Source organism: Mixophyes fleayi, chromosome 2, assembly GCF_038048845.1.
Source record: "Mixophyes fleayi isolate aMixFle1 chromosome 2, aMixFle1.hap1, whole genome shotgun sequence".
NCBI classification, from domain to species: Eukaryota; Metazoa; Chordata; class Amphibia; order Anura; family Limnodynastidae; genus Mixophyes; species Mixophyes fleayi.
Window position 1 is genome coordinate 6,817,691 of NC_134403.1, and position 71,922 is coordinate 6,889,612.

At 44.7% G+C, this 71,922-nt stretch overlaps 2 protein-coding genes across 8 annotated transcripts; one reads left to right on the top strand and one right to left on the bottom strand.

Annotated features, from left to right (window-relative positions):
- The first annotated feature begins 436 nt into the window (after positions 1-436).
- Positions 437-37,315, top strand: NUMA1 (nuclear mitotic apparatus protein 1). 6 transcript variants are annotated; one of them, XM_075198362.1, is made up of 26 exons: positions 437-575; positions 15,159-15,237; positions 16,047-16,132; positions 17,659-17,729; positions 17,999-18,087; positions 18,428-18,508; positions 18,592-18,682; positions 19,223-19,352; positions 19,491-19,648; positions 20,064-20,178; positions 20,826-20,943; positions 21,372-21,512; positions 22,052-22,174; positions 22,321-26,031; positions 26,210-26,251; positions 27,354-27,422; positions 27,580-27,690; positions 28,469-28,699; positions 28,906-29,078; positions 29,361-29,613; positions 30,318-30,600; positions 30,880-31,016; positions 32,502-32,732; positions 32,941-33,045; positions 33,396-33,626; positions 34,562-37,315. In XM_075198362.1, exons 2-26 carry the CDS (start codon positions 15,196-15,198, stop codon positions 34,592-34,594), a joined length of 6,855 nt encoding a protein of 2,284 aa, XP_075054463.1. In that variant the 5' UTR covers positions 437-575; positions 15,159-15,195; the 3' UTR covers positions 34,595-37,315. The 6 variants fall into 6 exon arrangements, with proteins under 6 accessions (XP_075054463.1, XP_075054462.1, XP_075054467.1 ...); XM_075198361.1 differs by having other exon boundaries at positions 443-575; positions 15,156-15,237; XM_075198366.1 differs by having other exon boundaries at positions 443-575; positions 15,156-15,237; positions 27,583-27,690.
- A 10,146-nt stretch (positions 37,316-47,461) lies between these two features.
- On the bottom strand, positions 47,462-51,575 carry IL18BP (interleukin 18 binding protein). 2 transcript variants are annotated; one of them, XM_075198367.1, is made up of 5 exons: positions 51,489-51,575; positions 50,879-50,950; positions 49,583-49,639; positions 48,742-48,871; positions 47,462-47,795 (listed from the first exon to the last, which is right to left on the bottom strand). In XM_075198367.1, the coding sequence occupies exons 1-5, from the start codon at positions 51,508-51,510 to the stop codon at positions 47,627-47,629; spliced, it is 450 nt and encodes a 149-aa protein (XP_075054468.1). In that variant the 5' UTR covers positions 51,511-51,575; the 3' UTR covers positions 47,462-47,626. The 2 variants fall into 2 exon arrangements, with proteins under 2 accessions (XP_075054468.1, XP_075054469.1); XM_075198368.1 differs by lacking the exon at positions 50,879-50,950 and having other exon boundaries at positions 51,489-51,534.
- Between the last annotated feature and the right edge of the window lie 20,347 nt (positions 51,576-71,922).

The window sequence follows — 71,922 nt, forward strand, 5'->3', positions numbered from 1 at the left end:
TCTCCAGTCCCTGTACATAGCTCCATGTACTGTGTCTCCAGTCCCTGTACATAGCTCCATGTACTGTGTCTCCAGTCCCTGTACATAGCTCCATGTACTGTGTCTCCAGTCCCTGTACATAGCTCCATGTACTGTGTCTCCAGTCCCTGTACATAGCTCCATGTTCTGTGTCTCCAGTCCCTGTACATAGCTCCATGTTCTGTGTCTCCAGTCCCTGCACATAGCTCCATGTTCTGTGTCTCCAGTCCCTGCACATAGCTCCATGTACTGTGTCTCCAGTCCCTGCACATAGCTCCATGTACTGTGTCTCCAGTCCCTGCACATAGCTCCATGTACTGTGTCTCCAGTCCCTGTACATAGCTCCATGCCATTCTCTTGTGATTGTGTTCTTTAGCCGCGAGGGGCGTGTCCCGGTGGGGTGGGCGGGGACGGGGCGTGTCCCGGCGGCGGTGGCGCGCAGACTGAGTGTAGCCAATGGCGGCCGGGCCCGCGGGCAGGTCGGGGGTTTGAATAGCGCTTCGGCGGGTGTGTGAGGTGAGCGGTGACCGGGAGCAGCGCGGGAAACACCGGGAGAGGTGAGTAGTCGTATGAGCCTCCATTATGTGTGTCCTGCGTCACCCGGGCTGCCCCTGTGTGTGAGGAGGGGGGTGACTGGCGTATGGGGGGCAGGAGGATGGGGGGGTGACTGGCGTATAGGGGGCAGGAGGAGAGGTGGGGGGTGACTGGCGTATAGGGGGCAGGAGGAGAGGTGGGGGGTCACTGGCGTATAGGGGGCAGGAGGAGAGGTGGGGGGTCACTGGCGTATAGGGGGCAGGAGGAGAGGTGGGGGGTGACTGGCGTATAGGGGGCAGGAGGAGAGGTGGGGGGTGACTGGCGTATAGGGGGCAGGAGGAGAGGTGGGGGGTGACTGGCGTATAGGGGGCAGGAGGAGGAGGGGGGGTCACTGGCGTATAGGGGGCAGGAGGAGGAGGGGGGGTGACTGGCGTATAGGGGGCAGGAGGAGGAGGGGGGGTCACTGGCGTATAGGGGGCAGGAGGAGGAGGGGGGGTGACTGGCGTATAGGGGGCAGGAGGAGAGGTGGGGGGGTGACTGGCGTATAGGGGGCAGGAGGAGGAGGGGGGGTGACTGGCGTATAGGGGGCAGGAGGAGAGGTGGGGGGTGACTGGCGTATAGGGGGCAGGAGGAAGAGGGGGGTGACTGGCGTATAGGGGGCAGGAGGAGAGGTGAGGGGGTCACTGGCGTATAGGGGGCAGGAGGAGAGGTGAGGGGGTCACTGGCGTATAGGGGGCAGGAGGAGAGGTGGGGGGGTGACTGGCGTATAGGGGGGAGGAGGAGGGGGGGTGACTGGCGTATAGGGGGCAGGAGGAGAGGTGGGGGGTGACTGGCGTATAGGGGGCAGGAGGAGGAGGGGGGTGACTGGTGTATAGAGGGCAGGAGGAGAGGTGGGGGGGGTGACTGGCGTATAGGGGGCAGGAGGAGAGGTGGGGGGGTCACTGGCGTATAGGGGGCAGGAGGAGAGATGAGGGGGTGACTGGCGTATAGGGGGCAGGAGGAGGAGGGGGGTGACTGGTGTATAGGGGGCAGGAGGAGAGGTGGGGGGGGTGACTGGCGTATAGGGGGCAGGAGGAGAGGTGGGGGGGTGACTGGCGTATAGGGGGCAGGAGGAGAGGTGAGGGGGTCACTGGCGTATAGGGGGCAGGAGGAGAGGTGGGGGGGTGACTGGCGTATAGGGGGCAGGAGGAGAGGTGGGGGGTGACTGGCGTATAGGGGGCAGGAGGAGAGGTGGGGGGTGACTGGCGTATAGGGGGCAGGAGGAGAGGTGAGGGGGTGACTGGCGTATAGGGCGCAGGAGGAGGAGGGGGGGCGACTGGCGTATAGGGCGCAGGAGGAGAGGTGAGGGGGTCACTGGCGTATAGGGGGCAGGAGGAGAGGTGAGGGGGTCACTGGCGTATAGGGGGCAGGAGGAGAGGTGGGGGGGGTGACTGGCGTATAGGGGGCAGGAGGAGAGGTGGGGGGGTGACTGGCGTATAGGGGGCAGGAGGAGAGGTGAGGGGGTCACTGGCGTATAGGGGGCAGGAGGAGAGGTGGGGGGGTGACTGGCGTATAGGGGGCAGGAGGAGAGGTGAGGGGGTCACTGGCGTATAGGGGGGAGGAGGAGGGGGGGTCACTGGCGTATAGGGGGCAGGAGGAGAGGTGGGGGGGTCACTGGCGTATAGGGGGGAGGAGGAGGGGGGGTGACTGGCGTATAGGGCGCAGGAGGAGAGGTGGGGGGGTGACTGGCGTATAGGGCGCAGGAGGAGAGGTGAGGGGGTCACTGGCGTATAGGGGGCAGGAGGAGAGGTGGGGGGGTGACTGGCGTATAGGGGGCAGGAGGAGAGGTGAGGGGGTCACTGGCGTATAGGGGGGAGGAGGAGGGGGGGTGACTGGCGTATAGGGGGCAGGAGGAGAGGTGGGGGGGGTGACTGGCGTATAGGGGGCAGGAGGAGAGGTGGGGGGGGTGACTGGCGTATAGGGGGCAGGAGGAGAGGTGGGGGGGTCACTGGCGTATAGGGGGCAGGAGGAGGAGGGGGGGGGGTGACTGGCGTATAGGGGGCAGGAGGAGAGGTGGGGGGGTGACTGGCGTATAGGGGGCAGGAGGAGAGGTGAGGGGGTCACTGGCGTATAGGGGGCAGGAGGAGAGGTGGGGGGGGTGACTGGCGTATAGGGGGCAGGAGGAGAGGTGAGGGGGTCACTGGCGTATAGGGGGGAGGAGGAGGGGGGGGTGACTGGCGTATAGGGGGCAGGAGGAGAGGTGGGGGGGTGACTGGCGTATAGGGGGCAGGAGGAGAGGTGGGGGGGTCACTGGCGTATAGGGGGCAGGAGGAGGAGGGGGGGGGTGACTGGCGTATAGGGGGCAGGAGGAGAGGTGAGGGGGTGACTGGCGTATAGGGGGCAGGAGGAGAGGTGAGGGGGTCACTGGCGTATAGGGGGCAGGATGAGGTGGTGGGGGGGGTTTGACACTGGTATATATTGGGCAGGAGGAGGAGGTGACTGTGCCGGGTGGCGGTGTGGAGAGAGCTGTTCTTACATTACCTATATCCTGCAGTCAGTGCTCTTGCTGGATCTTTCTTCCGTGTTGGTTTTCTGGGTGTAATGGCTGCCGGACCTGATAATTTTGTAGGAGGTTTTTCTAGCCTTTTTGCACGGTCATAAGGTGTCAGTAGTACATATAATAGTATTTTATCTATATCTATCAGAATGTATTACATGTTGGTTGATTGTCTGGTTATCTCCTCCCAGTGTCAGGACTCAGGTGTGTGTGTAACAACTGTTATATAATGTGGTGTAACAAATAAAATAAGTTGAAGATATGTTTTGCGCAATGTGAACGGTCTGTTTTTCTAACATAATTAATCCTATACTATAATATATTTATTCCATGCTATGTTGTGTCAGCAGAGTTATTCAGGTGACATCTGAGGTTACAGAACATTACCTAGAAGTACAGAGGTCTGGGGAGTTTTCAGACCAGGGCTGAATAAGGTCTAGCAGCCGGGTAGTCCTACCACCTAGATGCTGCTGACATAGAACGGTGTGTGGTACATTCTATGGACCACCTTGTCGCTGCCATGATTACACTTCTATGATGTGTCATTGGGACGGTGTCTGATACTCTTATGGAATTAGAAAACTGAGGAGATCAGCTCACAATACAGACATGTAAACAATGTATCTCCCCAGGTCTAGCTGTTTGTATTGCTCTCCTGATTGGATCAGCCTCGGGCTACGTACACGGTATGTTCGGCAGCTCAGACTGGACATTGAAAAAGTCTAACTGTCTGGAAACACACACAGAACGCTGTAACCTGTACGGATCACTAGAAGATGTGCCGGGTGCAGCGTTCCTCGTGTACGTATCTATAACATAAAATGAATCTTACTGACCTTCCCTTCTGGCTGAGCCTCCCATGGTGTGTGCAGCCTTATAGCTCATCAGTATTGTCCTTCATCTTAACTGAATTCTTCAACCACCGCTATGAACCCTGCACTGAATGTGACAGCGGATAAGAACCACTTGGCCCAGGTAGTCTCCCCCTTTATCCCTAATAACCTGAGACTCTTACCTCATCCTTTACTTTTCAGCTTATACCCTTGTGTGTATAAACCCCCCACTCCCTGTATTGACCTATACAACATCTATTGGGGACACCTTCCACCTTCCATTGACTTTTCTTTGAAGTAATTCGTCAAAATTCTCCTAAACCTGCTACCCCTTAGGTTTAGCTCATGACCTTTTGCTCTGACGCTTCTCTACCTAAATGTTTTGATCCTTTGGTAAAACCATATATATATGTGACCGCTGCTATTATATCCCCCTTCTCCAAGCTGTACGTATTGGGGTCCTTTAGTTTGGGACTTGGCTAGCCTTTACGAAACCTGCAAGTGCTGTTTTATATCGGGGTAAATATATAATGGCACACAGGGGAAATTCATTTGGTTCACAGGAGTTCTTTGTTTATATGACAGGATCGCATGTGGTCCTTGGTGTAGAGCAGACAGTGCCCCTACACCATCCCTATAGAAGGGGGTATGACCCGCTGGTGGTGCTGTCCTATAGTGGTCACCACTTCTTATTACCGAGCAGTCAGTGTAGATGTTTGGTACCTGAGTCTCCGGGAGAATGTGTAACAAGCAATGTGGTTACTGGTCTTTATATTATCTCTGTACCCTGGACTTTAAATGTTGCGTTGCATAGTGTTATTTAATATCTTTATTTGTGCACACACTTAAGGGTCACTTTGCTTTAACATTACTTGAGATTTTATTTGCATGTTACAGAATAGATTGGAAAAAAGGACAACTGCCCCAAACGATAAAATTTCCATTTTTGGGGTAGGTAGTTTGGTGTTATTGTTTCACTGCAGTACAATATTAGAGAGATTCTAGGGAGCAGACTTAATATATGAAACCGGTAGGCATTAAAACGTTAATCAATTTATGCAGAGAAAGTGCTGGTGACTGTCTGTCAATGCATGTGTAAACAGCTTATACTGTATGATTACATGTATTACTATTAAATCTTTAAGAGATAAGATACTATTTATACAAGTGGCGTATAAATAGCTTAAAATGTTGGGAAATATATTACCTTTGGACCTACCTTCTTATGAGACATGTTACATTATGCTTAATGTGGCCAATAAAGGCCTGATGCTTAATTCAATGTTTGTTCATTTGCATAGCGTAAGTTACAACAAATGTGATACAAGTGGAGGGGCTGAACGGGTGAGGGGGGCTGTCACACTAGGCTGAGTATAGTAAGTGAGTGTTACTACGACAGACCAGCACGGAGCCTCGTATATTCACCTATCGGGAGCCGCATGTTTTGCATGTACTTGGGGGTGCCACCAACTCGCCACATGGGTGTGTGTAAGTAAGTACGCTGTTTTTACAGGTGGCTTCTTTTAGCGTAAATTACACCAAACAGACATTCAAATCTGCATCAGACCCTACTATTACAAGTGTATCTCTAAGACATGTGAGACATTGCAAGACTCTGTTTTTATGTCAAAGCAGGATTAATGCTACAGAGAAAATAATATCTAGCTAATAGCCTCAGCAAATCGCTATTCCCTTCTGACCTGCTAGAATGTTACATAATATAGCAGCATTTATTCTCAATGTAATTCATAGCACCAACATACACTACATGGCCAAAAGTATGTGAACCCCGGAGAATCACATCCATATGTGCTTGTTAAACATCTCCTTCCAAAAACATAGTCATTAATACAGGGTTGGTTCAGCCTTTGCCCCCACTCTTCTGGGAAGGCTTACCACTAGATTTTGGGTTGACTGCAGGAATCTGCATCAGCCACAGGGCGATTAGTGAAGTCGGGCACTAATGTTGAGCGATGAGGCCTGGCTCGGAGTCGGAGTCTGAGGTCTGTGCAGGGCAGTCACGTTCTTCCACACTAAAGTTATTAAATTTTTTTGATGGACCTCTGGTTTGTGCACTGGGTCATTATGACAGCAGTTTGGGGAAGACCCTTTCCTATTTTCAGCATGACAAAGTTGGAAGTACACAATTCTGAAGCATGTCATTGTCTGCTGTAGCGTTCAGGCCAAACCATGAAAAACAGCCCCCGATCATTATTCCTCCGTTGGCAGTTTGAAAACAATCTAATTACAGTGGTGTCCACATACTTTTGGCCATGTAGTGTATTACTGAGAAATACTACTGCAGAGATATAATTTGGCATTACTACTGGTATATTACTGGCCACTAACCATACATTTCACGTTACACGGTAATATTCATGCTGGAGATGTTACATCCTTTTCATACAGTCAGTGTGCATACTGTGATTACAAGTAAAAGTTACACACTCTCCAGCAGGTAGTATCTAACATACTGTGGCCTTGGCCACACTATTGGGTTTACCTTTTTCTTACAGAATACCTCTTTAAAAAAACCAAAAAAAAACCTGTGTGGATGACCCTATGGCATATAGGAAGGGGGTTCAGAAAACTGCACCAGTTAGACCTAACCTGTGTTAGTATCCACTTATACTGAATTGTTGTATGATAAGGATTGTTGCATTATGTCTTGTTTGTTTGGTACTAATTTTGGTCATCAATATTGAATCCGTCTAATGCTTTGAAATGTAATTGCTGTGAGCCTGTCGGTGCAGGGGTTAAACACAAGTGGTGTGTGACGGACTTCCCTTCCAGACCTAACCAGTTACCAGGAATCCCAGAAGAAGAGTGTGTGGATATAGCAGCTTGTGGAGGACTCTTCGCTGCTGTGCAACCAAACTCTGCTTCTTTCCCCTCCCAGCATTGGCTGATCAGGCAGTGGTGTCACTGCCACAGAGCATGCTGGGAATTGGCATGCAAATACAAGCTGGTCTGCCATGGAAGCTGCTGTTTGGGGTCCTGCAATCCTTTCTCTGTTCCCCAGGCTGCAGCTCTCTCCCCTGCAGTAGATTGAACTTTTACTTGTACTGTGTTATCTGTGGATTGTGCTGAAGTGGTGACTGCTGGCTCTGCTGTGTGGGAAAGTTGTCCAGTTTATGAGCTCCAATGTGAGTTGTTTTCTGCTAATTATTATTTTGAAGTGTTAGCACCACATGATGGCTGTGCTCCAACCTGTGCTTGTGGGCTTTGGGGGATACAGTTTGGTGCTTCCTCCAGGTTTTGGGCATAGATCCATGTTGGGTAACGTTTTGTGTACAGCTGCAGGGCCACTTGTTGGCGGATACTGCTCTGTTTCGTTTCCTGATCGGGTAATCACTGTATTTATAGTGTGTGTGCACTGGACATTGTCATATGTGTACTGAGCTGGGAGGTCAGGTAGATAATTAGACAGCGGAGCAGCGTGTAGGGTTTCCTGTCATTCATTAGAGATTTTGCTTGTACATTTCTGTTCATGTGAACGGTATGGGCTTCTGTGAACTTCTGGTTCCCAGATGATCTGATATGTTATGAAGAACTCTGCAGCTTCCTGTCTTTCTACACAGTGTAGCTGATGTGGATACCTTGCTGGTTTATAGGGGTGATCAGTGGTAGCAGAAGGGGTAATTCCTCTGCTCTCCCGACCCTGGATGTGATTACTGGGAGGAGGCTCTGTGTAATCTCAGCCTTGTACAGTACACCAGGGGTTAATGGTGCTTATCATTGCAGATGAACTTTGTTTGACTGCCAGCATAAGACCTGTGGTTATATATTCTTATTACTGTCTGTGTTCCTGCACTATGTGGGAGAAGTCAGACATAGACATATAGGACCCCCCCCCCATTGTGACACAGTTGGGGGCTGCTTAGAGCAGAAAGATTTTTCCTCACAATCTTAATATTGGATTTTGCATCTCAATCTCCATGAAGCTATAATACTGCCTACATTACTGTAACTGTTGCTGAATGTGTTCTCCTGTTGCTTTTAATGTAGATGGCACTTTTCTATTGCCTTTTTGTTTACTTATTGTTTATATAGCACCACCATATAACGCTGCGCTGTATAGAGAATATTTTATCATTCATGTTAGTCCCTGCCCTGTTGGAGCTTACAGTTTACACAGTGAGGGGGGCATACAGACTCCCAGTGGTCACAGAGCTGCCCCCCTTCTCTATCAGGCCAGGAAGATGTGAGCTGAGGTGCTGGCACTTTGCATGCCGCACACTGGCGCTAGTTATTGGTAGTGTAGAGCGTTGTGGGTAAAGTCACCTATCCAGCAAATCAATGCTGTATCGGTCTTTGGATCAGAAGCCGGTGAGAGAACTTCTGGACATCTGTACCGGCAGAGAACTTATTATTTTAACGTCAAACTATTTAACAAATGATGTAACTCTGTATGTGCCAAACGCAGGTTATTTATAACACAGAATTCACATAGAGATCTATGGTTCGATCCGTAGGTGTTAAAATCTGTGTTGTAATGGTGTAATCCCCTTTCCAATGTTACTCAACAATGGGTCCAGATTGGGTCGGTCTTTATCTCCTTCATATACTCTGTACTGCTAGTGTAATGTAAATCTCTGGGCCCATAGGTGACAATCACTCCCTCTGTATTGCAGGACACCACAATCTTGTGTTTTTTGTTTATTTCACAACTTTTGTTTCTCCAACCAGGTTTCAGTGTTTCTGTACGGCTAAAGCCCCAGAACCATGGGTTTATTAGGTCCTTTGTTCTAGTGCAGTCTTTCTGAAAACCGTTCTTCAGGGAGCCATAACAGTGTATGTTTTCCCTATCTCCTTGAATGTATGTACGCATTGTAACAGATCTACTAGTGGTGATATTTCCCTTGTTTGTGAGACCAGGAAAACTTGCACTGTCAGGGGTCCATGAGGACCAGATTTGGGAACTAGTGCAGGTCTGGACAACTTGTAGTTTCACAACACATGGAGAGCCACAAGTCCCAGCATGCACTACCAGATTATAGCCAGTGGGTAGCTGGAGAGCCACAGGTTGGCCGAGCCTGATCTAGCAGAAATGATGTTCTGACAGGAAGTCCCTCAATTCCTCCTCTGTAATATTGACCAATCTTTTTATTTTCCTTGTGAATGTCTTGCACTATTACATTTATCTAGTTCTCTTTTTGTAAGTTAGCAGAGTATCTGTGGTTGGATCATGTAGAAATAATTTATTGTAGAAGTTTATTAGTGGTGCAGGCACCTATGTATATCATTGAAAATCTACTGGTTTGTTTTATACTGTGTTGCATTGTGGTATTAGAAATTGTTAATTTATGAGGTGTTGATTTCTGATTCAGTAGCCATTTCTTGGAGGAAATGTGTTTCTACAATTGTATGAAGGCAGGTAATATCATGTTATTCACGGAGTTGAAAAGGTCTATGTAACATGTCTGTTTAGCCTGAGAACACAGGAGGGGGAAGGGGGGGGGGTAATTAGACTCGTTATCTCTCTAAGACAGGATGCAAGTAATATAAGAAACGTAACATCAAGTTTTAGGAAATCAAGAGATTGATGTAAATTTTGTTAGTTTAAATTGGATTGGCTCCAAGGTTAGGGGATATTACATCCTAATGGTGATTATTGAATGTGATGTATCGGTTGTTTCGATGCCAGCTAAGACAGGTTGGGTTGGGTTATCCCTTGCTAAGTTAGAGCTGCAAAACTGTATAAAAAGAGCTCTGTTTACCATGTCATGAATCATTCCATCTGTACACTTCTAGAAAGATTGCTAGTACCATAAACTGGTCTGTAACTGTCCTTATTAGGATGTCCTGATCTAAGAAACATCACTGCTTAAGGATCCTGCTTTGACGCCTACTTACCTTCTGTAATTCCTGTGACACAGATTGGTCTAATCTAATCTGTTATCCGGCTGTCCTGAGGTTGGACCCAGCATCCAGTACCAATTCTCTGACCGCTACCTGCTGCTCTGACCAGTGTGATAGGCCAGGGGGGAACCTTCCACAGCAACACAGATCTGAGGAAGAGGTCAGGGGTTCCAGCCAAGGTGCCCAGCGAGGGGGTACACTAGCAGCAAGAGTTACCCAGAAGGATGCGGTTCTAGGTGCCGCAAAGGAGCCTAGTGGTGGCAGCAGAAGCTCCTTCTGCTGAGTTTGGTGGGGCGCAATTTGGGATAAAGAAAGGGGACAGTGGCATAGGAGGTCCATCCTTTTCCAATCCCGCAGTATCAGAAAGGCTTTTATTGCCAACTACAACCATACATGTTGCCCCTTTATAGTAACTTACGTTGATTAACATAAATTTATGTCCGTTACTTTTTAAGAAATATTTCCTTTAAAGATAAAAGTATTGAAAACAAATGCATTGATTAGATATTTGCATTGACAAGTGAGTATCTAATAAAGTCGCCTCTAGGTGTAGAGTGAGTTTTGGCAGAACCTGGGAGTAATCTGTAATGTAATGAAGATTTTGTGAGTGGGAACGTGATCCTGAGTGTCCGATCCCAGTGTGTGTGGTGCTACATTCACTAATTAAGCAGCATTATCTGCCGACGGGTCAGCAGAGTTATACTGATATAGTGTCCTGGGACTAGTATAAAATCAGTCACTCTTCAGTTGTTAATAATGAATGGATAGTGTAATAATCTGACTCTGCAATTGATAAATGGTCTCTGAAGCTGCACATAAGATTTGCTCACTGCTAGTAATACCACACACGTGTATGAAGTGATCATCAAAGCTAGGTGAGCCCCAGGAAGGAAAACATGGAGAATTTTCTGCCGTAATCTTAAAGAACGGAGGGATGTTCTTCCTGCACAGTTTATCTGGGTTTCCTTCTCACCGTTAGTAACCGACCATTACTGACCCCTCCTACCGGTGTCACCTCCCACCAGACACTTGCTGACTGCACAATAGTTGTAGGAGAATTAATTTGCCACCGTTAGGTTCCTTCAATAGCACCTAGAACCGCCTTCTTCTGGGTAGCTGGTATAGCTGCTGCAGCGCCTCTTTGTTGTGGGCTGGCTGGTACCTCCTGACTGCTTACTGGGAATCAGTACTGTTGGGTAGTGGGCAGAGCGTTGACACAGATGTGCCAGGTTCAACACAGAACAGATTAGAGTGTAAGGTCTTATCTGTTGGTCTGGAGATACAGCAGGCAATAGGTGTCAAGCAGAATGTTCAAGCAGTGATGTTTATTGTTGAAGGGTCCTATTAATGACCTTTACGCACTAGTTGGAGGTTCTAGTAATCATTCAGAACTTCAGATGGTATAAAAGTTAAAATACAAAATACAGCTTTATATACTGTTTCTGACACAGCATGGGGGTAACACAGCCCCCTGTCCCTATCTGGCACCACAAGTCTGAGATTTTACATCAGATGTTTAGCCTCAGGTTGTAATATGTTCTCTAAACTTGGATTTAACACAATGTAAACTTAAACTTCAGTCTGTGACTTTTTTTTAAATTACTTGTTGCATTATTCTGATAGGGTTTTCTATCTCTCGAAGACTCCGGATGAAAGACTAGCGACCACCTCCTGTGCATTCAAGACAAAAAGATGTGTTGGTCACTCAGATAAAATAGTCTAATTAGCAGAGGACTTTTTTCAGAGAAGTTACATAAACAGATTTCCTCCAACGAGACCATCTCAGAAATCGATACATTTCCAATACAAAAATCATTACATTTGCAGTGATATACATTGGCGCACTGCGTCACTAATTAAAGTAAATATACAATATGTCATTTCTTGGTGATCCAGCCACAACCTGCACTTCCATGCTGTCAAACTGAATCCCATTCCCATTCTTTCAACCCAAAAGATATGAAACTACCCAGGGTAGACGATGAGAGAAGTGTAATTTCCGCAGTAAAAGATTTAATTTGGGCATTAAGAACAACCAAGAAGCGTTTTGTTCAGTAATTTTAAAGGGTAAATATTCAAGTTTTTTTTTTTTAGTTGTGCCCCCAACACTTAGAAAATATTTGTAGTAAAATTTCTACCCGTCTTACATGTTTTTCGGCTGATGGTGAGAGAACTGGTGCAGGACAGTCTGATATAGTGACTGTGTAGTTCAGATTAGACCAGCAGGATCAGACAGGTGATTGCTGGTTGTGTAATTGTTTCCAGTGAGCTGTTACACAGTGTAGTGCGATGATCCTTCTATCCCTCTGTTTTACTGCTTAATCTGCATATATCAATTTCAGGAGATTCATTTACAATGTAATGCAGTGGTTTCTTGCTTATCCAAATGCTCATTTAAAAACACAGGGTAGGTTATTTGGTGCAGGGGGATTCTCTATGGGCTGTCCAGAGATTTAAACCTATAAAATGTCATTTAAATTGACAGTTTTATTAGGGAATAATCACATTAAATGTGTTTTGTGTCACAGAAAATCTAAAGGGTATCTTTAGCCTTATAGCAAAAAGTGTTTTGTATTACACAACATGATTTAATAGGGTTATTGGTAAATTACATCTGAGCCTTTATTCCTGTTACTGTGATGTAGTCACCTAGTTGACCCCTTGTCTTATTACCTGAAGGTAGCTGCCCTCTAGCCATGTGGCGTTTAAATGGTATTCATACATACCAGAAAGAGTGATTGTGATTGGCTAATATGATTACAGGTCACCAGCAGTATCACCCCTCCCCGCCCTGCTGTCTGGCTCTAATATGGCTAATCTGGACCTTTACAAGTGAGATGCACTGACAAATACCAAGGGTTCCCTTTTTGGGGAGGGGATTAGATTTAATTTCAGACCCAGTAATGCGAGCATTACACCTCTTCTACATGGAAATAGGACAATGCGGTTCTGGTCCTGACTACCCTGTGACACTTTGGGGTGTGGTGGTGATGTTTATCTCCCCCCCCCCCCCCCACCCCCCCCCCCCCAAAAAAAAAAAAAAAGAAATGGGTCTGAGTACCCTCCTGTATTCAGTCTTCATGTCCTGCTCGTCTCTGTCCTCAGTCTTTAAGTGAGTGGGATGAAATGGTGATGCAGCCAATTGGATTGTCAGTGTTAACAGTAATAGTGTCCAAATCTTGTAGGAGGCAGTGACCTGTCCAAGCTAGTGTGATTGTGTTAGTGAGTACAGGGCTGCATATGACAGGGGCAGTGACATGATGTGAGGAGGGGACTGGAAGCAGCAGGAAGTCAGACTGAGAGTTATATAGTGGAAGGAGCAGGGTCCTCCAGCAGCACAGAGTATATCAGGAGATGAGTGATGTGTTAGTGAGGACAGGGCTGCATATGACAGGGACAGTGACATGATGTGAGGAGGGGAATGGAGGCAGCAGGAAGTCAGACTGAGAATTATTTAGTGGAAGGAGCAGGGTCTCCCAGCAGCACAGAATAATGATATGAGGCTACTGTCACACTGATTCAGACAGATTGTGGTGCAAAATGGGCCTTTATATGAAACAAAGTTTCATCTTCCTACTTATAGTATTCTTATAACAGACCATCCAGACTCTCGGGAATGGTATAAAACATATTGTGCTTACTTTGTACTGAAGTAGTCATGTTGCAAAAGTATATAAAAAGTTTAGAGCAAGCGGCAAGCCCACAGACTTTTTTTTTTTTTTTTTTATTATTATTTTTTTTCTCATTAAATAAGGATAATTTATTTTTTGTTTTTGAAGCCCACATTTTGTGAAGTATTGTCTTAGCTGTCCTTCTACAAATCATTATCATATTTATTTTTTTATTTATTTTTTTAAAATGTGTTTGGAAGTTGGACAGACTGCATGTCATGTGAAGGCAGATGGGAGGGGGGGGGGGGGATTTTAGAGTACAAAGAACACAGAGCTTAGAGGAGCATTCCAAAGCCTCTCTGCTCACTACATCCCATACTGCTGACTGTGGTTGCCATGGTGGTCACATGACACTGTGCTTAATTATAAATCTTTAATAGTAGCCTGAAGATACATACTTATTGTAACTTTTTTTTTTTCAGTTTTGTTTGCTTTGCGGCACAGAAAAGTCTTATTGTAATACTAAATAAGATCCATTAAACGCAATGTCTGGTACATTTTGTTCAGATATGGGAACCATTACATGTGCATTCATCTATTGATAGAATAAAGCGCAATAAATGTAAACCATGTTATAACAAAGTTTGGTTGTGTGTCTGGGCCGCTCTCAGTAACTGCAGCCTATCCCAAGTGACTCTGTATAGCCACTAAGTATAGATACCCTAATCTGAGGCTCGCTGATCATGTAGGAGACAGGTGGTTTCCTTTGCACCAGCCCTTATAAATGACTTCCAGCTACACCCTCTCCTAAGGTCGATGTCATATATTGTAAAGGGAAGAAATTTTCCTCTGTTCATGGTTTGTTTGTGGATAAATAATCTAGGCTGTTCTGCATCGGTCGCTCTCTGTGGAGAGAGAAAACTATCGGAGAACCCAGGAATATTGCAGAATGACTAGATAGTGAACAACTCTTACTGGGTGAGCGATGCCCCCAGTGGGGGAGAGGAGGGATAGCCGGGTGCACTCTGTAGAACAAGCATACAACTTCTAGTCTTCCCATCACCGGGGTTTTGTTGAGCGGTGTACGTCACGTAGTTGGATTTATTGTAAAATCATGCTGCCATCAGAATGAATGTAATGTCTGCGGCTGAATGTGACCAAATTGCAGTGGCCCCGCTGTTATTACATACATGAGCCAGATTCACTTCCATTTACCTGTACATACTGCACAAATGTCTGCTACAGGGGGAGCCCCATAGACTAGAAATAACACACGTGTCAGTGACGTGGTATAATTGCTTGGATAATGCGCCTTGTATCTGACCTGTTTGTCTTGTCGGGGGGGGGGGGGGTACTGTCTGTCGGGAGTAAGGTGCTACATATTATTGTAACAGATATCTGAGTGTACAGAGCTGGGGAACGGGACACTGCTGGACTACTCAGAAATATATTGTATTCTCCTATAATTTGTGTTCTTCAACCTAATGTTTTCTCTGCTTATATTGGGATGGCTGTGTGCTGTCTGCTGTATATCTCCCCTGATAGCTCATGATGTATTCATGTCCCGGGCGCAGGATAAATAGTAACTTGTTATTGAGGCAAAGTGAGGAGACATTGAGACTAAGGACATTAGTGATAACAGCTGCAGCTCTATAATATAGGGACAGTGTAATAAAGCCAGAATATCCCAAGCTGTAGAGGCTGGATCAGTTGTAGTAATCGTCTGTACAATGTGACATGTTAATATCTGTGTTTCTCCAGCAGGTGTGTACATGCTGTGTGACTTCTGCGTGCTGTGAGGATGGCGCTACACGGGACCTTGATGGAGTCTCTGCTCACATGGGTAACTGCTATACTCTATATATATATATATATACCAGTCCTCAATCATCTATCTGTAATGATGCTGAATCTCAATGTGTGCAGTCAGGTCTCCTCGCTGGGGGCAGCAATATGCAGATGAGGGTGAGTGGTCAGATTCCACAGCAGGTTACTGTGTCCTGTGGATTCCTCCATATATACACATTAAACCACTCTACCTGCTGGAAGAGATTCACCATTCACAGCAATGTCTGTGTGCCCCCTGACCTGTGAGAGCCATTAGGAGAGGATTGTGCACACACAGCTGTCCTCTTCTGACATGCCCAAACCCAGTCCTCAAGACCTACCAACAGGTCATGTTTTCAGGATTTCTGTCTGTGGGATAATTACTGACCCAGAAAAATAGATGAACTCACCTGTGTATGATAAAGAAATCCTGAAAACCTGACCTGTTGCTGGCTAGGATCATTATCCTCTGTTGTATTGTGTGGCCAGCATAGAAGTATCAGACCTGAGGATGTGTGTTTATGGGGGGAGGAGAGATTTCTCCTCACACAGCAGACTTCCTGCCAGTCATCTTAAGGACACTGATATCAGCCTCGCAGACTGAAGTGACTGATACCAGAGAACACAAGCTTCCACTCGGCTGCAAGGCAAATGTAAGGGTTCACATCCTATATAAGCTGGACATAGTGATGGACCTGTACCTTACGGTGCCAGACCTGCTATTTAAAGTGTCTTTCAGTGGAAACACAGCATAAAAATAAGCAATATTTGTAGATCACTAACTTTACAGAAAATGACGTTATTCTTGTGCGTTCTCTCCTGCAGGTCAACAGCCTAAAGGTGGATGAGCCCATCGAGCGTCTGTCTCAGATGCAGGACCTCAGCTTGCTCATCAAAATTGTCTCTAAACTGTGAGTAGCTTATTAGAGCCTCATTCATAACAAGATTAAACTGTTACTGTCACTCGGTTTTAATAATTACTGTGGGGCTGATTTGCAATGAATGGAAACCCCAGTCACAGGAGAGTCTCTTCTTCTGCCATTCACTCTAGTTATTGCCCATTATTTACCCTCTCCCCCGGGCGTAACACGATGCAGACTGCACCAGGGAGAGTTGGGGCAGTGCTGGCGCGGTGTACGTGGGCTGGAAGTATGACGCGCCCATTGCGTTATACCACCAATGTACAAACGTGTCATAATGTAGTCTCTGGTACTGTCGTCTCAGTGGGATGAATTGAGCACACACAATAGATGACTCCAATGTCACCTCATAATTAAGGGGAAAAAACGGAACCGTAGCAAGTAAAAAATATCTCCTTGTATTGCACACCTGCAATAGTGTGAATTTAATAGCTTGTTTTCATTGCAAAAATGAGATTTATTTGATAACATTATAAAGTCTCACTTACGCCACACAATTTGATATTATATTTTAACATTGGCTTCTCCCAGCTCAGAGATGACACTTGTCATGTTGTTTAGGCTTTATTTGTGTACAGTGTTTCTGTCCTATGTATAGTAGTCAGTAATACAACCTACTGCATTGTCTGTTATGACTAATCCCTGAAGCAGCACAGACAGATGTACTGATGCTGACCCCGTAGGACACAGTACGGACGGACACTGCTGACCGGATATAAACAGATAAGAACTCGTCACTAGAGGGCGCTGCTGAATCTGTGTCCGGGCAGCCTTGCTCTCTCCTGGTGTAAATACGTGGGTGCAGGACAATCCATGCTATATCCACCCCACACTTGGACCTTTACCTGGCCTGTTTCATGCTACAACCTCCTGAATATAAAGTCACCTTGGGCTATTCATCTCGGCTGATCAGACGTCTGGTGCTTTGGCATACAAGGAGCCCTTCCTGAATTCATGCTCCGATCTGTGCACCAGCCGGTCACTTTGTTTTCTCCACCAACAGTGGTGATGGTTCCTTTCACATTACCTAGGGAATTGTCCTTCCATCACTTGTTCATTGTGCAGATAGAGGTACTGCACTGTGGTATGGGTGGTTTAACACTGTGTCACAATCATCCTCTGCCTCGTACAATGGTCGCTCTGTCATGAAACGTGCTGTAAATAAGTCCATAATGCTGCTCTTGTTGGCTGGACACTCAGCACTTCGTAGGCACAATACAATATGGCAGCTCTGGAACAGATTAGTCAGGTGGCTGTGTGGTCATCCAGATATTTGCTAATTTTAAGACTCCTTGTCCTGGCTGTAATTGAAATGAAGGGTATCTCTCAGTATCGGGGATGTCTAGCACGAGGAGGGGGAATCCATGTATGTGTAGGTTGTTCTGCCCCCTAGTAGTGACCCAGTCATCAACAACACAGGCCTTAAAGAATAGATTAAGTGTCAAAATGATCGCTCTTATTACAGGTCAGTAGAAAGTATAAAGCAGATGCTGACCGTGGATATCTTTCTATTATAGGAATGGAAAAGTAGAGGAATCGTCCCAGATTCTGCGGCAGCCACTAGAAGAGCGTTTGAAGTTCCTGCAAAGTAAGATCTATGTGACTGTTATATCATTCTCCTCAATCCATGGGTGCACAGAATAACGCACAGGTTAGGAGCCAGACTGTCCAATCCTAGGAGCCGGGATGGCCCTCTGCTGACCTCTGTAGAAAAGGCCCAGTGTTGGCATTGGCTCCTGCCAGTTGTCCAGCCTGGCTTCAGACTATAGATCGATGTACATGGAGGGAGGGGTGGAGGGGAGCTGGTGTTTCCTGTGGCTGAGGTAAGATGTGATGTCATACGTCTGCTCTCCGCAGGGCACTGCCGATGTGGCTCTAAAGCAGAAGATCTGGTGCAGTGGGAGAAGATCCTGCAGGGGGAGAACAGTGAGCTGGAGATAAGTAAGGTAAGGTCTCTATGTTGTGATGCCTGGATATGGGGAGGGGGGGGATCCCTGCTCAGATGCCTCCACCCTCTGCGGCATGTGAAAGAAACGTTTAGAAATTCCGACACAACTAATTAATAGAGGAACATGTGAGAGTTCCACACTCCATATGTAGCAAATGTCTAACATAACGTTTTGTAAATGTACAGAATCTTATAAACGAAGTTGAGTTTTTTTTCATGGGGGGGTTTGGGTGTGATTTTGAGTTTATGGGCATAGAAGCATTGTATCCCAGGTCAGTATGTGTACATATGGATCCTCGTGGCCACCACTATAACCCATTCTCTCCCTGTCCCCTCAGGTCATCGTTCTGCTCTTCTATGTCTCCAACATGAAGTGTAAGAACGCCCAGGAGTGGGAGACTTTTGACCATAAGACCCAGGTGAGACCTTCCCTCCGGGGTACATATATTATAAAGTGGGGGGTCTCAGTATGTGGGGGTAACAGTGAGGTGTTCCTTTGTAGACCGAGCTCGCCACCATTCTGCGCTTCGTCCTGGATAATGAGGATGACCTGTCCCTCGATGACAAACTGATCCGCTTCCTGCAGAGGAAAGGTACGGGCAGAACGGGAGGGCACGGGTCTGTTGTACACTAGAGATGCAGGTGGGAGACCTTGTGACTGATGCCACGTAGGATACAGCTGGACCGTTATGGGCCAGTTCCTGCCCTGTGTTGGTTAGGAGGCGGATGGGATCACTGCTGCCGGCCTCTCAGCAGCAGATACCAGTCTTTCATCTCTAGGTTCCTTATGGAGGAACAGGCCTATAACGTGTTTCCTGGTTGCTGTATGTATCTTGCAGGTTGGTTTCTGATGCTGAGGGACCCTGGTACACAGTGTTATGTTTATAAGGTCTGTAGAGACTAATACAGGATATCTGTACACTGAATTCTGAGTCCGGTTCTGCTATACTGGGGCTGTTTGAGGCTAGGGGTGATCTTAGTGGTGAGATGTTTTCCTTTAAGCTGCGATGAGCAGAAAATGACCCAGTATTACACAACCTAAAGCCATGAGATCGGCGCTGTACACCTAATAAAGATGCTAATAGTTTGTATGTCCTCCTGTCCTATATCATGATGTCACTTCCTGTGTGCAGCACGGATTGTCTCCTCCAGTGACAGTGCCTCCAGCTCTGATGAGACCATGTCTCCCCACCTGTCTACTCGGCAGACACAGGTGCGCTTCCTGGAGCTGCAGCGCGTCGCCTCTTCCTCCACCATGAAAAGGTACCGTGTTCCTGGCATGTTTGTCTTATTTCCCTGTCCTGATCCAGGTCCGTTTCCCAGTGATGTCCACATTTTAGTTTTGTTTTGGGGACTTGTGTGCGCAGATAATGTGATACTCGCTCTCTCTGTACTCGGCAGCTTGGCGTTGGACTCTCCCTCCTCACCCATGAGCGAGGTGCTTCACATGCCTCAATTCCAGATCAGAAGACTTCGGAAGCAGCTTACAGAAGGCAGGGAGCTAAGAGATGAGCTGGAGCTGGAGCTCTCGGAGACTAAGAAACGTCTGGCGGAAAAAGGTGATTTCAGAGACCAGGCGGAATGTGATTCTGTGTGACTGAGACTTCTCCTGTGCTTTGCTTAACACTTTCCTGACCGAATGCGTAGGGAGCTCCCTGGGGGGCTCTATATAACACAAGGTGCCTGTTTGCCTGTGGACCCTTCCCTGGTGGGCTCTTACTATTCCCTGGTCTGGTTTACAGAGTCAGATGTCTGTCGCCTGTAAGTGACTGTTATGCCTTGGTGTCCCAGAAGCTTTATGTTTCTCTCACTGTGTGTCTGTGTTGGTAGGATCCAGCCATGCGTATATTGAGTTCTCCTATCTTGTATATTTGCAGTATTGGTTGTTGAGGTTATAGTGTGTGGGGTTCCTGCTGTGTACGATCAGGGCTGGTCATGGCCATGTCTGTCTCTCACTGTCTGTCCTGTTCACAGATGCTCAGATCTTCCTCATGCAGCAGCGCATTGAGCGGCTTGTGGTGCTGAATGAAAAGCAGGCGGACCAGCAGGAGCCTCGGGAACTGGAGGAGCTCCGGGAGAAGAATGAGAGGTAACCAGGTCCCTCCCCGGCAGTTGTCTGTGTAATGTGGGTGCAGCCAGCAGTCATAGCTGTGGCAGACGTGTATTGTGACACTCTGCGTTTCTACCTGTTCAACCTGTGAGAGAAACTCGGAGGTTTATTCTTGCTGTTAAATCCGTTTCTCATAGGTCCTTATGGTCAGTGCAGTTACTCCTCTCATCTTTTCAGGGACGTGGATTACGTTACTTGTAATCACTGTCGTCACCTTTTTGTTTTCTGTCGTCTATCTCCCCCTCTCCCCCTCTCCCCCTCTCCCCCTCTCCCCCTCTCCCCCTCTCCCCCTCTCCCCCTCTCCCCCTCTCCCCCTCTCCCCCTCTCCCCCTCTCCCCCTCTCCCCCTCTCCCCCTCTCCCCCTCTCCCCCTCTCCCCCTCTCCCCCTCTCCCCCTCTCCCCCTCTCCCCCTCTCCCCCTCTCCCCCTCTCCCCCTCTCCCCCTCTCTCTCTCCTTGTTAAATGGGAAAACTCACCGCAAACCCACATGTTGTATTGACAGTAGCCTACAAGAAATGGTTTTAATGTAAGAAACTTATTTAATTTGACCCATGTTAAATGTCTTTTATGTATTTACATGAAGATTACTGAGCTTAATGTATAAATTACTTGTCTGCTTTGTAATAGTCTCATGATTCGTCTCCGAGACGCCCTCAAGCAGTGTCAGGACATGAAGACTGACCGAAGCCAACTGGAACGCAAGAATGACCAGTTGTCCGAAGAGAACGGAGACCTCTCGTACAAGGTACCTATCTAGCTCCTCTTTCCCCAGACGTGGGAAGGAGCGATGGGTCACTGTTGCTGCAGTGTCTTGGGTTTCTAGTTGCCTTTTTTTACTCATTGGTTGCACAGCATTGTGTGATCATGCATGGCAGCTTGCAACCCAGATTCTTGAGCAATAATTTGGTCATTAATACAAAGGTCAGAGCTTCAAATTGTATGTACAGTGCACAAATATCTTAAACTTTCTTGGAAAGTTTGGTTCAATGGTTTCTGATCATTAAACGCCTCTGTCCGGGGGGGGGGGGGGGGCGCGCTGCTGCCTCAGGCTTCTATCATTTAACCTTCCCTGTTTTATTTTTGCCCTGTTGTCGTGTGCTGATTATTGGTCTATCTAGTCTGTGGGGAGACCGTTTTGTGTATTAAGTTCACAGCCACCCACTCATTTCCCAGGTGCGGGACCTGTCGAGTCGCTTGGCACAGCTGCAGGGGGCCCTTAATGATACCACAGAGGAGCACGAGATGTCCGTGGCCAACTGGCGGCAGCAGCAGAGTCGCCTTGAGAATGAGCTCAGCACTGTGGTCTCTGAAAAGGTAACGCTAGTCGTACAATCATTGTACGAACGTAATACACAGACTTCATCTCCTGAATCTATTCTGTACGGTGTCTCCAGCTTCTGGAAGTGATTATTACGTGTCTGACTCCTTAGCAGCACACGTAACAGCTAGGCAGATCTTGGCTTAGATTGATCTAACTTTATATCATTGGGTTTCAGTTATTTAATATGGTGCAAATAAAATATTTTATAAGTCTCAATGTAAGTTCTGTGTACAGTTTAGATGAGATCCGTATCCACATGAGTCTGGGCTTCTTATGTACCTGTTCCGCTCTGGTTACGTAATCTGCTATTCTCAGCCTGGAATAGATCTTCTAATGTCTTTGTCTTTTGTAATATGCTGTAATTCCATAGTCCAGGAGATAAGAATCTTCGATGGCGCTGATCAGTTCATTCCATGCTGTGTTTGATACACAATGTTATTGCCTAATTGAGCTTTACATTATAATGTTTCTTCCAGTAGGATTCTCCCCATGTCATTGTTTTATTCTATCTCCTTAACGCTTTGTGCCTCAGAAATGCCTGGACGAGCGCAATCAGATTCTGGAGGGGAAGATTTCCATGTTGGAGGACCAGATAAAGATGATGAGGGAAAGTGGTTCGCCAGTGAAAGGGGAGCGCATGGGTGATGTTCTCAAGGTATAAAATTACTCGCACACACTGTACGTACCGCCCTTCCCAAGCCTTTGTACGTTATAGTTGACGTTAGTGGCATTGCTACAGGTAAGACAAATGTTCATGCCGGTCGACCACTTAACATTTCTTATTGCATGTTTGTATTTTAGCTGGAGCACCTGCAGCAAGAGATTGTCGCACTGAATGGTAAATCAACGGAACTTCAAGCCCAGGTTGTACAGTTAGAAGAAGACAAGACTGCAGCCTTGGCAAGCTTTGAGTCGCAGAAATCCCGGTTTGAATCTGAGAAAATGCAGTTGCAGGATATAGTCACCAACCTGCAGACCTCTCTGTCGGAGATCACCTTCCAGAAGGAGAGGCAGGACCAGGAGGCCAGACTGCAAGAGGAAAAACTGACTTGCCAGATCACCACGCTCAAGCTGGAGATCTCCAAGCTGAAGTCCTCCCTGGCACAGAAGGACAAAGAGATTTCTGGTCTGAGCAAAGAAGTGGAAGAGGAAAGACGCCAGAAAGGTGAACTGGCAGAAGTCTTGCAAAGACAAGAAGAGTCCTCCAAAAAGACCATAGGAGAACTCAACAGTCGAGTGGACCATCTTGGGGGCACTTTAAAACTTTCTGAAGACAAATTGTTGGAGCTGACCGAAAAACTGAGTGCAGGTGCTCAACAGATAGTTAATTTACAACATAAATATGATAAACTTGTTGATGAGCGAGACTCCACTCTTACCATGTTTGGTGACTATAGAAAGGTCAAAGAGGAAGAGTTGAGTGTTATGGATAAAACCTTGCAGAATTTGCAAAAAGACCATGAAGTGGGTTTGGCTGCATTGGAAGAACTAAAAAAGGAGAAAGCAGAACTGGCACTAAAAGTACAGGAACTGGATGCCACCATTTTAGACCTGATCGCCAAATGCCAAAATCTGGACATTGAGAACGACTCTCAGAGTAAGTCTCATGCAGCTACTTTGGAATCCCTGAGAACGCAGCTCACGGAACAGGACGCTCAGTTTAAGATATTTAAGCAGAAAGTGTCTGGGTTGGAGCAGGTTAGTGAAGAAAACGGCCAAATTAAAGAACACTTGGTGTCCCTTGAAGATACTGTTAAAAACCTGAATGAACTATTAGAAAATGAGAAAAGACATTCCGCTTCCCTTGAGAGCGAGAGGGAGAGAAATTTGGTGCTTCAAGGGGATCTGAAGAAGCTAAATGAAAGTAGCGAACAGGCGCTTGCAGAGCTCGGTAAAGAAAAAGCCATTAGTAAAAAGTTTGAATCTCAACTCTGCCGACTAGAGGAAGAGCTTCGAGCGAGAACTGAAGACCTGCAGCAAAAGCTCTCCGAAACCTCTACTGTGATCAGGCAACGGGAGGATGAGATTGAGAAACTCGCAAAAGAAATGGGCAGTTGGAAAGATAGAGCTCAGAGCTGCAGTCGGGCAGAAGAAAATTTTGGAAAGTTGAAAAAAGAGCACGATGAGGTCTGCCAGGAGCTAGAGAAACAGAGGTTGAAAGTGTCCGAGATCGAAGCCCAGACAAAGGCAGCAATGTCTACTCAGCTAAATCGCGTGTCCGAGCTGGAGTCTGCGCTCTCTGCGGCCAGAACTCAACTTGAAGAGAAGGAAGCTCAAGAGGAGAAGCTGCTTCAAACGCTCCACTCAACAGAGGAGAAGCTTCAGTTGGCTCAGCAGGAAGAAGCAGAGCACATTTCACAGCTGGAGACAAGTTGCAGCAATACGGTTCAAGATCTTAAATTGCTTTCTAGAGAGCTTACTGAAGAAATGCAGAAAAAAGCAGAGTTGGAAGAGACTTTAAAGAAGCTTGAAGAAGAGAAATCAAAGACCATGTTGACTTTGAAATCGGATATAGGCTCCATGCAGGCAACTATTAAAGAGCGGGAACGTGAAGCGGAGAAACTTTCTACAGAGGTGGAGCGGTTGAGAAAGCAACTAGAAGAGGCCAATCTGAGGCACCAGCAGGAGCTTGTTCAGAAAGACACCGAAGTCTCTCGTTTGGTAGAGGAAAAGGAAAGGGCCGTTTCAGAACTTAAAACTGAGCAAACCATTAAAATGGAAATGAAGGCTCAGCTGCAGAAATCTATGGACAGCCATAAAAACGAATTTTCTGCTCTTCAGAATGAACTGTCCCGTTCCCTTGATCTCATCACGATAAAGGAAAGCGAGGTGGAGAGACTTGCTAAGGAGCTGGCTGCCAGGGAAGAGGAATGTCGGCAGGAGAAACAAACTGTGGCTAAACTCTCAGAACAGGTGGCACCATTAAAAGCATTGAAAGAGCAAGTGGCCACCCAAGAAGAGGAAATCAAGCGCTACATTCAAACTGCAAAGGCTGCAGAGTCGGAGATTACGGTTTTGAAAGCCACAATTGGTGAAAAAGAGAAAGAGGTCGAGCGTTTGGAGAGCGACATCCAGTGCAAAATTACTGCTAATTCTTCCATCCATGAACAGCACCAAGCTACCGTTGGAGATGTCAAAGTTCTCAAGTCTAAGATTGCAGAGCTGGAGAAAAGATGCAGAGAGGAGGAAGATGCATTAAGCAGCGCTCGCAAGGAAGTATCTGATGCAAAAACTGCAGCATTGGAAATTACTTCAGAATCCGAAAAACAGCAAAAGCGAATCCAAGCGCTGGTGGCTGAGATCCAGCAGGGAAAGCAAACGACAAGCGAGCTTACGAGGCAGCTGGAGGAGTCTCGCTCGTTGCAATCAGAGAGAGAGTCGTCTTTAGAAGCTCTAAAGAAGGAACTGTTCCATAAAGTTCAGGAACTAGAGCAAAGCCAGAAGTCTCTAAGTGAGTCAGGTCGAGAGTTATCTAGTGTCGTGTCTGACTCTCGGGAGCAGGAGAAATCATTAGCTGAAGCAAAAGAACAAATCGCTCAATATCAGAAGGACATTGAGAAGACAAGTGGACAGACTGACAGCATGCATGAGGAGTTGAAGAACATGACTGCCAAGTTGGCCACCAATGAGAACAGCTACTTGGAGGTTAAGAAGCTCCTGGAGAAGGAATCGAGTAGAAGCAGTGGGTTAGAAAATCAGCTGAAGATTTTCCAGGAAAAGCTGGAGGTATCTACTAAAGAACTGCAAGAGAAGCAAGCTGCAGTCCAAAGCCTAAGGACTGAAGCCTCAAGCTACAAAGAGGAAGCTGAAAAACAAAGGGTTTCTGTTGAAGGACTGCAGAAGAAATTGGCTTCTCAAGAAAAATCTATAGCAAAGCTTGAGCAGGACATCATCATCTGGCAAGAGAAATGTTCTCAGAAAGAAGAGCAAATATCTGGTGTCCAGCAACAGCTTAGTGACTCTCAAGGTCTGTTGAAAGAACTGGAGTCTATCAGAAGCAGCTACAAGGAGCTTAATGCTGAGCAGACTCGGAAGGATAATCAGTACAAGGAGGACCATCTGAAGAACCAAAAGACTGCTGAGAGTTTGCAGGTCGAACTAGAAAAGACCAAGGAAGAAGTGGCATCGCTCATATCCCTTAAAGATTCGTTGTGCCAGAAAGAGACTATGTTGGAGACTCTGCAAAAGGAGAAAAAAGATTACGTTAAGCAGATCTCTTCGCTTCAGGACGATAACAAGAAACTGGTGGTGCAAAATAAGTCTTTGTCCCAAGCCTCTAATCAGGTGACAGAGAAGATGGAGACGGAATTATCGAAGGTCTCTGAGAAGCACATCCAGGAGCTTCAGTCTGTCCGAGTGCAGTATGAGAAAATGGTCTCTGAAGGCAAGGAACAAATCCAGGAGCTCAGCCAGAAGCTAGAAGCTGTGACCAGCAAATATGACCATGCAAAGACCAAGGTTCTGGATGAGAGGCAGAAGTTCCAGGAAGAGAAGCAGAAGCTGTTGGCCCAGGTACCATACTTTTTATGTGGGAAAGTTCAGGGCTTAATAGATCAACGGGCAGCGATGATTTGGGAGTAAAACTGGTGTAGTTGGGGGATAAATCAGATGTGGGAGGGGTGTTCACATTGGCTCCTAGTGTGTTGCGCTTGTATTAATCTTTCCATTTTTCCTATAATGCACCTAACAGGTGGAGCAGATGGAGGGAGCAAAGAAGGTCCAATCTGAGCAGGTAACGAGTGTAACCAACTCTCGGCTCCAGCTCCTTAAACGGTGATGGTGCATGCCGCTAACATACCCACTTTGCACAGCGCCATCTCTGGGCTCTCGCCTCGCCGCAGTTTTCCTTGCGAACTGTTTGCCAAAGGGCCCGCAGCAGAACGTGGGATCTCGTACTGGCGTGAGGTGAATGTGGCATTTTCCATTTCCCATGCACTTGTAGTTGAGTAGCTTCTGCTGCAATCCGAAAAAACAAATGCCTCCTTTAAATCTCCCGTGCTGCCGTACAGGTTAGAAAACTTCCATTCCTTTGGCGTCTTCTGCATCCAAATCGTAAATAATTTCCCTGTAATTCCTTGTAATTTATTCCAGCGGAGTGCTGCTCGGGCACGTAGAATATTGTCTGTACGATGAATCCTTACCTGTGTGCCTGCTGGCTTTGTGCTAGACCCTCTTTACCCATGTCCAGACTTCTCCTGGGGGCAGAGTTTGGTTTATTGTCCCCCCTTCCTTTCCCATTTTTTTTCCCCTCTCTACTGGCATGGTGGTTATATGGGATGTGGAAGCCTTGCCCAGCCTGCAAACAGTTTTCAATGAAGATGGCATCATACCATTGTTTTAACGGTTATTGTATGTCGGGAGGTGAGCACGGGTCTACTAGAGGTTCTGTGGTGGTCTCATCTTCCTTCCTGTACTAAATACTCTCTCCTCACACTACTAACCTCTGTGTGGTCCTGGGTGACTTATGTCTTTAAACTCCCTCCATGCTGTGTCGTACTTAGAGGGCAGACTCTTAGGATAAAGGTTAATCCTGCCAGCTATCCTATGTAATTACATGGTTCTCTGGAAAAATGGATGATTTTCCGTCCCTTGACAGTGTTTCTTTGCTTTTTCTTTAAGTATTGTTGAATGATCACAAAAATTCATCCAGCATCTCTCATCATACTATACCATCAGAGGAGACCACTGACCTGAGTGACCTGTAGGGTCCAGTCAGTCTTCTCGATGATTGTGGTGTCTACAGTTGGCATGACTATACTCGCCTCCTCCGAGGACCTGCCCCTATCGCCTGCTCCAGGGCTGTGCGAGACATGACCTCACTTGTTGTGTTACAGGTGCTGGAGCTGAACAAGCAGCTGAATCAGCAGGAGAAGACCATTCAGGGTCAGCAGGAGAAGCTGAAGGTATTAAAACTGCCTCTGTTTATGAGTAACACATTCTGGAATGCATCTTATGTACACCGGCCCTACAACCACCCATCTGCTCTAATGCATTGTAATTTCTCCCCAACCTGCGATCCTATTATGCTCCCATAACACCCTCCTTCTGTCCCCCGTGAAGCAGCGAGACGGTGCCGCCCAGGAGGAAGTGGAGAAGAAGCAGAAACGTGTGACTGAGCTGGAGGCCAAGCTTGAACAGCAGGTTCAGGCCGTGGAGCACTACAAAGCCCAGGTAGGTGTCTTCGCCTTCTTATTGGTATCTCTAGTAATACAAACATCTCCTCCCCCTCCCCTATATACAATCCCTCACGTTATCCCTTCACCAGTCATAATATTCCTCATCTCCCTCTGTTCCTCTTACCACCTGCTCTTGTTCCCCTGACCCTGACACCCCCCGTTCGCGCTCCTGGGACCTTGTGTTCTCCTTCTGCTACCTTTACCCTTGGCACTGCTACCTCATTTTTACACCTCCTAGGCCCTGCCCTTGGTCTCCTCTGCTCCCTCCGCACCTGGCATGCTCTGATCCTATTAGACACTGGTTCAGCTAGCTTCACTTCTCTACAGTGCTGGGTATGATTAACAGAGGGTGTAATGCTGCTGCATGCCTACAGGTGGCACCATATCACTGATTCTTTGCCATGGAGGGAGCAGTACATTTTTTAAAGGGAAAGTAGGCAATTGTGTCACTCCTTTCTTTTCAACACCATCGTTTATAGATTGATCACTTATTAAATTAGTAGTGGAATTTTCCAGATGGTTTGTCACACCGTCTCGTAGTTCAGTGGCGGTCAGTGTTTTTCAGGTGCGATGTTAAGGCTGCCTGTGTCCTCCTGATTGGCTGGTTATGGTTTGTCTCACCATCTCGTAGTTCAGTGGCGGTCAGTGTTTTTCAGGTGCGATGTTAAGGCCTCCTGTTTCCTCCTGATTGGCCTGTTACGGTTTGAGAGGAAACTCTGCTTGTTTTACAATCCCCGCCAGTGTCTAATTTGATATCCTGTCCATTTACTTAGATGGAGAAGGCCAAGCTACACTACGATGCCAAGAAACAGCAGAACCAGGAGCTGAGTAACGATCTTCAGAAGATCACCCAGGAGCAGGAACAGCTGCGCAAGGAGAACGCAGAGAACAAAATGGAGTCTGAGCGGCTTGCCAAAGAGCTTCATCTCTCGGTGCTTCAGACCAAGGAGTCCGAGCAGAGCTGCAAGACGCTGACCAACCAAGTGAGGAGCCTGGAGGCCCAGGTGAGGCCCATGTTCTGACACTAACACCTTCACTGCTGCTCCTGTGGACCACGAGCTTTGTCTTCCAGTATAGAGCATTGCTGATCAGACTCTACATATAGTCCTTTATATTGTCCAGTTGATATTAATAACACTTGTCAATAAGGCCCTAATATAACAGCCCTCAGACAGTGATTGCCCTTGTTGTCGCTTTAATCCTTCTACAGATGGAGTTTGCTGACCGGCAACTTCGTGAATTGGGGAAGTTTCAGGTGGCAACTGATGCTATGAAGAGCCGGGAAACGTTATGTCCCACGCGGGTAACCCGCAGCCACCCAAATGTTAGCATTGACAGCCTGGATATGAGTGAGGACGATGAAGACCCCATGAACTCTACCAGGTAAAGACTTTGGTTTTATTCTCTGGTGTCTCTGTGTTTTACAGGAGTTTCCATCCATCCTCAGACGCAGTCTGCACAATTCTTTATTTCACGCATCTTTCTTCCTGTTATGTTATACACAGTGACCCCATGATAAAGGGGAGTTCCATGCAGATCATGGGAAGCGTTAGGTGGTCTTTGTTATATGATGCCTAATCTCTGTAATACTTGCTGTATTGTGACCAGTTCCACACTGCTCTCTCCTGTCCCCTTCCTTGTTCTCATCCGTCTTTTCCTTTACAGAAAGAATGGCCGCTCCCACCAGGAACCCTCCACATCTGCGCAGTCCACCAGCCCAGAGCCCCCGGCCTCTGGCCGTCTCCCCAGAAAGGTGGAGTCACTGGAGAGCCTCTACTTCACCCCCATCCCTAACCGTGTCCAGTCCAAGCTGGACGCCAGTCTGGGATCCATCGGTGATCTGTCTCTAGACTCCAGCAAGAAAACCCGCTCAGCCCGAAGGCGGACCACCCAGGTCATCAACATCACCATGACCAAGGTGAGCAGAGGTGGTGGGACAGAGCTTGTCGCCTTTTATACCAAGTTTTCCCTTCCTGAACTGATGGATAAGCTGAGATCCTTGTCTGCTCTGTGAAGTGACATTAAAGTCCTAATAGCCAACCTGTGAGCGTAAAGAAATACTTGTACAGAATAAAGTGGGGTTCCTTCCTCCTTGGTAACCTTGGGGTATAGATGCAGCTGGTACAGGTTTTTCTTGATGAGTTGTCATCTGAAACTGATTCCTAATCTTTGAAATCTATTTGGAGATTATAACTTTCTATCACATGACTTTATTTCTGCAGCACTGGTTCCACCTGTGGAGGAAATAAAAGCCCTTGTTAGAGTGTTAGCTTTGCAGGTCAGAAATGTGTACAGGATGCAATGCATTATCTGTGCAGAGCTGGAAAGTCTTCTCTGCTCACAATGACCTTATTAAATCAGGGGTCGGGAAGAGGGCCCCGTCTGCCCGCATGTTCTCACCGAGTGTGTACAATATTACATTTACCATTGTGTTAATTGTACATCTCATTGTCTGTTATGCGGTTACATCTCCCCATTTATGTGCAGTTTATGTGGTTGTCATCCACAGGTAAGTGAGGGCACAAGTCTGTTTCAGGCACAACTCTTGTTTGTTCTGTCCCTGTTTGGGCTGATGACGTGTGACTGGGGGAATTCATACCTCTCTTCCCTTTTATTGTGTAGAAAACGAAGGAAGAAGTGGAGCCTGAGAGCGCCAACACCTCGTTCTACAGCCTCCGCTCTGCTCCGTCTCACCAAAACCTACACCAGCAGAACACACGGCGAGGGGGGAGACCACAACCTGCCAGCTCTGCCCCCGCTATAACCAGCCTTCCATCCCAGGAGTCTCTGGTGAAGTCGGAGCACACGTCGTCTGACGACAGCCTGAACAACTCTGCCCTTATGAACCTGCCTGGGTATCGCCCCACCACTCGCAGTTCTGCCCGCCTCTCCCAGGCAGGAGGAGGTGAGTGTGACGGAAAACATGGATGGTAATTGGTGGAAGTTAGTCATGTGATGAGGCTTAAAAATAAAGGCTGTATATGTGGGTTCTTGGCTGTCCAAATCGCTAAAGGAAATGACAATATTATATTATATATTTACTACTATTTGTTGCTGCAGAGACATTAATGTTCTGTTAGCTGAAGTACATACATTCAGGCCACGTAACCACACTGAGGCTCTGAGTACCGGGTAAGTTTCACCCTAATTCCAGCCTCATTGGTGACCTGTGCTCTACATTTAGGCCGAAGCAGCTTCTACATGAGCACGTGTCAGGACGAGCCAGACCCCCTGGAAGACTGGACTAGGATTGCAGAGCTGCAGCTGCGGAATCGGTCCTGCCTTCCTCACCTGAAGACCTCCTATCCTCTGGAGTCCAGGGTACGTCTCTTGTTTGCTGGGCTTTGGGCATTTTAATAAAGAATGATTGTATATGGTCGTACTGATTATCTGAGAGGAAGGGAAGCCATATATGGGTCATGAGGAACATTGTGTCTTTGTCTGCTAACAAATCCCACTTATTTACCTTGGAGATTCGGGAATTGGATGGACATTAAAAACTGACCCAGTTTAAAATAAATGTAGGATATTACCTGTGTTGTATTTTACATCTTCCCCGGTCAGTAGTTATTCCTTGGTGGATGCACAACTCAGGCTGTGGCACAGTACAAACAGGATGATATGCTGTTACAGGACTCCTAGCTCGTTGGTCTAGAATATAAGTTACATGTGGAGATGAAGGATTCCTGGCTCTCTAAAATGCCGGATATTATGCCCCCACCTATCGCAATAACTATGCTCCGTTTTCAGCAAAGTGAGTGGTATGTTTTTAGCTGTAAAGCCTGGCGCGTGTGTATACACTAGGCTGACAATTCTCTAGCCTGGACGGGCAACACTTACCCTCTGATGGAGACCTGCAGTGTATAGAGTCCAGTGTGCAGTTGTCGGTGTACTCCTACCTTCCCTTCTGGTATAGTGAGGTTACCCTAGCACTACAAGTCCCAGCATACCCTGATGGCTATACTGCCAAAGCATGCTGGAGGGAGGGGACCTTATAGCTTCACTACACCTGGAGAGCCACAGGTCTGGCAGGATTTCTGGGCAGAGCCATGCACAATGATGATGGGGGGGGGGGGGGCTGTATTTACTGACTGGTTTCCTAATCTAGTGTTTTCCTTACATCTGGACTAGAAGTAGTTTTCTGCCTCAGCACATGCAATTGGCATCGGGTCTCATGAGGTTATTATGGTAGAATGGAGCCCATTGTTGGCCGGTCACCAGACTCCCCACCTCCGGAGGCATTCGGTCAGAACATGATTGGACTAATAAGCGGTATTCTGTGCCCTGCAGGATACGGTCCACCTGGTAAAGAATATGGATAGTTACCCATGCCAGGATGTGTAAGAGTAGCTACCCCCAGAATCTGTTACCGTTGGCCCCCTGCTCCGGTAGCATACCCCCTAATTGAGTCATTTGTTCTCCTAGGGGTGGTGGGAGCATCTGATGTCATGCAGAGCTCTCAGCGTATCGCGTGACGCAGACCCATAATTCCTCTGTTCTTTGTAGTAACGAGTCTGTCAGGTGCTGGCTGCTCCATATCTACGTATATAAGGGATGTTTTATTCATTGTTCGGTCCCTGAGAGGTTCGAAGCAGTGTGTGATAGTGGGTCTTTCATTTGCTTTTGTGGTAACATCCAGACCGGCGCTGCACATGAGGTGGACCTGGCTATTGGCTCAACAAAAAATATACGGTGACCTGCAGTGCCAGTGGGTTGCTGAGTATTGATGTGGATGATATATTATAATGTATAAGTGATCCTGCAATATATAACGTGTCCCTAATGTGCGGTTCTAACTTTCCACAGCCGAATCTCATAACCTCCACCATAACGGACGAAGAGGTAAAGACCGGAGACCCCAAAGAGACTCTGCGGCGAGCCACACTGCTGCCCAATCAGATCCGGGAGTCTGTTGCAGGTGCACGGAGGAAGACCCTGGCGCCCACCGGCATAGAGTGGGGCGAAGGTGGAGTAACAACGCGGCAGCAGGTGAAACGGGTGACTGAGGAGTCTCACTATGGTCCTGACACCCCGGAGGTGAGTAGACAGCGGTGGGAAAAAATAGACTTTCAGTTGTAGATGTGTCTTGGCTGGGGATGGCTTTATTCGAGGTAATTGGATGACAAACAGGAGAAGAGAGAAATATCAGTTTGTTTTCCTTAATGGTTTCGGGCTAGTCCTTCACATGAAGTGTAAATGTGTCGTATCCTGTATTTATTATACTTTTGCTCCTTTCTCCCAATAGTCCAAGAAGTCCGCCAGTTGCTTTCCACGGCCAATGACGCCCAAAGACAGAGCAGAGACACGCAGAATGTCCACTGTGGAGAGCAAACCAAGTGCCAGCCAGCAGGTGAGTTGCAGAAAGATTGAGGTCCCCCATGGTTATGGATGCAGGAGAGTTGTTAACACCCGTCACCGTGTGAGATTTATAGGACTGTACAAAGCTGCTGGTCATTCAGTCCGTTGTATGTCCATAAGAAAATGACAGTATGTAAGCAGATTTTCAACCCCATCTGTCAAGAGAGTGCCGCAAGTACTGCCACTGTAAATAGATTGGTTTCTTATCGCCGGTCCTCACATACCCCTAATAGTGCATGATTTATTCACTTCTGCATTATGGAGGAAATTCTTAAGACCTAACCTGTTGGCGGTATTTAAGTACTTGTCTGGTTGATGATCTCTTCTCTTCTCGCCCATCAGTCAAACACAAGCCGGCGCCAGTCCATGGCCTTCACTATTCTCACCACCCCTAAGAAGCTGGGGAGCAATTTGCTCAAGAGGGGTCTTAACAAAAAAACAACTCCCAAAAACGCTCCCCAAGGGAGGAGACCGGGTGGTAGCAGCAACAGTTCCCCACATCGCTCAATCAGCAAATCTCCCAGCAGGAGGTCCCCACGAGGATCCACAGCAAAGTCTCCGAGGCTGAGTAAGGTGAGTACTCTCCGCACATGGAGGTTATAGGATGTCTTACACATTGACCGTGGTGTGGAACCGGTATGCGCTCTTCCTTCTGATGTGATACTGGTTTGCCATCGCATCCATTGCGATCTTCTCGGTATTCAGACTGTTTGCTGGACTGATTGCAGCTCGGATTACTGGGGTGTAACAGATTTGAGTTTTCTCTTCAGGTGGAACGAGAAATACATCCGCAGGTAATGGTGGAGGGCTTGTTTGTGGTAGGTGACGGTGCACAGGGTGGTGTGTGTGGTACAGATGGCGCCAGCCTCGTGCTCTGTGGCCTGTTACCATGTGTGTCGGTACACATGAGGAATAATTACCATGGCCTTAATGAATACTGTGCTGAAGCTAGGCAATGAGGAAAACATGCAGTGTTAACCCTTTCTGCTCTGTCACTGGTTCAGAGTGCATAGATCCGATCCGCTGTAATAGGTTCGGGCAACAAGATGGCCATCTCCACGGTGTGCACTTTAATAAAGGGTGTATAAGGAACCACACAGGGTTTGCTGACCGTGTGTCTGCCCTTTCACCTGTGATTATGGGAGTAATCCAGAAAACCCGCTCATGACCTATACTTGAACTTGCCACACCGACCAACAAGCTGGCCCCAGGCAACTGCCTGGTTATATAGGAGGGCAATATATGACATTGGGGTCACCAAACCTCTGTGATTTACATATATGGAGATCTCTGGGGACTTGCTCACTCTCTTCCTATCAATGGTTAAATTGGCTCCTCATCAGTTCCTGAATTTGTAATTTGTTTTCTAATACACATTTTTATAATTATGTAATCCAGGTAACTGGAGCGATTTGGTTACTGGTTTATTCTGTTTCTTGGGTTTTAGTGGCTACACATAGCTTCTTTTTTTTATTATTTCACCCCACACTTTTTTCTTTGTGTTTCAGTTTTTTGAGCGCAACAAGAGCCGGAACAAATAAACATTTGGAAGGATGCAGCCTTGCATCTATGGACTGCTGATCACACACAGACCCGGGGCGGACTTGTATTCGTGTTGCTTTGCTCTCACCATATCAGCCAATTAGAATACTGAAATGCTTTGTGCATGTAGACTTGTGTACAACAACCTTTTTATTCCAGGACGAGGATTTCTCGTCGGTGGTGACCTTTTATCAAGCAGCCGCTTTCAACGGGACAGTTTAATTTTGGATTATTTTGCTGATGGGATGGTCAGAGGAAGCTCTTTTCAGGAATGAAGATCTGTAATCATCGCTTGCATTTGACACTTGCCTATTATGTGTAACTAGCCGGGCAATTTTATTTTCTTTGCCAGATACTAAGCTAACTCTTTTAGTGCCTTATTGCAGTGGCTCTGTAATTTAGCTTTCTTTTTTTTATTTATTAAATATATATATCCTCTACCTTTGCAGCCTTCTCCCTGTGCTCTTATATAACCATACCGCATCTCCTTCCACCTCTGTGTTAATAACACCCCTGGGAGGGTCTCACTGGGGTTTCATGATTTGCCTCTGTGCTCACTCCTTTGTTCCAGGTCATTCGTATGTAGGTGACCCACAAAATGTCAGTGACTTTAGATATAGGATAATTGTTCAGTACACAAATCCTGCACTCCCATAACCAGGTTTACCCACTTGTGTTATAACAAGTCTACGTAAACTCGGTCTCGTGTATCCGTCCCACCGATAAGAGGTGATTTCTGCTTTCAATAGAAAAAAAACTTTTAACTTGAAATTGCCATCCGTTCCCTTCATCCTACGTCACCCAGGCTTCCACTGTGCATGGCAGTCTTTATTGCTGTCCCCTGTTTGGCCACTTCTCCCCGTTCACATATGAGGCAGGCTATTAATGACTCGTCGGCGCTGACCCTCCCAATTCCGGTGGACGTCTGGATGTGTCGTGAGATTGGCACCTCTATTGGTAAATAGGTTTGACGCCTTTTTACAAGTTATTTTTAAAAAGATTTTCTATCCCTGTATATAACTCTGTTTTTCTTTTTTTGGATCTTGTATCCTTTTTTTTTATTTAAACCCATATCACTAATGTTTTCATTGCGTGGCTGGTGCTCTGAAATGTAAATATAGAGAATGTTTATCACGGAGTGTGATATATAGAATGACTGAAACCGTCCTCTCACCAACTATTAAACGGATGGAAGGTTGTTTGTTGTAGACCTGATTTGTCAACGGCTTTTTCTCAATCTTGGGTCTTGTTTTTGAGATGTAGTATTGATCCTGTGCACTTTGGGTTCAGCACTTGTGACCGTCTTTCTTTTCATCAATCTTCCAGGTGACCTCTTTGAATTCTAATTGTTAAGGTATTTTCTTTGGGATGCGTAAAATATTTCTGGGACTGTTTTGTTGCCAATCAGATGAGGAGTTGTAGGAGATCTAAATATGTATAATGTCGTTTCCCCAAAGCCTTCACTAAGGGACCATCGTCCCTGATGGTAATATATCTAATTAGTTGCACAGTTTAAAGTGATTTCACAATGAACATGCTTAAAATATGTCCCCATAAGGAGGTTTTGTTTTTTTTGTTAATCCAATGGGCGGGATAGCCCTGTTTAGTGAGATGGGACTCGAGCGGTTGGTGTGACAGAGGAGAACGTTTAGTGTTTTTTTCCCTCTAGACTTTTTTGTTAGCCCTGACATTGGGGAAAATCCTTTTAAAACTGTAACTGATCTGCTATATTTTAAATTGTAAGATGATGGCTCTTAATGGGTGCAGCACATGTCAGCAATGCCCCATATTTGCCCCCTTGCCTCGCCCTCTCCACCATTTTCATTTTATTTTTGCAGGTTTACACCAATGCAAACAGGTGCCGTTTGTAAGAGACCTATTTCCATGGAATAATGATGGTGATTATTACGACAAGACTTGCCCCGATGTCGTCGCACCGAACGGCTCCTTCCCGACTAGGCTCCAGGACGACTAATGTGACAACCGACTGCAAGGCATCTCGACGAATGAAGCCGGTGAGACTTGATGACATCACTGGCAACCGGGACGCTGTTATTGGTGCTGTTAAGGGGGTAATGTAAGTATGCGGGCATGGACAATGTACAACGCTTTGCAAAGTACATGGTCTATTCCCGCATACTTACATTATCCCCTTAGCACCGATAACAGCGTCGCGGTCGCCAGTGACGTCATCTAGTCTTGCCGGCTGCTTCATTCGTCGCAATGCCTTGCAGTCGGTTGTCTCATCACTCGTTCTGGAGCCTGGTTGAGAAAGAGAGACGTTCGGTGTGAAGACTTCGGGGTAAGTCTTGTCGTAGTCAGCAACGATATGCTGACTACCACCGATTTGTATACCGCGTCTTGTAGATGCTAAACAGGACTTGGTTGTGCGGCTGAGGTTTGTGTCCCGAGACTGTGGTCTGGTTGCTTGTTGAGCATTTAATGTGTGACGAATGGCTTCTATTTTGTGATCCGTTCTTGCCTGAAGTGTAGATTTTAGGAGTTTATTTTCTTTGTTATATACATTTGGCTAACTACTTTGTACCATTGTTGAAGTAAAGTGGAATAATCGTGAGGTAACACACATACAGGGGAATGTACGAGAGATTCTGGCATCATTCTTTCTGCTGCCACCATGCTGAGAGTTGTTGTCCATCTCGGTGTAATCTCTGGGATTAGCTGTGTTTTCTCTACCTGTAAATAAAATTATCCACTCATTGCCTCGTTCGTGGTGTTTTATTCAGAATCTGTATATAAACCGGGTCCTGGTTTTCTTCCCGTCAGGACCTGTACACAACACAGTTCGTCGAGCTGGGCTGATCCTCGGTAGAGAAGTCTTACATTGTCTGATATGCATTGTAATAGTGGCAATGTGGTCATCGCGTAGCCAGTACTTGTCAGTTCATCCTTTGTAAAATGTCACATTAAAATACTATGTCTGTTGCGCACAAGAAACATTTAAGAGAAAATTAAGAAATGCAATAAAACTTTTTGAAAAGTAAATGGTTTCCTAGTAAATATATCCACATACCGGGTACATTGCAGGAACAGCTGGTCCTGCTCAATTTCCTACTGGGAATAACAAGCCCCTTCCGTTTGATAATCAGATGTAGTGTGCGCTTTGAGGATCCAGGGTTAAAGTGCCACTACTGTGACACTGCTTGTACCATTCATGAACTTTATGTAACATTTTAGGAATTTGGTGGAGGGAAGACTGGAAAAAGGTTCTCTGTCTAATGCCCCTCGTGCCACATGGTACCAACTGCTGAGGAGCAGGCGGTGTCTCGGGTGAGCTGTACAGAAGGGTAAACTTCATCGGTGGAAATGTGTGGTTAGCAGCGGAGCTCAGTCTGCTGTATGGAATGAATACCTCGTTGGGTGAGTAACGTCAATGAAGGAGACAGATTCCTTGATTTCCTATCTTAGGTTCCCAAACTTGGATCCTGAATATAATTAAGTAATCCGGCTCAACCATAGCACTAAGAAAATGTTCTATACAGACACATCCTTTTAAAGCTTCCAGTCGGTTCTAACGCAATCAGCATGACAGAGTGATCTCCAGCCTTGTCCTTGTTAACACTCACCTGTGTTTACGAGAGAATCACTGACCTGATGTCAGTTGGTCCTTTTGTGGCAGGGCTGAAATGCAGTGGAAATGTTGTTTTTGGGATAAAGTTCATTGTCATGGCAAAGAGGGAATTTTAAATTTAATTGCAATTCATCTGATCACTCCATTACATTCTGGAGTATATGCGAATTGCCATCATAAAAACTGAGGCAGCAGACGTGAAAAATATTTGTGCCATTCTCAAAACTTTTGCCCATGACTGTACAATAGTAGAACTGTCTAGATTTCCTACTAAGTGAAACAGGAAATGACAGCTGGTGGCTCCAGGGCAACCATAATCTCTAGGTGAGTTTACTGGTCTCTCACGGCATTAAATAGAAGTCACTCAGTATGTAAGGCTGGTTACACCCTACAGAAAATTTCTCCCGAGGCAATATCGTTAATGATTTTACCAATGACTGGGAAAAAATTCTGTATACACATGAAATCGGCATGCTGATCCAGTCTACATGATTTACCTTCAGATCTGTGCTCTTTATCCATCACAACAATCGGTTGAAAAGAGTGTGACATTGTACACTCCGTAGAGATCTATGGACACTGCAGGATTGGAACAACATCGTTGAACAAGAATTTTAGTCCGCTTATAGAATCAAATGAAATGATACGATGAGCTTTGGAACAAAACTCGTTCATTGATGGAGCGTTCACACTAATGCAATATCGGACCGAACGATCGTTTATTGTGTGATTGGCCCAATAATCAGGTGAAAAGCCTGTAGCGAGTACCCAACGTTGGTCTATCCACCAGGCCAGTAACAGAGACAGCTGGATGATTGATGCTGTCCAAAGCTATGGGGTGAACAATTGCAGAAGATTGAGACTACTTGAGTTCATATCTAATGCAGTCCGACCCTGGGACCTGATCACTACAGCTTCAGCCACAGAAGGAATCCTGAATGAAACCGAGACTATGAAAATGATTCCCACAATATTCAGATTTTCCGGACCCTCTCTAAACACCCTTCACAAGCAGCGAGACGCTGAGAGCATTCAGTTCAGATGTGGATTCCCTGGATGCACTAATGACCACCACAAACCACAACACTCCCCTGCTGCAATAACAATATTAACATTAACTGCACAATTCTGAGACCATCTGTCCTCTCTGACCTGTGGTTAGTCATGTAACACGGTAGACAATGTTTGTCATGGTTACTGAGATTAGTCACAGAATCGTCACCCACGTCAATCAGTAATGAGATCGCTGTGGTATTTTAGCAGTTTTGCAGAGTTAAGCAATGTTACAATAACTGACGCATCTATTTCATATCCTCTATAAAGTAACATTTTACATTTACCGAGGCTGCTGTTGGTCCTACAAGTGGGGCCACATTCCAGTGCAAATACTTCCTTCCAAACTAGACACCATACTCCAATGGAGAAAGGGTCACTCCATGGTCTGTGCATGACCTTGTGGTGATATCTACAGGAGCTGGGAAAGATCCCTCATTGTGTTCACAAAATGTTCACTTTTTAAAAGGACCCAAGTTCATCTTCTCTTATACGTGTGGAATACGAGGACGTAACAAACCCAGGGTCCAGAGCTAATTTGATGGACCTGATGCATTGCAGTGTCCTGTGTAGCCAGAGAAACGCTTTTGTTGCATTGATTACAATCCAAGTGTTGTTTTATATTGTCCTTATAAAATTTCTATTGGGGGTCAGTTTAAGTGAACAACATTTGCCCCCTAACCTCCCATATAAGGAACAGAGCAAGCGACTGGGCACCTCTTAGATATTAGTTGTTCTAATCTACGTCTTGGGACCACACAGATGATGGCGGTCTATGACTGGTTGAATGTGGTCACAGACATCAACTCTTCTGCCCCCTCCAGGGATTTATACATTACTTAATTTTGGAGTGTGTGGCTGGATCACTTACAAATAATTTGTTAGAAATGTATTTTAATTAGTGGTGCAGGCACCAAATTATATCATTGCAAATGAACTGATTTTGATATTGTTGTTTTTGTGTATTAGAAATGTACGGAGTTCTGATGTAGTAGGCATTTGTTTGTGGAAATCCTCATTAAGGCTGATTATACGTTTTTCATGAGAAGTGACAAAAATGTGCTTTAGCCTGAAAGCCCAGCAGGAGGCCGTTACCTGTTGTCACGTCTTGTTAGAGAGCCAGGAAACTGTCTGAACAATGTAACTCAGGATACAAGTATTAGGATATAATAGATTAATGTAAGTTTTGTTAAAGCTTAAATTGCGTTAGCTCCACGGTTAAGATATAGTGCATCCTAATGGTAATTATTGAATATGATTTATCAGTCTTTGCAGAGCCATCTAGGATCATGAGGCGGTGTTACCCCTGGTAATAGTTGTCAGAATCTGTATAAAAAGGAGCTCTGTTTGACCATGTATACCATCTGTAAGTTCTGGAAAGATCACTAGTACCAGAAACTGGCGTGTAACTGTCCTTATTAGGACACTTGAGTTAATAAAACATCACTGCTTCAAGATCCTGTTCTGATGCCTACTTACTGCAGTAATTCTTGTGACCTACAGAATAGACCAACCTAATCTGTTATCCGGCTGTTCTGAGGTTCCGGTACCAATACTCTGCTCATGATAGTCCAGGGGGAACCATCCACAGCAACCCTGATCTAAAGGAAGATGCCAGGGTTCAGGTGCCCAGCGAGTGGATATACTACCAGTGAGAATTACCCAGAAGGAAGCGGTTCTAGGTGCCGGTGTAGGAGCCTAGTGGTGGCAGCAGCAAAAGCCGATCCTACTGCGGTTAGAGGGTTTATTTGGGATAAAGGGGATGGTGGCAAGGCAAGTCCAGCCGGTCTCCAGCAACACAACAGACGGTGTCACAGTGTATTTGGTCTATCGTGTCATTCTAGTATATTTCTATAAAGGTGGAGTTATTTGCACTGCGGAGTGAGACTAGGGCAGCACGGGGGGTGTGAATGGGTGGACGAATGTAGACATGGTACAGTAAGGAGGTTCCAGATGCAGCCGAATCAAGTCCTGGGTTTATCTTAACGCTTGTATTTAGCTGTATGATTTGCACTAGCTCCAGGGCAGGTGTAAGAGCCTACAAATAGTGACGACGAACACAGCGTAGTCTTCTGAAATGTATGTGTACCACTAACCAGCACAGCACATGGGTGTGCAAATATGGGGGGGCATAAGTATGTTATTGTATGTACAGTACGCATTAAGAACATACTGATTGATGTATTTAAAAAAATAAATAATTCTGAAATATTTTGTTAAACCAACCATATTTATTAATGAGTATACTGTTTTAGAGTTAATTTATTTTTGTATGTGCCCTTATATTGTACATATGCTTGTGTGTATACAGCAGGGTGTTTGTGTGTGTTTACGTACAACAAGTACCACTGAGGCAGAGCGTACTTTCACCCCGATTTCAAATCTAAACGCTTCTCGTGATCTACTTGGTTTGGATACGAAAACCACATTTACATATAAGAGGAGTCTTAGGACTATCCCACAACGTATGGGGGGGGGGGGGGGGGGGGATGGGTGTGGGGCATTGGTCTCCACAAGTTGTACCCCCCGAGAGACTGGTCGGGTGATGCAGTATGTTATCCTTTACCTGCCCTGTCCATTCTCGCAGTATCTGTCGGGTGATGTAACATTTTCTGTAAACTCTTATCTGTTACAATATGATCTGTCTGCAATCAAAGCTGGGTACACTGGAACTAAAGTGCAGTCTCCATTGTTTACATTCTCTAGATACTGTTTGCATTGTTTGAGATGTTATGAAATAAGAAGAAAGTTGAATGATTTAGCTGATAAACTACCGGACTTAACAGAAAGAGGGTTACATTGTTAAATTCCCCCATTATCATTAGAAAACTATTTGTGAATTTGTCTACTGTCTGGGTAACAGGCTGCGAGGTTGCTAATTATCTAGTTCAGTGTACAGTCATGGTCAAAAGCTTTGAGTGACACAAATATTATTTTTGACAGTCTGCTGCCTCAGTTTTTAAGATGGTAATTTGCATATACTCCAGAATATCAAGAAGAGTGATCAGATGAATTGCAATTCATTTCAAAATCCTTCTTTGCCTTGACAATGAACTCTATCCCAAAAACATTTCCACTGCATTTCAGCCCTGCCACAAAAGGACTAGCTGACATCAGGTCAGTGAATTTCTCGTTAACATAGGTGAGAGTGTTGGCGAGGACAAGGCTGGAGATCACTCTGTCATGCTGATTGAATTATAATAACAGATTGGAAGCTTTAAAAGGAGTGGTGCTTGAAATAATTGTTCTTCCTCTGTTAACCATGGTTACCTGCAAGGAAACACGTGCAGTCATAAATGCTTCGCACAAAGAAGGCTTCACAGGCAAAGATATTGCTGCTAGTAAGATTGCACCTAAATCAACCATTTATCGGATCATCAAGAACTTCAAGGAGAGAGGTTCAATAGTTGTGAAAAGGCTTCAGGGCGCCCAAGAACGTCCACAAAGCACCAGGGCCGACTCCTAAAGTTGATTCAAATGCGGGATCGGGGCACCACCAGTGCAGAGCTTGTTCAGGAATGGCAGCAGGCAGGTGTGAGTGCATCTGCACGCACAGTGAGGCAAGGACTTTTGAAGGATGGCCTGGTGTCAAGAAGATCAGCAAAGAAGCCACTTCTCTCCAGGAATAACATCAGGGACAGACTGATATTCTGCAAAAGGTAAAGGGATTGGACTGCAGAGGACTGGGGTAAAGTCATTTTCTCTGATGAATTCCCTTTCAGATTGTTTGGGGCATCTGGAAAAACACTTGTCTGGAGAAGGAAAGGTGAGCGCTACCATCAGTCCTGTGTCATGCCAACAGTAAAGCATCCTGAGGCCATTCGTGTGTGGGGTTTCTCAGGCTAAGTGGCTTGGAGATCGAAACATCTAAATTTTGGGTCCCTGGACAGGAAACTCGCCCGATCTTAATCCCATTGAGAACTTGCGGTCAATCCTCAAGAGGCGGGTGGACAAACAAACCCACAAATTCTGACAAACTCCAGGCATTGATTAGACAAGAATGGGCGGCCATCAGTCAGTATGTGGCCCAGAAGATGATTGACAACATGCCAGGGCGAGTTGCAGAGGTCTTCAAAAAGAAGGGTCAACACTGCAAATATTGACACTGCATGAACTTAATGTAATTGTCAGTAAAAGCCTTTGACACTTATGAAATGCTAGTAATGTTACTTCAGTATAACATACACATCTGGCAAAAAGGTCTAAAAACACTAAAGCAGCAAACTGTGAGAACCAATACTTGTGTCATTCTCAGAACTTTTGGCCATGACTGCATAAGCTAAGTCCTATATAGTGTGTGATAAAATTATATAGTGACCATCAGTTTCTCTCTTTGTGAGTTATAACCACTCCATATTTGGATGATTAGTACAGAGCAATAATGTATAATTATGTTATTGTGTCTCCCGCACTAACTATATCTGGTCTGTGCTTAATGCTAGAGAATGTTTGGTTGGTGAATTAAGATCTCCAGTTGACTGTGGTTCATGTAAATATTAGCAAACCTTCATTATTCAGTATATCTCCAAATATGAGCTTTAATTACATCATGGATCTGTACTTGGACCAGTGCTTTTTAATATCTTTAGTGGTGACATTGCAAATGGTATTGAATGGAAAGTATGACTTTATAGATGATACAAAGATATGCAACAGGGCAGACACCCCAGGAGGGGTAAAACAAATGATTGGTTGTCTAGGTAGACTAGAGGAATGGTCAAGAGAGCGACAACTACAGTTTAATGCCAAAAAATGCAAAATCGTGCACTTGGGTCTCAAAATCCCAAAGGCTAAATATAGTATTAGTGGCACTATAATGAAAGCTACTGAGGAGGAAAGGGATCTAGAAGTCACTATTTCAGGTAAGTAATGTAACAAAACAATGAGGAAGGCAAATCAGATGCTTCGTTACATAGGGAGAGGAATCAGTAGCAGAAAGAAGTAATAATACCACTGTATAGGTCATTGGAGCGGCCTCATCTAGATACTGTGTCCAGTTCTGGAGGCCGTATCTCCAGAAGGATATAAATACATTAGACTGTACAAAGAAGGGCAACTAAAATGGTGCATGGCCTACAGCACAAAACTTACCTGGAAAGACTAAAAGATCTTATATGTATAGTTTGTAGCAGAGAAGGGAAAAGTGGGGACATGATAGAAACTTTCAGATATAACAAGGTGCAGGAGGGAAACATTCTACAAAGAAAGAGAAGTATTAGAAGACGAGGACATGCACTGACACTGGGGGGAAGAGAAGTATTAGAACACGAGGACAATGCACTGACACTGGGGGGAAGAGAAGTATTAGAACACGAGGACATGCACTGACACTGGGGGGAAGAGAAGTATTAGAACACGAGGACATGTACTGACACTGGGGGGGAAGAGAAGTATTAGAACACGAGGACATGTACTGACACTGGAGGGAAGAGAAGTATTAGAACACGAGGACATGTACTGACACTGGAGGGAAGAGAAGTATTAGAACAGGAGGACATGTACTGACACTGGGGGGAAATAGGGTCAGAGGGAATCTGAGGAATAACTACTTCACAGAAAGGGTAGTGGGTAAGTGGAATAGCCTCCATCAGAGGTGGTAGAGGCTAGTACATTAGAGTAGTTTAAACATGCTTGGGATAGACATAAGGATATCCTTTCAAAGATTAAAGGACAAAATGGGGTTTGAGGTTACCATAGTTTTAAAACTGGGCAGACTAGATGAGCCAAGCAGTTCTTATGTCAACGTCTATGTTATTGTTGGGGAAGAAGCCAAAAATCGAAATATCCAGCGGTTATGCAAATTTACGAAGCGATTAGGATACAATGCTCGTAGACTATACTTATTACAGCTCCGCACATCTGATTATTACATCAATAACAGAAGGATAACACAGGTTTTAATTGCACTGGTAAGTACGGAAACAAAGCCATAAAAATATTTATTAAAGTAAACCATTGTTTTGTTTATACCATCATCTATCTATTGGCAATCTTAGATTATAGCTTAACAAGTAGTGCCAAATATAATGAAATAATACTTTATATATTTATGACTTTCTCAAATTTATAATCTCATCGTCCTCATTGTAGACCAGGCCTGTCCAACCTGCGGCCCTCCAGGTGTTGTGAATCTACAAGTCCCACTGTCCCAGCATGCCCTTCCAGCTATCAACTGGTTGTCTACTTGCAAAGCATGCTGGGGCTTGTAGTTTCACAACAGGGTCTACAACAGACCTGTCCAACCTGCGGCCCTCAAGGTGTTATGTCCATACAGGCGGAATCCAGACTCTAATGTAAATTATTGGATTAATCACCATTAGTTGTTACCAAGTTCTGAGCTCAGAGGCTTATTGGTCTTGCAGATGAGGTATGTACTCTGGAATTATGATCGGGTGACAATGTTGCGGTGTTTAAATCCTGGAAAAAAAAAACCCAGTGTCCAGTTTATGGTGAGCTGCCTGAGTTACTGGTTATGAATCCCTCTCGTTCCCATATTGTCCCATCGTCTTCTGACGCAGTCTGCGCTATCCTGGCTCTTGTTGATCTATCGGTGAGTGTACCGGGGGCTGGTCGGCACATTCTAACCCAGGGGGACGGGACGGCTCAGCAGCCTATTGGGAACATTTTAAAGGAAGAAAAAATGCAGGTGACCCAGTGACCTCAGTCCAAGCCCACTCTGTGACTGGCCAGGGGGGCAAATCCCCGCAGCCCAGCCGGCCCCTGGAGTGACAGATCGGCCCTCTTGTTCTGCTCTCTCTCTACTGCCCCACCATCCCGAGGTGGTGAACAAGTGCTGCACGCACTAGAGATTGGTGACACAGACATAGGGCTAAATTTACTAAGCTGCGGGTTTGAAAAAGTGGGGATGTTGCCTATAGCAACCAATCAGATTCTAGCTGTCATTTATTTAGTGCTTTCTACAAAATGACAGCTAGAATCTGATTGGTTGCTATAGGCAACATCCCCACTTTTTCAAACCCGCAGCTTAGTAAATATAGCCCTTAGTGTGTTTGTCAGAAGCGTTAGACTCACCCTCTCTATCGGGTAAGAATTATCTTATAAACTAGTATATGTAACAAGTATTACTACTTATGTATTGAGCACCTCTCGTTACATAGAATATTTATGTTAGACGGAGTTGAGCCACTGACTCAATGACTGTCCATTGGTGCGGTAGCACAGTGATTAGCATTGCTGACTCGCAGCACTGGGGTCATGAGTTCAGTTCCCGACCATTAATCTTATCTGCGGGAAGTTTGTCAGTTTCCCCCGTGTTTGTGTGGGTTTCCTCCCATGGCTCCAGTTTCCACCCAGAGTCCAAAAAAACATGTCAGTAGGTTAATCGGCTGCTGACATAAAAGGACCCTATACTATGTGTGTGTGTGTTAGGGAAATTAGCCTGTAAGCTCCAATGGGGCAGGGACTGAGGTGAGTGAGTTCTCTGTACAGCACTGCGGAAGGTGGTGGCGCTATATAAATAATCAACTGAAACACAAGCTCATTTAACACCATATTTTAATCCATTGTAATCCACTATAATAAGTTATAATACTATACAATAATCAAACAACTACAATGACTTTCAAGATGAATAGTTTTCAGCTGTAAGATATGTTATTATGTTGCTAATCGAATCCTTTCAAATTCGTGCAGCTTATTGTTACATGGTCCTGTGTATCCGTGTGCCACCTGCACACACTAGAGGCAGATACATATGTGCTACATACACACAATAATGTATAGTGTATACACATATAGTGCATTTATATTGCTGTGCAGATGGTACCATATATAACATGGGATCAAACAAGCGCTGGCTTATTTCTATATAATCTGAATGCCTCTATACCTTATTATTGAGAGGTTACTTTCTTCTAATAAATGCTGGTTCAGGTGACACAATGCCTGCATTCACTGCGTGCAGGTCACACATTTTAATGACTAATAATATAATCTTTTAGTGTAAAAGTATCTGGTGTGAGACCAATGGAAACGTAGTGAATTGTTGCACACGCGTCTCAGTCCTTTACGTCGGATGAAGCGGTTCCAGGGTTGCAGATCAATTGATGTAAACCAAGAGATTATAACGCACTGAGTAAGAGTCTTGTGTAACTTATTCCATTGCGACATGTACCTGGTAGTTAAGCAGCAGCGGCCCCATTCTTATTGGCTTATATATATATATATATATATATATATATATATATATATATATATATATATATATATATATATATATATATATATTCTGCCTTTTTGACAGTCCATTCCCATCAGTATTACATTACAACTATGCAGCCAAGTGTCAATTTATTGATTATCAATCTGGTTTCCGATAATCGGTGGTCGTTAGTTGCTGAGCCTCACGCATTTTGGTCCAGTTTGTCAATCATGGGCTAATCTCTCTGCTGACTTCTGGCAGAAGTTTGAAGTGTTTGGTGTGTACCCCGGACGGGTCCTGGATCACGCAGGTGAATGTTTTTGTGAAGTCTTCCGGCTGGGTGGTCGTGAACACCAGAGGTTTTGTCACGTTATAGAGCTTGTTATCTTTTTGTAGCCTGTGGGAAAACACAAGAGGTCAGTCCAGCAACATCGTTATTCTTCTCTGTTGGGATTTTACATCTAGTCATTAAAATGACTGGATTGCAGTACAGATAGAGGACCTGCCACCTATACACAGTGCAGGAAGACATTTTAATAAATATATGTAAACACTCCCAATTCCAGGACCAAAAATTGAATGTATAATTTGCTGATCTGTCCTTGTTTTTTTTATGGTTTAAATAGATAATTAGAGCATGCTTGTCTAGTCTCCCGTATTGTCTGGGAGGCCGCCAAATTTTGGGGAGTCCTCCCGGGCTCCTGACAGAGGAGGACACCCTCAGGGGTCCTCCTTCACTTCGTCCTGAAGTGGGCAGGGCCTTGATTCAATGTATCGTCATGGCCCCTGCTGCGCTGTGATGTCAATCGCGTTTGGATTTTGGCCGGGATAATGCTAATCACATTGTCATGCCCCCCTCTGACCAGTGATATATATGATTTAACTGGAGAGTTTATACTTGGATAATATGTCCATCATGCTCACTCTCGCTGCTCTTGGTTGCCATGTTTGTGGGGAGTTGTTTTTCCTACTATGCAGGCAAATAGGGACTGACAGTTTTGTAGACTTGCTTTACAGAAATGCAGCGTGTGGATCGGTTGATTCATATAAGGGGAGGGGTGAGTGAATTCAAACTAAAATAAATGCCTGCAGAATTCATTCAGAACATTGTCCTAATATGTGGGAGGAGCTTCGGCTGTCTGTAATGTAGCTGCAGGGCGATGTCAGGGTCACACTGAACAGTGTATGTTACCTCCAAGGTTCCTATCTGGGGTTTAGTCTTTAACAACACAGTAGAATGATTTCCATCCTCATATAAAGACCCTCTGGGTGTCTGTCACACTCTGCTGCCTTCACTATCTATATAAGGATTAATAAGGTGAATGCAGAGAGCAGCGTCTCACCTCTGGGCCTTTTCCGTCACCCGTCCATCGGGGTAAGCGTCCTCAATGAAACTGTTATTTACCAGCCAGTAGACCAGGTGGAACCGCGGCCATTTGGTCTCTGCTGTGCATGATATAGTGCATTCACCACCTGGGGAGGGGAAAGAATAAACATCTTAACGTCTGCAACCAATCAGAGCACAGACTGATCCCCACCCTCCCCAGGGGAGTCACAGCGGAGCCCCTCTGCCAGTTACTGATTGCCGGTCATTGTCACCTCTGTCCTATCTGCTCACCTACTAAACTGAGGTAACTACAGGATAGATGCACGGCAATGATGTCATATATAGAACATTATCCAATGTAATAGGCAGAGAAATGGGGATTTGTACAGTTTCCTATGTTACTAGCTATATATAAACTTCTGCAGCGCACAGTGCGTTCTCTATTGAAATAAAAACTGACTTTGTGTTTACTTCAGAATTGTCTTTAGTACATATGTGCATTTAGGGGCAATACTTGCAGTATAACTCACTGCTAGGAAACTATTGCATAAATGTCTTTGTATTATTACTAGAGACTCTCTATATCTCACCATAACTACTAATCACAATGGATCCTTCTAGTAACTATATTGTGTTCATCTTGGTAACATGAGATAATTGGAACTACATTTATTTTAACGATCACTGGAAGCTGCGCTTATCTAAGCACCACTGCTAGGGGGCGCCATTGCTCTTTCATATATTGTGTCCTTACTAGTGTAGGATCTGCAAGATGCAGCCTCTCTAAATGTCAGCGAAGGAATATACACCTCTCAATGTATGGAATACTGTGCCTATCTTTCCGCTGGAGGATTTACCTTCCTTTGTGATGACCGTGTTGTCTTCTGGATAGAGAATCTTTGGCCGATGTGAAGCTGCAATGATAGAGATCAGTACATGGTATATAAGCGTTATTGATGGGCATTCGGCTCAATAAATATCTCCGTATAATAACTAAAATGATTATTTAGGATACAGAAAAGGCTCCTGGTATTTCTGGCATTGTGTTAGTACAGTATAAATAATAAAAAGAAAACAGATGAACATTCAGGACAAGCGATAAGAGGTGGTAATGGTAATATGATTACATGTTCTGTGTACAGCGCTGTGTAATAGTTATTAGGAGATTGTCCTATAAAGTGACCTGCTCGTTATACATTCTACCACCACAAACATCAGCGTTATAAAACACAGATGTAAACAATTCTACCAATGCATGCAAAGCTTTACCTATGTGACTTCTCATAGCGATGAGTCCCAGGATGAAGGGAATGACTGTCCTACTTCTACATATGTGTGTAACGTAGAGTAGGATTAGCCTCCTCTGTACAACTGACAGTTTCAAAATGACGTCACACAATTGTTGTTGTGCAATATGTTATTAAATTCAGCTTTATCCTAAAACACGGCTTGTTGGAATTGTTATAATGTTTAAATGTAGCTTAAAAGGTCAATTCATGGTATAATTAGTATACAACCTTTACTCATTATGAAAATGCTTCTATCCTAGTATCTGTTCTTGTTCTGTGGTTGCTGATATTGGGGGAGTCACATAGTACATAGAGGGACAGGGCTGTATGTCAGATCTATGCCCTGCTGGGAACTATATATATTATATTCATGTAAAGTCAGATATTGCTCTGAATAAGAAGTCAGACTGTGGCAGGAAGTTGTTCTATCTGGATACTCAGACTGGGCTCAGCCCTTTTACTAATATGTAATTATATAACACTGCGTATTACTTTCAAAGCTCACAGTGCACTGTTAATATTGTATAGAATTGGGGGGGTTAGTATATTTTGGGGGTCACAGTACTCTGTGGGTACTCTATATAAGGGGCTAGTATATTCTGGGGGTCACAGTACACGGTGGATACTGTATATAAGGGGCTAGTATATTCTGGCGGTCACAGTACACGGTGGATACTGTATATAAGGGGGTTAGTATATTCTGGGGGTCACAGTACTCTGTGGGTACTCTATATAAGGGGGTAGTATATTCTGGCGGTCACAGTACACGGTGGATACTGTATATAAGGGGGTTAGTATATTTTTGGGCTCACAGTACACTGGATACTGTAAATTACAGAGTCAGTATTTTCCGGGTCTCCTTACCTGCTATCACGTTGGTGAATCTGACCATCACAAGAAGAGACAACAGGTGTAATCCACCTAACCTCTCCTTACCTGAAACAATAGAGGGCGACACTGAGCTGGGTTCACTCTCTCTCACACCATCATTAATGTGCAGCCCTCACTCCATAGACTCAGCTGGAGATTAATAGACTGAACACTGAGGGTCTTCCCTCCTTCCTGCCCTCTGAAGCCCTTTGCCACATCCCAGACCCTATAACCCCTGACACTAGGCAGAGATTAGACATGGAGTACATGGCTGGAATACCCTACATGGGAAGATGATGGTACTCTCATCACTGCTGCATCATGCAGGAATTCTGTGCTCAGACAAAGCAAAACATACAAAGCTGACCATATACTACTAGAAATCCTTTATAAGATATAAGAGCAGTGAAGAATATATCTGTATGGAGACCAGAATAATGGTACAATAAGTACAGGGCTTCTTATCACACACTTCTCACAATCCCAAAAATAAATTGAATACTTTTTTAAAAGCCACCTACTCCCCAGGATTACTACAGATACTATCCTGACTGTACAGATTATAAATACATGTAATAATTATATGTAGCATAAGATCACTCACCTGGCCCTGAGCTGCCGGCCATTGTGTGTGAGTGTGTGTGAGTGTGTGTGTGTGAGATATCTCTGCTCGCAGTCTGGTATTTATACAGTAGCTCAGCATTGTGTAATCACTTTCACTCTGTATGGTGCGTGTGTTACACTATGCAATAGTTTCTGCTGTACTGTGTGTGTGGGTGGGTGTGATACTTCTTCTATTACCAGTCTGACATGACTTCTATACACTGAGCAGCCACAATGTTGAATTAAATCCACCTGTCTAATATTGTGTAGATCCCCCTCGTGCAGCCAAAACCACTCCGACCCGTTGAGGCATGAGCCCCACCAGATCTCTGAAGGTGCCCTGTGGTATCTGGCACCCAGACATTAGCAGTAGATCCTCAGTATTACCCCGGTTCACATTATGTCACACAGTGATGTCCCTGGTTCATGTCCCCATGGTTTTTGCTGAGTGGGTAAAGACTGTATTTTACTCCCCCCCCCCCCATGAACTTCTACAGAGAAGCCTTCATGCTACTTTCTGAAGTCATAGTATCTGTTCTAAACTTGTGAAATGTTTTTAAATGATAGATTGTCTTAGTATAACTACCAAATGTTCTTTAATATAGATTGTCTTTGTATAGATTTAATACAGCTTGATTTGTTTATTTAAAAGACTGTAAGTGTTCTGTTCATAAACATTTAATAAATAACTTGTATTGATGATAAACAACTATTCACTTTACCTTTACACTGAATTCCGTGCGGTGCGTCCAGTAACAAACATGAGATACAACAATATAAATTTATAGCACATCCCATAACCAGTAACGCAGCGACTATAGATTCTAAAATACTCCCAATCAAATGAGTTTGTGCTGTCAACGGAATCTGAATAAAAACTAGATTAATGACAATGAAAAATTCTTTCTAACAGCTATTGTACTAATTGGTAGTTAATATTAATAATAATATTTATCTAATGTCTAAATACATTTTTATGGTGAAATAAACAGTGAAACTGAGGTTAGCCAACCGCTGAAACTCTGACATAATTTAACATAGGATTGGGAGTCTTTGTATATCTACAGTCACTGTTACAACTCTCGTAAAACAAGACACCAAACGCGAGAAAAAGGGGTTCCAAGCCCTATAGTAGTCCTTGGACTTTTGCCCCCCATGAAAAATCTTTGTTCCTACGCCCCTGCCCCAGTTCATCGTATGCCACAGTATTGCCCCAGTTGTAGTTGCATAGCCCTGATTGTACACAATATAATAATGTAATAAAGTGACCTACATTAAAGAATAGTGTCTGCACCACGTTTAGTGTGTAAATATAATTAAATACAGATATCTGTTGTTTTTCTCTTAATCTTATGGGAATCTTCTTTCCTACCGCCGTCCACACGGAAATATCAAAGAAGTAATGGGAACAGACGCCGCGCCATCATAAATTACAGCATAGTTGGCAACATTGACAAAATGTGTTCCAGGAGGCAGGTGTGTATGGGGGGGCGGGGCCCAAAAAACACGATCATCTAGTTTTGGGCAATAAAATAGAGGGCGGGACTACAATGACGCGTACACGGCACCACTAAGCTTCCCCCCTGCCCCCTCCATTTAATTTGTAGAGCGGGCCGGGAATCGGGAGAATTGCCTGCTCCTGCCGGAGACCGACCCGGATTTCGGCAGTCTCCCGTACATTCTGGGAGAGTTGGCAAGTATGACAGCTGCCGCGCTATTGCATGAAGTATGAATAATTATTTATTAGTGGGAGGGATCAAGACGCAGTAAGCCAATCAGAAGTGTCTAGATAACGCTGCCAATCATCATCAGTGTGCACCAGTCCCCAGCACATCCGGACAGACCTGTCTTAGTCCCATATACAAGGACCTGACTGTTCTCAGCCCGGAGTCGTACATGTCAGATGCAACTGTGTGCAGTACAGACCTGCACGGTTTATGCAATGAAAACAGATCTACATCTAACTGAACATGAGGCCATTGTTGTAGGATAAGACAATACATTAAGCGAAGTGTATTTATAAGCACATTCCCCACCATGCACTGGTGTGACAGTTATACTGTGATATGGATCAGCTGCAGGATACTAATCCCTGGAGGAATGTAAGACATAGAGCAGTACAGGAGACATATAAGATACTGTGCCTATAATCCAGGCTGGAGAAGGTGATAATTCTTATATGGGATATACGGCTGCGTTTATATCACAGCGCTGATTATACGTCGTGTTAGTAATGTGTGGGAGAGGATCTGCGGATATAGAAACACATTCATATACAGTGGAGTTGTCATTAAATGGTATAAAGACTAAAAGAAGGCAGGGTTTATAATCACCAATATTTTATTTTAAATGAGAAAAAGCAATAACAGTGCAGTTTATCACATTACATTGAATCATCGCATTACAGAAAATAATAATTACCTGTTACCATCACAGATGAATCGGATGAATTATTTCCAGCGTCTCTTCCTCTTTCAGAAACTGATGAGAGTCAAAATGTGACCTACACCCCCCCCCCCCCCCCTTCACCCCCAAACAAAGATTCCTGGTGGAAAATGAAAAGGTTAGCTTAGTCCTCTATGTCCACTTTAATTAAGGAAAATGGGTAAATAAGATTATTTAGTCTACGTCCCTCTGTGTTGGTGAGAATGTGATGGAAGGTGGAACATCTACCACATTTCATGTGACCCAAGATCTCAACCTTCTAGTATTCAAAATATACAACAAACCAGATTCCCTCTGAACCCATGGTCCGGCCTCGTAGGTTTTCTCAACTTAGCCGAGTTCCAATAAAGCAGCAAAATGTATAATAGAGAAATCCTGGAAGTAATCTATAACCAGCAGGCGATTAAATCTTTGAACCACCCCAGATGGCCTCACTCCTTACTAAAGAGTTTCCGATATTCTGGTGCCCAAACTCTCAGACCTATATACCTGACCCGTAGAGGGGCAGACTCTGACTCCGCGACACGTGCTGACATGATCTCAAAGCCATTTAGGGACCCTTCCCTTGATTCCCATTACAGGCCCCTTTCTCTACTAAATGACCTAAACATTTTTTCTACAATCTTTGCAACAGGTAAAACATTTTTCTTCCTTCTTTAATCCGACCATCAGGTTGGGTTTGTTCCAGACCTCGGACAACATCAGATGTATAGATAGACTCTAGGCCTTATTCACTCCATAAAAAAACTCAAATCAAGGCTTTATTTCTACCACTTGACATTGAGAACTAGTTTGACCGGATTGTCTGCCCATGTATGTTTCGGACATTCTCTTATATAGACTTTAGAAATACTTTTCTTACAGGCATGTCGGTGCTAGACCGTTCCTCTTTTGCCATGTTGTCGACAAGTGGCCTCACCTCCAACGCATTTGGTCTCACGATCAGAACGAGGCAAAACTGCATCCTTTTACACCTCAATTTTGCACTAGTCATCGAGCCCTTGGGCCAGGTGTCAATTCAGGTAACTTAGAACATAAAACACATTGTACGCCGATAATGTCCTTTTAACCATCACACAGCACCAGGATCTGTTGGTCTTTCTTGAGGAAATAGAGAGCTCTGGGGATACAAAATGAATACTTAAAAATAGAAATCCTAGACTTCTATCTTACCCGTCATATTAAATCAACTCTCCCTGCCTAGATCCTCCACCAGAGACCCCCATGAACTTGCTTGGGAATCGGACACCGGAGAGGACCGTCTCCTTGATAAAGAAGACTGAGCTGAAATCTGAGATCATACGTCCTCTAGCTCTATCTGTGCTAATATTAAAGAAAACATGTACAAATTGCTGTATTGTTGGTACTATGTCCCACCCTGGTTACATAACATTGGACACTTCTCAGAGGTGCTGAAGTGTCAGAGTTATCCTCAGCTTTTTCCTACATATTTGGTGGTCTTGCCAAAGCTACGGGATACTGGACTGCATGGAAAGACCTAATACTCACTATTCTTCAAATTAGCCTCCCACTCTCCCCCAAATACTATTGACTTCCCCTCGTTCCTCCCAGGACTACTGAGCAACAAGCTAAATTTATTCAATTTATACATCACTTCATCTGTTTCACCAACTGGACAGGCGTTGAAAATCTGCCCCATCTGTTACAGCAGATATTTAAAGAATATGGTAAATGTATCTATGGAGTGTATGACTATATCAATCATTAATAACTAAGTCATTCACCAGGACCTGGGAACCTTGGGCGACACACAGTAATATTTATAGGGCTATTAGCCCTATAATTAGTCATTTTCTTTCACAAAGACATGCAATCTCATTATCTCTCCTGCCTGGGCCTGGGCCCCTCTTCCTCTCAAGTTGATGACAATCCTGTTTAATAATCCATTGAAGTCACAGTTCAAACTTGTTGTTTTGATGCAATTTCTCATTTCTCGTGACCTGTGCAATTTGTTATAATGTTGGGTTGTTCATCCTTGAAATTAAATTTTAAAAAAATGAAAGAATTACAGCATCAATCAAAAATATTATATATAACTTGTATGCAGGTAGATAGATTTGACCAGATCTGGGACCCCTGGTGTGACGGGATGGGCTTACTTTGCCATCCGGTCTGTTGGGAAAAAGGAAGAAGGGACGTTACACAATTTATCTGGGTTTCTCTCTCACCATCAGTAACCGACTGTTACTGACCCCTCCTACTGGTGTCACCTCCCACCAGACACTCGCCGACTGCGAATGCCAACTGCGCAATAGTTGTAGGAGAATCTCGATGCCACCATCAGACTCCTTCACCAGCAGCTAGAACCGCTTACTTCTGGGTAGCTCGTATAGCTGCTGCAGTACCTCTTTGCGGGCTGACTGGTACCTCCTGACCACTTATTATTGATTCAGACTGCTGGATAGAGGGCAGAGCGTTGACTCAGAGACACTGGGTTCAATGCAGGACAGCCGGGGGAACGGATTAGAGTGTAAGCTCTTTTCTGTTGGTCACAGGATTCAGCAGGTAATAGTCATAGACAGAATCTTCAAGCAGTGATGTTTATTGCTCAAGGATCCTTATAAGGACCTTTACACAATAGTTGGAGATGCTGGTGATCATCCAGAAGTACTCATGGTATACTAAAGCTAAAATACAAAATAAAGCTCTTTATATTCAATTTATGAAACACATATTGGCACAGGGTAACCCAACCCCCTGATCCTACCTGGCACCACAAAGTCTGAGATATTACATCCGATGTTTAGCATCAGGATGTAATATATTTTCAAAACTTGGATTTAACGTAATTTAAACTTTACAGAATGCACATCAATCTGTGATTTTCCAAATTACTTGCTGGTACATTATTCAAATAGTCCCCTATCTTTTTAACAGCACAGAATACACAGGCTGGAAAGGTAATGACTCCTTGCTGTGTAATCAGGCTAAAGAGATGTGTTGGTCACTCTGATAAAAAAAGGGGGATTTCCTTTCTTACAAAAATGAAAGAAAAAGTTTCCTTCAACACGGCATATTACCTCAAAAAGCAAGACATGAACAATATGAAAATAAATACATTTACACACTCTCCGTTCCAGAAAGGGTTCAGTTCTGGTGCTGCGCGCTAGTTACTTACCTGTGCCGCAGCGCCCATACGTTCAATACACTCATTCATTACATTTAAAAATACATTCTTCACTCCCTGTCGCTGTATCCACTGTGTTACTCTTCCGGCGCTGCACCCCACATATTAAATACATGTATTTTTATTATTTACCTTTTTTAATAACTATGTTATACAAGCAGTGCCTAACGGCGGTGAATTAACCCCTTCAGTGCCGGATATTAACCCTCCCAGCCCCAGGGCACATTTAAAGACGGCCGCCACACACGTGTGGTGGGCAGAACACTCGACCCGGCCACGCCTAGGTTTTGTAGAACTCGGAGGGTACACATATTTCACACTTTTCAGTACAAGTCACGAGGATTATTTTTATTAAAATGACAAGCGATACATTGATGATACAATACTTTTTTTTCAATTAGGTCCCAGCAATATTAATATATTTGAAAATTGATGTTGCCCTCCCACTTCACTGTTATTTTCCCCCTTTTATTCTTTCTCTTGTTTCTCACTCCCCCCCCCACACACACTTTTCTAACTTAGCATCAGAGTGTAATTTGTGATAGATTGTAGAGACACAATAGGTGGCTGTATTATACTAATAGTGATGTCTGTGGTCTTCGTAGCCTGAGCCAGGAGACTTGAGTTAATAGAAGTAGAACATTGGTTCCCAAATCCAGTACTATGGATGCTTGTGCACAGGTAGTTAACTCAAAATGATTGAGGCACTAATACACCTGTATTCAAGCACGGACATCCTTAAAACCTGGACTGCTGGGGGAGGGGGATGGGCTTGAGGATCAGGTAAACACTGAACTAGAGCAGTCATTGGGTGAGATGAAATAAGGCTATCTTAGTGATCTAGTGGATCTGTGCATAACATAGATACATAGAATTTGACGGCAGATAAGAACCGCTTGGCCCATCTACTCTGTCCATTTTTTTTTTATTAACCTATGGTACCTTAAACCCTATTTGATCATTTATTTTTTTATAAGGATATCCTTATTTCTATACCAAGGATGTTTAAACTGCTCTACTATATTATCCTCTACCACCTCTGATGGGAGGCTATTCCACTTACCCACTACCCTGTCTGTGAAGTAATTTCCTCTGAACCTCCTTCCCCCAGTGTCAGTACATGTCCTTGTGTTCTAATACTTCTCTTCCCCCCAGTGTCAGTGCATGTCCTTGTGTCCTAATACTTCTCTTCCCCCCAGTGTCAGTACATGTCCTCGTGTTCTAATACTTCTCTTCCCTCCAGTGTCAGTGCATGTCCTCGTGTTCTAATACTTCTCTTCCCCCCAGTGTCAGTGCATGTCCTCGTGTTCTAATACTTCTCTTCCCTCCAGTGTCAGTGCATGTCCTCGTGTTCTAATACTTCTCTTCCCTCCAGTGTCAGTACATGTCCTCGTGTTCTAATACTTCTCTTCCCCCCAGTGTCAGTACATGTCCTCGTGTTCTAATACTTCTCTTCCCTCCAGTGTCAGTGCATGTCCTCGTGTTCTAATACTTCTCTTCCCCCCAGTGTCAGTGCATGTCCTCGTGTCCTAATACTTCTCTTCCCCCCAGTGTCAGTACATGTCCTCGTGTTCTAATACTTCTCTTCCCCCCAGTGTCAGTGCATGTCCTCGTGTTCTAATACTTCTCTTCCCTCCAGTGTCAGTACATGTCCTCGTGTCCTAATACTTCTCTTCCCCCCAGTGTCAGTACATGTCCTTGTGTTCTAATACTTCTCTTCCCTCCAGTGTCAGTACATGTCCTCGTGTTCTAATACTTCTCTTCCCCCCAGTGTCAGTACATGTCCTCGTGTTCTAATACTTCTCTTCCCTCCAGTGTCAGTGCATGTCCTCGTGTTCTAATACTTCTCTTCCCCCCAGTGTCAGTACATGTCCTCGTGTTCTAATACTTCTCTTCCCCCCCAGTGTCAGTGCATGTCCTCGTGTTCTAATACTTCTCTTCCCCCCAGTGTCAGTACATGTCCTCGTGTTCTAATACTTCTCTTCCCTCCAGTGTCAGTACATGTCCTCGTGTTCTAATACTTCTCTTCCCTCCAGTGTCAGTACATGTCCTCGTGTTCTAATACTTCTCTTCCCCCCAGTGTCAGTACATGTCCTCGTGTTCTAATACTTCTCTTCCCTCCAGTGTCAGTGCATGTCCTCGTGTTCTAATACTTCTCTTCCCTCCAGTGTCAGTACATGTCCTCGTGTTCTAATACTTCTCTTCCCCCCAGTGTCAGTACATGTCCTCGTGTTCTAATACTTCTCTTCCCCCCAGTGTCAGTACATGTCCTCGTGTTCTAATACTTCTCTTCCCCCAGTGTCAGTACATGTCCTCATGTTCTAATACTTCTCTTCCCTCCAGTGTCAGTACATGTCCTCGTGTTCTAATACTTCTCTTCCCCCCAGTGTCAGTACATGTCCTCGTGTTCTAATACTTCTCTTCCCCCCAGTGTCAGTACATGTCCTCGTGTTCTAATACTTCTCTTCCCCCCAGTGTCAGTACATGTCCTCGTGTTCTAATACTTCTCTTCCCTCCAGTGTCAGTACATGTCCTCGTGTTCTAATACTTCTCTTCCCTCCAGTGTCAGTACATGTCCTCGTGTTCTAATACTTCTCTTCCCCCCAGTGTCAGTACATGTCCTCGTGTTCTAATACTTCTCTTCCCTCCAGTGTCAGTACATGTCCTCGTGTTCTAATACTTCTCTTCCCCCCAGTGTCAGTGCATGTCCTCGTGTTCTAATACTTCTCTTCCCCCCAGTGTCAGTACATGTCCTCGTGTTCTAATACTTCTCTTCCCCCCAGTGTCAGTGCATGTCCTCGTGTTCTAATACTTCTCTTCCCTCCAGTGTCAGTACATGTCCTTGTGTTCTAATACTTCTCTTCCTTCGGCACCTGGTTATAACCCTGGATATATTTAATATATAAGTGATTTAATAATCATTGACAAAAAGAGAAAAACAGTAACTGTAAGTTTCACATTTCATCTATTTATAACTTTTGTCTATGAAAAAAAAAACCCTAATGTTTGCCCTTTATTCTGTTGAACATGAGCTCATTCTCACCCTCTTATTACATTTTCTTTCCATCATAGTCATCTACAAACTATGAAAAGTCAACACAAGACCGATCCCGCTTTCTATTTATACCATGTCTGCCTCATCCTAAGATGCCACTAAGACTCTGACACACTAATGTATTATGTTCAGTATCAATCATACAGTGCCACGAGGCCCGGCGCTCCCATTAGGGCAACTGCCTAACCTTGTCTAATGGAAGCGCCGGGTCTGGTGGCACTGTATGAATTAAAATTACTTTAAAACTGTGCGGCGACCGCTGACCGTACCTTCCACGGCCGCCGCACAGCTTCCGATAGATCCACAGGGATTGGGGAGGGGCTATGGTTCACCACCGCCGCCCTCCCCTCCAACAGCTGATGGGGCGCTCCGTCTCCACCCTCCGCTCACTGACTGTCGGGCGTGACATCATCATCACGGCCCGACTGTGTCAGTGAGGGATGGGACCCGGCAGCTTTATGGAGCCAACTTAAGGTAAGGAAAGAAGTGGGGGAGGGGTGTGTGGATTTTGAAAGTGTGCCTAGGGCGCCAAGAACCCTAGCAAGGGCCCTGAGTGCCACACCACTGTATGGAACTACTGGACCCTTCTCCTGTATGCGGAGACTACTAGGCCGTGCTTCTGTATGAAGAGACTACTAGGCCGTGCTCATGTATGAGAAGACTACTAGGCCACACCGCTGTATGAGGAGACTACTAGGCCGCGCTTCTGTATACGGAGACTACTAAGCTGGAGCCACCTGTGTCATGTCTTCCTTCCATTGTATCGTCTGGGCTGGTTGACCTATAGCCAAGTGCCTCATGTAGAATAGATCTTCCAGTAGGTTGTTGGTCAATTTATACAATTGTTGCAAGCTCTTCCGACAAGAATTACCCCACAGGATTAAAGAATGATTCACCCCAAGCCTGGACTGTTCCAGACCCCTGTAATACAGATCGGCACTAGAGGTTCCAGAGCTCGGACTGAATCCACATTAGAAATATGACGGTTCTGTTTGCCAGTAAGTCCTGTGTATACTGTGGTCACCAAACCTCAGATCCTGTGCTTAAACCAACACATTAAAACATAATTCAAATGTTATGTTCCATCACGAGCGAGAAGACAGTAAATGGTGTTAAATACTCATATTCTACATAACACATATGTGGCCAGTTCCCCCTCGATCCCTTCCCCTCACACATGGTTACGATGGCTGCACTCAGCACCAGAAAGGTTAAATCCTGACACCAGCAGTGTACATCTATTTATTTCATATGTATAGATTTATAAGTAGTAATTCTTTTTTGAGGGAAGTTGGATCTGTAAGTTTTCTGAAGAAAGGAAATCACATTCTAATTACACCTTTTCATCCGAGAGTGACCAATACATCATTTTAGCCTGAATGGACATCAGGGGGTCATTATCACGTGTCATCTCGACTCCTCTCTCTCCTTTGGCCCCCACATTCTCTCTCTTGCTAAATCCTGCCGCTTCCAGCTGCGTAACATCGCTCGCATCCGGCCCTTTCTCTCCTAGACGCTCTTTCTCTCTTATTCACTCTCTGATCATCTCCCGCTTGGACTACTGTAACCTCCTCCTCACTGGCCTGCCTCAATCTCATCTTGCTCCCCTTCGATCTGTTCTTAACGCAGCCGCTAGGCTCATCTTCCTTTCTCGCCGCTCCTTGTCGGTCTCCCCCCTCTACCAATCCCTTCACTGGCTCCCCTTCCCCTTCAGAATCCTCTTCAAGCTCCTCACTCTTACATACAAGGCCCTCGCCAACTCCACTGCACCCTACATCTCCACCCTCCTCTCTATTCATGCTCCTTCCCGCCCTCTCCGATCTGCCAATGACCGTCGCCTCTCTTCTCCCCTGATCACCTCCTCCCATGCGCATATCCAAGACTTCGCCCGCGCTGCCCCCCTCCACTGGAACAAGCTCCCTCCCTCCATCAGAACTTCCCCTAATCTGTCCAGTTTCAAACGGGCTTTTAAAACCCACCTTTTTCGTAAAGCCTTCCAGTCTCCCACCTAATTACCTTCCTTTTCTTCTGCCTCTTCCCCTTCATTCCCCTTCCCCTATCCTCCATTCCTCCCTCTCTCCCCCGTGTCTTTCTGTCTGTCTACCTTACCCCTTAGATTGTACGCTCCTTTGAGCAGGGTCACCCCTCCTCCTGTCTCACCACTGTTAACTCTGCTCTCCAGCAACCTTGTCGTCTTCCTCGAGGACCCTCTTCCCCCTGTCCCCTCCCTCCTCTCCCCCCCGGGGGTCTCCCTATTATCCGTGCCCTCCCTCTTGGGCTCCGTCCTACGCAGACCTTCCCCTCTCCCCTCCCCCGCCCTTGCTGTGCTTTGAGCTCACGGAGTTACTGTGCTTATTGTTTACTGTACTGTGCTGTCTCTCCTTGTATTGTAATTTCGTTTGTCTCTGTACGGCGCTACGGACACCTAGTGGCGTCTTATAAATAAAAATTAATAATAATAATAATAATAATGTGTATCCTCTGTGTCCTGTATGTTAGAGAGACATCTGAATAATGAAACAGCAAGTAATTTGGGAAATCACAGATTGATGTAAAATGTGTTATGTTTAAATTGTGTTAAATCCAAGTTTAGAGAATATTGCATCCTGATGCTAATCATTAAATATAATATCTCAGACTTTGTGGTGCCATGTAGGAACAGGGATCTGAATTACCCCCCGCCAACATGTGTTTCAGAAACTGTATAAAACTAGCTGTATTTTGTATTTAAACATGTATACCATCTGAACTTCTGGATTGTCACTACTAGCTTTAACTAGTGTGTTATGGTCCTTTATAAAGATCCTTGAGCAATAAACATCATTGCTTGAAGGTTCTGCCTGACGTCTATTACCTGCTGTATCCTGTGACCAACAGATAAGAGCTTACACTATAATCCATTCCCTGGCTGTTCTGTGTTGAACCCAGCATCTGTGTGCCAGCGCTCTGCCAACTACCCAGTAGTACTGATCCATAGTAAGCGGTCAGGAGGTACCAGCCAGCCCACAGCAAAGAGATTCTGCAGCAGCTATACAGCTACCCAGAAGTAAGTGGTTCTAGGTGCCGGTGAAAAAGTTTGGTGGTGGCAGCACTGTCCTTCTATTGCGCAGTTTGCATTCGCAGTCGGCGAGTGTCTGGTAGCAGGTAACACCAGTAAGAGTGATCAGTAACAGCCAGTTACTGACGGCAAGAAGGAAACCCAGATAAACTGTGTAAGGTCCCTTATCCAAGGACCACCGGCCAAAGACTGGGTGTCAAAGTAAGCCTATCCCGTCACAGACATCTTCTCACAGAACATCCCTTCCTTAGTCAATAACGTACATATTTTATACTTTATTGGAGGGGTATGCAGTAACATTATAAGAGAGATCATGGCAAGTTATATGTTTTATAAAATATATATATAGGATCTGACTTCTCTGACAGTGTAACACTTGTCTCAAAAACAGATCTCAAGTTTGGTGAGTAACATGTCAAGAGTTATGTGGTGGGTTGGTCACCTGATTGGGCTTAAATAAGGAACCTCCATGGGGACTTGGATTGGGGACTGAGCACCCAACACCAGTATATATCTGTGGCAGATGAGCTTTGCAAGTCATGGAACATATCACACACTTCTTCCAAGGAAACAGCCGACTCACACTCCACCCTGAGCTTTTGTTTTGTACTTCTAATTGTGATAATGTGTGTGACAAGTTGTGCTCTGAAGATACATGTGATCTTTAATTAGATGTTTTTGTGTCCAACATAAATGACAAAATAATGGCCAAGTTAATAATCCTTATCAGTTTTATTGTTTAACATGAATGGCGCTGCTTGACCTTTTCTGGCACCTTATAAATAAAAGATCATAATAATAATAGTTATAATAATAATACATACATACACATATATCAGTAGCTACTGGAAGCACATTGACAGTGTCTGGATTACTAACTGTATACTGTAGATTTTGTGGGCCCCGGGACAGCTCAATGGAATGTCGACCTTGTAAAAAAAACAAAACACTGGGCTGGTTTTTATTAGAGATGAGCGTGCTCGGATTCGGCTAATCCGAGCCCCCCCGAACAGTGCGGATCCGAACGGGATCCGAGCACTGTTTGGATATTTCCGGCGGGCAAAAAAATTAAAAGGAGGCTCTGTCGTCCAAGTCTCGCGTCGAATCTCGCCAGGGGTGGGAGGGAGGGCCCAGAACAATTCCATCTTGTACCTCTTTTTTTGGCATTATGTGCTCAAGCTAACTCGGTGCAACCTTTTGGCCTAAAAACAATATTGTGAGGGTGTTCAGAATAGACTGGAAATTAGTGGAAATGATTGTTATTGAATGTTATTGGGGTTAATAATAGCGTAGGAGTGAAAAAAAACCCACAAAACTGGTTTTTAGCACTTTTTATGTTTTTTTCAAAATAAATCCGAATCCAAAACCTCAAGCAAATCCGCATCCAAAACACAAAACACGAGACACCAAAAGTGGCCGGTGCACATCCCTAGTTTTTATATTACAGTGAAAACAATAAATATTTTTTTTTATTTTGACATTAAAAGATATTTATATAGAACATACAAGTCTATTTAGAAATGTGATTTTGCTAAGCTGACGCCATCTTGTTGCCTTATAGCCATTTTATTCTCTTAAAGCTTAAAGACAGATTAGATACAGCTAGTTTGTAGGAGTTATTCATTGTTTGCAGGAGACTGTGCTCATGACCTTGAATATAGTAGAACAGGAGATAAACCAACTCCTGCCTGGGGAGTATTCCTGTGTGAAAATGTGAGAATGTAGCAACATCATCATCATCATTTATTTATATAGCGCCACTAATTCCGCAGTGCCGTACAGAGAACTCATTCACATCAGTCCCTGCCCCATTGGAGCTTACAGTCTAAATTCCCTACTATAGACACTCACACACAGACTGAGAGGGAGAGACTAGGGTCATTTTTTTGATTGCAGCCAATTAACCTACCAGTATGTTTTTGGAGTGTGGGAGGAAACCGGAGCACCCGGAGGAAACCCACGCAAACACAGGGAGAACATACAAACTCCACACAGATAAGGCCATGGTCGGGAATCGAACTCATGACCCCAGTGCTGTGAGGCAGACGTGCTAACCACTAGGCCACTGTGCTGCCTATGACTGTGTGAAGGGAACATGAGTGGTTAAAACCCTTTGGGACGTGGTTTTCTGTAATACGTGATTTTTGCTATATAGATATGGACTTGTAACTAATAAACACGCAAACCATGCAGTGTATTTAATTCTCTCCAGCTGATGAGCTCATAACTGATAAACTGCCACTTACAGGTGAACAATCTGATTTAGATTCGACATTATGCATGGTGACAAAGTTATGAATGGTTTTGCTCTGACATTTTCTATAGACAGTCGTTCCTGACCCATAAAGCTACATTGATCATTTTTCATCATTTTCAATCTTGAGAAAGATCTCTCTGCCTTGGCTGTAGTCACAAGAACAGTTAAGTACATGAAACAAACAGGACGGACATCTGGATAACTTGATGACAAGGAATTATGTTCGATTAGTAACATATCAGCCATCTGCTTAATATCATTCATGTTATTTATCCTGTCTTTAAATGAAACCATAATTGCAAGTGACTGTGATGGAAATAATGAAGATATATCTTTAGACTATATCCTTGTAAATTCCTCTGATTCCAAACAATTGTCTGCTTCTGTAGAGCGTGCAAGACAGTCTGGTTTATAACAATGGGGAAAGAAAAAGTCTATAACTGAGGAACTCTATGATTTACAATGATATAGTAAAATAATCTTTATTGGTATGTCTTAAAATAAATTAAAATTCAGCCCTACTCACATGTGCCTCTGTTTTTAGCATTAATCTTAACTATAACTTATAACGCAATATTAAAAGTAGTGTATTGAGATTGAACTGAATAATGAATTCTGCAATATTGATGGTGGAATCCGACTGAGATTGTGATCTCTCCTTAAGTCTGTTGATCCGATCAGTAGAGTTATAATTAAGTCCTGTGATCACGGTTCAAAGGAGTTCCCCTGACGCGTTTCTCCACTATTTTGTAATTTCCTCAGAGATGGCTATTTGTTTGGTAAGTCTTCTTTTCAACTCAATTCCCCACTATTGATATGTGCTTTCTGTCAGTTGGATTCCTCCATCAATATTGCACATTCCCCCCTTTTTACGAAGTCTGAAGTGGGGTAAGATCGATATAACGGAGAGAGAACAAGTTTAAATTGCAGAGGAGTGATTCAGTATGTAGCTCTAACAGGCGGAACTAAAAGCCGCTTGCAGGACTTCATGGTTTAGATGTGCTGAGTATGATCTGTATCTCCAGGTTGTTATACTGACGGCTGTATCATATGATTAATCGTGACTGAAAGAGGAATTGTGATCCATATACTAGTGTGGACACAACGAATGTGCGGAATTTAATAGATACAATTGTGTCTTGTACTGTGGGCTAATCCAGCGATCTCTTATCAAAAATTCCGCATTATACAATTAATTATTGTCTATGAGACCTTTTTTTCCCTATAAGGTGATTTCAACAAAATTTAAGACCAAAATTGGTCCAGATGAATGGTTTGGGGGAATATGTTTTGATATTTTCTTTTCGTTTTAAGTTTTTGCTTTATATATGTATTAATGGTTGTACAAATAAATTTTCTAATATATTTAAATCTACAATGGTATTTATTAGATGGGATCTATTTGCGCTTGTTTTTTGTTTTTTTGTTTTCTTCCATTATAATTGAAATTGATGCACAAGAACTTCTACAAATAAGCAGCACTGTTCTTATCTAAGTATATTAATTGTTATTTGAATCGGCTTTGTATCTATACTATACAAGGTATAGACTGCTATAGTCCACGCCAGGTCTTTCTGCCCATTTGGGTTTAGAATTGTAGAACTCTATACACATAAGCAGAAGCCTCTCTGTATTCAGATACCATATAGAAGGCCTGGTTGTTGAATTACTGCTACAAAACAATCCTATTATTATTTAGGATCGGCGTGTAAATCATACTTGCTGAATTTTCCTCGTTGGCTTCAGGGAGATCCCGGGGGAGGTGGGCGTGTGGGGGCGGGGCTTGCCGAAACACATCATTTTGGCCCCGACCCCTGAATGATTGTCACAATTTTGGCGAATTACACTGGCTAAGACGACTCGATATTTGCATCATCAAGCCCCCTCCCCACTTATCTATTGCGGAGGCGAGAAGCGGGAGGTTGCCCTGCTCTCCCAGGAGCCCGGGAGGTCTCCCAGATATGCGGGAGTCTCCCGGACATTCCGGGAGAGCAGGCAACTATACGTTAAAGAAAAGCAGCTAATGAATCTCTAGAGAATGAAGTGTCTTTTACATTTCTGTCTCCATTACTGAAGTCATGTTTGATTAAATCTTGGTCTCCATGAAAATGGCCACCTCCATAGGCATCAATACATGGACATAGGACACAATTTCTGAACTGTGTCATCCTGCTACAGATGGCGAAGCCAACCACGTCTTGTACTGACTCAGCATATTAATTCACTATAGCGAGATACATAAGCGGTATCCCAGGGGGTCAATCAATACAGCGATCCGTTACAATAACTCAAGGTTGATTAAGTGGTCCAGGGAGTAGCTCATTAAGGCACTTCCTGTCTGTTCATTTAATGGCATTATTAATAGCGTTTGAAGAGCAACTTACATACCTAACTTTCTGCTATACCGTTTGATTTGGATTAAAGGTGTGCACATCCATAATCAGGTGTATGTCAGTCAGACAATAAGAAGTAATACAATTCAGTATGAGACATACAACAGTATATCTGCTATTTTTAACAGTACATCACATTTCACAATCTTGGTTTTAATTATTTTGCTAATAAAATTTTATTTAATGGAGAAATAAAAGTCAACAATTTACCTACAGTTTTCGGTTTTTTGATTCATATCAATAAAATTTATAACTAATTTTAAATAATCCAGTGAGTGCCCCGTTTCACATTTTCCTTTTCCTTCCTTGGTGTTATGTATTAATTATATGTGAGGATGCACCTTTCCTTTATTATCCTCTATATAAAAGATTTTATATTGAGCACATGGAATTAATAATAAAAGTGATCTATTAACGGGATATTGGATTCACCCAGTGCGATACATTAGTTGTATAGAAATTAGGTAGCCTGTGTCTCTCATGCATGCTGAGATTTGTAGTTCCACAATTAAATTTCATTACTTTGGCACCAGTATATAATTAATATTATTATATCAAAGACTTCTTATATCATTCCCAGGTAAACCACCAGCCATTCATTATACTTCATTAAAATTGGTATTTGATTTATTTATTATTGCGTAACAGCTGATAACTAATCTTCTATTCACAGACACAAAAGAAACAGAATAGCATTGTGTTATCTTGTGACTGTGGGAGATAATGTCACAGTGCATAGAAGATTGTGCTGTACTTTGTGTCTCTGTTTATTCCCCTTTTCCCTGTAGGGGAAGTTCTCAGTTGTTTGACACAATCTTCCACCTGAATGATGTCTCACTCCCCCTGGGGTGATCACTAGAGGTCATATGAGTTATGTGTCATCTACCTCCAGCTGTCACCGTGACCTGATCAGTAACACATGTGCTCAGTGTCAGAAGTCAGACATAAAGCCGTAGGAATTCTGTATTGTTTGTTGGAGTTATTAGAAATGTCTCTATTCATCCATGGTTCACTCTCTTGCTGCAGAAAGGCTATAAGTGTCGTACCCCAGGGCACTCGCTCATTTGTAGGTTGTACAGTAACGAGGCAGATGAACGTGGATTAGGTGTAGGTGTCACAGTAGGAGGAGCCTGCTGTCACCACTGGACTCCTTTATGGCATCCAAACCACGGTTCTTCTGGGTATCTTCACTGCTAGTGGACTCCCGTGCTGGTACACTTGACCGCTTACTATGGATCAGGGTGCTGCAGATGGATCCCCCCTGGCCTATCACACAGGCCAGAGCTGCTGGGTAGCGGGCAGAGTGGTGGTACTAGGAGTTAGGTCCAAACCTCAGAAACAGCCGGAGGACGGAATAGATTTAGGATCTAATCTGTAGGTCACAGGATTACAGCAATATTGAAGAAGTTGTCAAGCAGGGTCATGAAGCAGAGAGTGATGTTTATTTAGCTCAAGTGTCCTGACAAGGACAGTTCCACTGATTGGAGGTATCAGTGGTCAGGTCAGATGGAACATCTGAATGATACAGTTCAGAGTACAAGTTCTCTTTTTATACAGTTTTAGAGACTAGTCTTGGCAGGGGGTAAGCATTTTTTTTCTTCTTTACTTTATTTTATTTGTTTTTTTTGCGGTGGGGGGGAGCTCGGTCGTTGAGCAGGGTCAGGGCCTGTTCATCCACTAGGCTGACCAGGCTGCAGCCTGGGGCGCTGGGTCCCGGGGGGCGCGGCGCTGCGGGTATTTATTTATTTTTTTCGTTCTGGGGGGGCATGGCACAGTGGGGTTAAAAAATGGGGCGGGCATGGCACAGTGGGATTAAAAAATGGGGGAGCATGTCACAGTGGGGTTAAAAATGGGGGGGCATGGCACAGTGGGGTTAAAAAACGGGGCGGGCATGGCACAGTGGGGTTAAAAAACGGGGGAGCATGTCACAGTGGGGTTAAAAAACAGGGGGGCGGCATGGCACAGGGGGGTTAAAAAATGGGGGGGCATGGCACAGTGGGGTTAAACGGGGCAGCATGGCACAGTGGGGTTAAAAAACAGGGGAGTGCATGTCACAGTGGGGTTAAAAAACAGGGGGGCAGCATGGCACAGTGGGGTTAAAAAATGGGGGGCAGCATGGCACAGCAGGGTTAAAAAGGGGGAGGCATGGCACAGTGGGATTGAAAAGGGGGGGCATGGCACAGTGGGGTTAAAAAATGGGGCGGGCATGGCACAGTGGGGTTAAAAAATGGGGGAGCATGTCACAGTGGGGTTAAAAAACAGGGGGGGCGGCATGGCACAGGGGGGTTAAAAAATGGGGGGGCATGGCACAGTGGGGTTAAACGGGGCAGCATGGCACAGTGGGGTTAAAAAACAGGGGAGTGCATGTCACAGTGGGGTTAAAAAACAGGGGGGCAGCATGGCACAGTGGGGTTAAAAAATGGGGGGCAGCATGGCACAGTAGGGTTAAAAAGGGGGGGAGGCATGGCACAGTGGGATTGAAAAGGGGGGGGGGAGCAGCATAGTATAGTGTGATGAAGGGGAGCCAGATGAAGGGGGCAAAAGCAGCATGGAGGGCGCAGTGTGATCATAAGGCATGGCGATGATGAAGGGGCACATTATTGTATTGTTGGAGCTGGAGGAAGGCCTAATTATTAATCGTGGGTGGTATTGATTTAACGCCAGGGTTGTTTGAAATTATCTAAATGTAGCCATTTTTTCCCAAATAGGGCCCCCAGCATTCCAGGATCCAGACAAGCCGCAACTAAAGAAATATGCAGCCACAGGTGGTGAAAGTGAGAAGAACAGGTAGGAGAGAGCAGGACAGTATGTGAAATGTTGGGATTCTAGTAGGGACAATGGCAATTTTTGGTGAGTGTTCTGCCCAATGTAAGGTGCAGGCCAAGACTGAGATCTTTGTGTACACACTGCATTCTTTCTATACTACACTGTGGTGCTAGATGTCCTGAAAGTCAGGAGTGCTTGGACATATGTGACGCTCCGGAAGAATTCAGAGCCTAGTAATTTTGATGTGTTGGCCACGCCCCAACGGCGCATTTGCCACACCCCCAAATGCATGACCACACCCCCGAAAATTTTTGCAATTTAGCATACTCGACTATAAGGGGGGCCTCATGAATTTGTTGTACCGGGGCCCTGAATTCCTCTTGGCAGCCCTGTTCACAGTAACGACCTGCTGTGGTGTGTTCAAGTGTTGGTCACTCACATTGAATAGACTTAATTAGCCTTAATGAGGACATCCTCTAGAAACTACACACAGACTGCTTCAAATAAATGCTTATCAGAAATCAAACATATACCTCAGACATGAGTGCATTTCCTCTAGCAAAGCTAAAACAAACAAATTTCTTCCCTGGTCTCAGGTATAAAGATTTCCCTTACCAAAATATACACAATATCAATAATAAGTGCATTTGCAATTATATAAAAAGCGCCCTGCGCTATTTCCTTTAAATAAATTTATACCATAAGTTACTTATAAGTGATCCAGTCACATTAGTACATAGCAATATATATTATAGATTATAGAGTTAATAATAGCATATAGTGCCGTCATGTCCCATCCAGAGCCTGCAGGGTATTATCATGTATTTCAAAGGGGAACAAACTCAAGAGAAGAGTATAATTTGCCCCTTTTATAAAGCACTAGTGAAGCATTAGTTAGCGTAGAGTTTCGGGCACCCATTTCTGATACCGGAGGGAGTGCAGAAAAGGACAAATAATTTAATAATGTTTAAACAAAATGACACTATAAAGTATTGTGCTTAACCCCACGCATTTCATCAGTGTAAATAAATGAAATGTAAACTGGGGTGCAAGAAAGGTATGACCACACTGTGTAATCAAAAAGACATTAACTACCCCCCACTATATTGTAGCTGTATCATATGTTTATATTATAAAAGGGGCAAATGCACTCAGGGGTTAGGTGGATGATTGGTAGGCTTTAAGGAGGTGAGTTTTAAGTGCTCGTTTGAAGGAGCACAGCTTGGGAGCGAGACGGATGGAGCGAGGGAGGTCATTCCAGTGTAGGGGGCAGCTGGGGAGAAGTCTTGGATTCTGGAGTGGGAAGTGGTAAT

Coding starts and splice junctions, on each gene's coding strand:
- IL18BP (XM_075198367.1), bottom strand. CDS start 51,510: ATGGCCGGCAGCTCAGGGCCAG. Junction 50,951..51,488: donor GGCCGGCAGCTCAGGGCCAG/GTGAGTGATCTT, acceptor CTATTGTTTCAG/GTAAGGAGAGGTTAGGTGGA. Junction 49,640..50,878: donor ATTCACCAACGTGATAGCAG/GTAAGGAGACCC, acceptor CTATCATTGCAG/CTTCACATCGGCCAAAGATT.
- NUMA1 (XM_075198362.1), top strand. CDS start 15,196: ATGGCGCTACACGGGACCTTGATGGAGTCTCTGCTCACATGG. Junction 20,944..21,371: donor ACGGAGACCTCTCGTACAAG/GTACCTATCTAG, acceptor CTCATTTCCCAG/GTGCGGGACCTGTCGAGTCG. Junction 33,046..33,395: donor AACCAAGTGCCAGCCAGCAG/GTGAGTTGCAGA, acceptor CTCGCCCATCAG/TCAAACACAAGCCGGCGCCA.